This window comes from Narcine bancroftii, chromosome 12 (genome assembly GCF_036971445.1).
Source record: "Narcine bancroftii isolate sNarBan1 chromosome 12, sNarBan1.hap1, whole genome shotgun sequence".
Classification (NCBI taxonomy): Eukaryota; Metazoa; Chordata; class Chondrichthyes; order Torpediniformes; family Narcinidae; genus Narcine; species Narcine bancroftii.
In genome coordinates, this window is record NC_091480.1 from 34,891,620 (window position 1) to 34,963,708 (window position 72,089).

Below are 72,089 nucleotides of genomic sequence, written 5' to 3' on the forward strand. Positions count from 1 at the left end.
TGTTAACTACTTTATTTATTTGTTTTTTTTAAATTAGTCATCCAGCACTAACAGACCAATTTCCCCCTGCCCAAAGTACACACCATTAACCTATACCCTTATACACTTTGAAGGGTCGGAGGGAAACCAGAACCATTGGAGAAAACTCACACAGACAGGGGAGAACATACAAACTGCTTACAGAAGACAGTGTGGAATTCGACCCAGGCCCGGTTCTGATTGCTGGCGCTGTAAAGGCATCGCTGTGCCAACCATACCATCTGCTTTGCGCACCTATCCTACTTTTGTTTTAATGATTTGTGAACTAGAAGATTTTGTGTTTTCTGCACTTTTTAAAGAAGCTGCACACAATGCCAGCTTGCCCTGAGAGTGCAAATATAACTGCCAAAAAATAAAGCAAACTCAAAACAGGAATTGCTAGCAATAAAACACAAAAGTCCATAGACACCAACACCGTGATTGAAGCAAAAACACAACGCTGGAGAAATTCAGCAGGTCAGACAGTGGAATTATACAGCAAAGATAAAGATACAGAACCAACATTTTGGGCTTGAGCCCTTCATCAAGGTACCACCTATTCATCTGAAATATTGCTATCCTATCTCCTTCTATCTCCCTGGACAAGTGTTCCAGAAAACTACCAATCTCTGCATAAAAAAGTGCCTCAAAAATATCTTTTAAATTCTCCTCCTCTTACCAGAAATCTATGTCCTCTAGTATATGATATTTCTACCCAGGGGAAAAGAAAGAATGCCTATCTACACTAACTCAAATTTAAATTTAAAATTTAGATGTACAGCACAGTAACAGGCCATTTCAGCCCATGAGTCCTTGTCACTTAATTTACACCCAATTAACCTATACCCCTGGTACTCTTCGAAAGGTGGGAGGAAACAGGAGCCTCTGGAGAAAATTGATGCAGACACTGGGAGAACGTGCAAACTCTTTACAGAGAATGCGGGATTTGAACCCCGGTCCCGATGGCTGGCACCATAAAGACATTGCACTAACTGCTAAGCCAACCGAGCCACAGTAAGTCTTTCATAATTTCATATATGTCTTTCACATCACCCTCAGCTCTGACACACCAGAGAAAACAGTCCACGTGTCTAGCTTTTCCTCATAGCTAATACATTTGACTATTGGCAACATCCTCGTGAACTTCTTCTGTAATTTCTACCTCCACATCCTTCCTTCAGTATGGCAACCAGAACTTCACACAATACTCTAAATGTGGCCTAACCAAAGTTTTAAACAGCTGCCATAGGATCTCCCATCCTTTATCCTTAAGTCTCGACTGATGACAGAAAGCCTGCCTTCTTTTTTCACCCTATCCACTTGTGTTAGAAACATAGAAACATAGAAGATAGGAGCAGGAGTAGGTCATTCGACCCTTCGAGCCTGCTCCGCCATTCAATGAGATCATGGCTGATCTTAGAGTTCAGTACCCCGTCCCCGCCTTCTTTCCGTAACCTTTAATACCCTTATACTGAAGAAAGAGATCTAATTCCCTCTTAAATATATTTAATGAACCTGCCTCTACTGCCCTCTGTGGCAATGAATTCCACAGATTCACCACCCTCTGGGTCAAGAAATTCCTCCTCATCTCGGTCCTAAATGGTTTGCCTATTATCCTCAAACCATGGCCCCGGGTTCTGGATTTTCCCATCATTGGAAACATCCCATCTGCATCCATCTGTCCAGTCCTGCCAGAATTTTATATGTCTATGAGATCCCCTCTCAATCTTCTAAACTCCAGGGAGTACAATCCCAATTTGCGCAATCTTTCCTCATAAGTCATTCCTGCCATTCCAGGTATCAGCCTGGTGAATCGCCTCTGCACTCCCTCCATTGCAAGAACATCCTTCCTTGGATAAGGTGACCAAAACTGCACACAATACTCCGGGTAGGGTCTCACCAAGGCCCTGTACAGCTGCAGTAAGGTATCCTTGTTCCTATACTCAAACCCTCTTGATATGAAGGCCAACATACCATTTGCCTTTTTAACCACCTGCTGTACCTGCACGCTCGCTTTCAGAGACTGGTGTACAAGTACCCCTAGGTCTCTCTGCACTTCCCCATCTCTTAATCTATTGCCATTCAAATAGTAATCTGCCCTCCGGTTTGTATTGCCAAAGTGGATAACCTCACATTTATCCACATTGTAGTGCATTTGCCATGTATCTGCCCAGTCCCTCAATTTATCCAAATCACACTGGAGCTTCCTGACCCCCTCTTCCGTGCACATAACCCCTCCTAGCTTAGTGTCATCTGCAAATTTGGAGATATTCCATCCAATCCCCTCATCCAGATCATTAATGTAAATTGTGAACAGCTGGGGTCCCAGTACAGATCCCTGTGGCACACCACTGGTCACCGCCTGCCACTCAGAAAATGAGCCATTTATCCCAACTCTCTGTCTTCTACCTGCCAGCCAGTTCTCAATCCACATCAATACTTTGCCCCCAATCCCATGAGCCTTGATTTTGGAAGCTAGTCGTTTATGCGGGACCTTATCGAAGGCCTTTTGGAAGTCCAGGTACACCACATCCACTGGCTCTCCCCCATCTATTTTACCTGTCACCATCTCAAAGAATTCCAATAGATTTGTCAAGCACGATTTACCTTTTGTAAATCCACGTTGACTCTGTCCGATACCTTCTCTGCTAGTCATATGCTCCGCTATTACATCCTTAATAATGGATTCCATCATTTTGCCCACTACTGATGTAAGGCTCACTGGCCTATAATTCCCCGCTTTTTCTCTACCCCCCTTTTTAAATAGTGGGGTAACATTAGCTACTCTCCAATCCATGGGTACCAATCCTGAGTCTATCGAGTTCTGGAAAATAATTCTTAAAGCATTTGCTATCTGAATGGCCACTTCCTTAAGTACCCTAGGATGTAGATTATCAGGCCCTTGGGATTTATCTGCCTTCAATCCCATCAATTTCCCCAAGACCATGTCCTTAGAGATACTGTTTTCTTTCAGTTCCTCCCTTGCATTAGTCTCTATGTTTCCCAACATCCTTGGGAGGTTATTTGTATCCTCTCTTGTAAAAACAGAACTAAAGTAAGAATTTAATTGGTCTGCCATTTCCTTATTCCCCATTATATATTCCCCTGATTCCGACTGCAAGGGACCTACTCTGGATTTCACCAATCTTTTCCTCTTGATATATTTATAAAAGCTTTTGCAGTCGGTTTTTATATTTGCCGCAAGCTTACTTTCGTAATTTATTTTTGCTCTCTTGATTAATCCCTTTGTCCTCCTTTGGTGCATCTTGAACTGCTCCCAGTCTCGGTTGTGGTACTTTTTTTGACCAATTGATATGCTCTCTCTTTGGACCTAATGCTGTCTCTAATCTCTCTTGTTATCCACGGTTGAGTCACCTTTTTTGGTTTATTTTTATGCCAAACCGGTATAAACGATTTTTGCAATTTCTCCATTAGATCTGTGAATGCTTTCCATTGTCTATCCAGTCAACTCCCCAATAAACACCACCCAATCAATCTTACTCAACTCCCGTCTCATACCATCATAATTCCCTTTATTTAAATTCAGGACCTTAGTCTCGGTTTTAATTTCATCACTCTCCATGTCGAGTGAGAATTCGATCATATTGTGATTGCTCCTACCCAAAGGACCTCATACAACAAGATTGTTGATTAGCCCCTTATCATTGCATAATACCCAATCTAAAATGGCCTGCTCCCGAGTTGGTTCCTCGACATATTGGTCTAGATAACCGTCCCGTAAACATTCAAGGAATTCCTCCTCCTCAGTATTTTTACTAATTTGGCTAGTCCAATCTATATGCAAATTAAAGTCTCCCATGATGACAGCTGTTCCCTTATTGCACGCTTTTCTAATTTCTCTTGTATTGTCTTGCACCACAAGAATACTGACACCAGTGCTCCCAAAAGACCTATATACTGCATACTTTTTTCTTACATTTGACCTTTCAAAGTACATCACTTCACTCTTGTCTGGATCAAATTCCATCCTAATTTCCAACGGATCCATCTGTTGATGAATGTTTGTCAGGAAATTTTTCACAATAGTGCAGTAGGATCTGTTTGGACACTTTGGGATATCGAACCAGCAACTTTGATTTGGTTTACAAGTCCTGTGCATCGATTAGAATGATATAGGGTCAGAATTAATGAGATCAACCCAGCACTTTGAAGTACCAATAAAGTTGTCCAGTGGAGTCCAGTTTTTGAGCTAAGTTTAAGATCTTGATCTTCAAACACTTTTTTCCTCAGGTAGCCAAAGGAGTGCTAGTGTACTGAAGTCAGTGGTCAATTTCATTGTTGATGTCTATCCTTTCTGATATGGGACACTTGAGGGCCACATTTTCCATGGAAGATTTTTATTGGTGGAAGGTGATGTTGTACAGCAGGGACTGACTGATTTGTGCATGTAAGTTTAAAGCCATCTTCTTGTTTGATTCAGTGGATGAGTCAACAATAACTTGGATCTCACCCTTCAAATGTGTGCATTTGCAAGCTTCGTCCATGGCAGCACCTCCTAGGAACACTTAATCATTCCTGAATTAAATATATGTCAGTTGGAGGCATTGGAGGGCACCTTGGGTTGGCCCTTCAGGAAAGAAAAAACTGAATAGCGGACAGGATATAACGCGTGAGGAAAGAGCGGGAGTTAAGTGAGGGAGCAGCGCTATATATTAAAGAGCTGAAGGATGAAGAGGGGTGTTGGTGAAAAAGAAATGAGACTGCAAGAGGGAAAGGTGGGGCACAATTTGTCAAGTGTGTCCCACAAGGATTCCCGACACAGTATGTGGACCAGATGATGAGGGGAGAGGGCATACTGGATCTAGTATGAGGTAATGAACCTGGTCAGATGGTAGACCACTCAATGGGGAACATTTCGGTGATAGTGACCACAACTGCCTGAGCTTTAGCATAGTTGTGGACATGGGTAAAGGCAGACTAAATGGGAAGGTGTTTAATTGGGACTAATTACAATGGGATGAAGCAGTAACAGGAAAGTAAATATGGAACAGACATTCACAGGAAGAAGCACAGAAATAATATGGAGTATGTTCAGGAACCACTTGTGCAGGGTTCAGGATGGGTTTGTCTCACTTATACAGGGAAAAGATGGTAGGAAAAGAGAACTGTGGTTGACAAAACAGGTGAGGCAGCAAGTTAATAAGAAAAAGGAAGCAGACATTAGGTTTAGGGAGCAGGAAGCAGGAAGTGCTCATGAGAATTATATAGTAGCCAAGAAGGAACTTACAAAAGGACTTAGGAGAGCTCAAAGGGGGCATGAGAAGGTCTTGGCAAGTAGGATTAAGGAGAACCCCAAGGCATTCTATGCATATGCGAAGAACTGAAGGATGATGAGAATGAAGATGGGGCAGCTTAAGGATAAAGGAGGCAACATGTGCCTTGTGGCAGAAGTGGTTGAGGAGGTCCTAAATGAATATTTTGCTTTAGTATTCACCAGAGAACAGGGTGAGGTCAGAACAGAACAGGCTTTTGTGCTGGACAATGTTGAGATTAGGGAAGAGTATCTTAAAGCATTGAAAAGATCAATGGGCCACATGTGATATACCCCAGTTTGCTATGGGAAGGTATTTGGAGAAGTACAAAGGATAGTCAGCATGACTTCATGAGGGGAAGGTCATACCTCGTGAACCAATTGAGTTTTTTGAGGAGGTAACAAAAGAAATTGATGAAGGTAGGGTGGTAGAAGTGGTCTATATGAATTTCAGTAAGGCATTTGACAAGGTCCCCCATGAGAGACTCATTCAGAAAGTCATGATGAATGGATCGTGGAACCTTGGCTGTGTAGATTAAAAATTGGCTTGCATGTGGAAAGCAGAGAGTAGTAGTGATGGAAGATATTCTGCCCGGAAGTCAGTGACGAGTGGAGTTTTGCAGGGATCTATTCTGGAACTCCTGATTTTTGTGATTTTTATAAATGACCTAGATCACACATGTCAAACTCTGGCCCACGGGCCAAATTTGGCCTGCGATATCATTATATTTGGCCCGCAAGATCATATCAAAAATGTATTAGAGGTGGCCCGCAAGATCATATCAAAAATGTATTAGAGGTGGCCCACAAGATCATATCAAAAATGTATTAGAGGTGGCCCGCAAGAACATATCAAAAATGTATTAAAGGTGGCCCGCAAGATCATATCAAAAATGTATTAGAGGCGGCCCGCAAGATCATATCAAAAATGTATTAGAGGTGGCCCGCTGGCCGCTGCGCCAGTATAGCGCATGCACAGTAACCGATGTGTCCCAGGGTGAGAGAGAGAGAGAAAAATCCTGGTCCTTGAAAAGTAGTGGTGGGTGGTTTTATAAACACACTGTCGTGTCCCTCCGCCCACCCCCCCACCGCAGCGCGGCCTGGCCGGGGTCAGGGGAAGCCAAGGCCACTTCCCAGTGCCCGGAACCCCTGTGGCGTTTCTTGGAGCTGCAGATGGAGTCGGGATGCTGGAGGGAAGATTGGGGCTCCCCGCCGGGCAATGGGGGTGCCGGCCACCGGCCGCCCTGCGCCTTCCCACCAGACCAGCGGCGGGTGCCCAGAGTACACGTGGAGAGCGAGGCTGGTCGGGCAGGTAGGGTGGAACCCCCCCGCCAATCTCGGGAGTGGCGTGGGCTGGATCGGGATTAGCCGCGCTCACCTGCTCTTCCACCGCTGACCGGGATTGCAGCGCGGACCTGAGCGCGGAGACTGCCCTGGAAAGGTCCTGGGTCACCGGCACGGAAAGAAAAGGGGGTCCGGGAGAAACTCAGCAGGTCAAGGGGGGTCCGGGAGAAACTCAGCAGGTCAAGGGAGGTCTGGGAGAAACTCAGCAGGTCAAGGGGGGTCCGGGAGAAACTCAGCAGGTCAAAGGGGGATCTGGGAGAAACTCAGCAGGTCAAAGGGGAATCTGGGAGAAACTCAGCAGGTCAAAGGAGGGTCCGAGAGAAACTCAGCAGGTCAAGGGAGGTCTGGGAGAAACTCAGCAGGTCAAGGGGGGTCCGGGAGAAACTCAGCAGGTCAAAGGGGGATCCGGGAGAAACTCAGCAGGTCAAGGGGGGTCCGGGAGAAACTCAGCAGGTCAAGGGGGGTCCGGGAGAAACTCAGCAGGTCAAGGGGGGTCCGGGAGAAATTCAGCAGGTCAAGGGGGGTCCGGCAGAAACTCAGGGGGGGCCTGACGTCACCAGGACCGTTGCCCACTCCCCCTCCCAGCTGCAGGCCGACCCGCGACTCATGGTGACGGGGCCTCTAATCCGCCGAGATGCCGCCCTGCAGCGAGAGCCGATGTCCCCGCACTGTCGTTGTCCAACCCAATCGCCCGCAAACCCCGCCATCCCGCACACAGGCCTGCGTAAGTATTATGAACTTTAATCTCAGGATAAAACAATCTTCCAATAGTTTCATGTCACAGTGATAAATATATTCCTGGTTAAAAATGGTCCTGCACCTGGATACAAGCTCATTAGGCATAAAACTTGAAAAGTGTGTAAATCAAAGGATATCTGTACCAATGGAAAAAAGGCATGGCAAATAACCCTGCTAGAGTTCATGCCCACAATCAGTCACCCATTTGATTGTTTCAGGAATCATGTTATTCTCCCACATTCTCAATAGCCCTCAGATTTTACTATTCGACAGCACACTAGCAACATTTGACAAATCCTCTAAAGAGAAATATTATTTATTGAATATTTTATTTCTCATTTGTTAATGCTTCTGGAAAGAGTTTATCCAAAACTATTATTAAACATTTATTTTAATAAGAAAAAGTTTAACATTACATATGTTGAAAGAAGAGAAAAGATGCAGATGTTGTTGAAAATTTTCAATAAATATTTAGTTCAACCCTCGACTTAGTCCAAGTTTTTAATTTTGGCCCTCCGTGAATTTGAGTTTGACACCCCTGACCTAGATGAATAAGTAGAAGGATGGGTCAGTGAGTTTGCTGATAATACAATGGTTAGAGGAGTTGTAGATGGTGCTGAAGGTTATCGTAGAAGCAAAAGGATATAAACAGGTTGAGGATTTGGGCAGAAAAGTGGCAGATGGAGTTTAATCCAGATAAATGTGAGGTGAGGTGTTTTGGAAGGTCAAGCCTTAAGGCTGAGTACAGGGTTAATGGTCGAATACTTAATAGTGTGGAAGAGGGACTATGGGGTCCAAATCCATACACCTCTCAAGGTTGCCACATGGATTGATAGGGATGCTGGGCTTCATTAGTAGTGGGATTGAGTTAAAGAGTCAAGCAGTCATGTTGCAACTCTACAAATCTTGAGTGAGACCACACTTAGAGTATTGTGTTCAGTTCTGATCACCTAATTCTAGGAAGGATGTGGAAGCTATGGAGAGGGTGCAGAGGAGACTTAACAGGATGTTGCCTGAATTGGAAAACAAGTCTTATGATGCAAGGTTAGCAGAGCTCGGACTTCACTTTGGAGTGAAGAAGGATGAGAGGAGAATTAATAGTGGTCTACAAGATTATGAGAGGTATAGATAAGATGGACAGCCAGCTGTTTCCCAAGGCAGAATCAGCAAATACCAGAGGACATATGTACAAAGTTAAGGGAGGGAAGTTTATGGAAGACATCAGGGGTAATTTTTTTACACAGAGAGCTGTGGGTGCCTGGAATAGCTTGCCAGGGGTGATGGTAGAGGGTGAAACATTAGGGTCTTTTAAGAGACTCTTAGACAGGCACATGGATGAAAGGTTTAATATTTTTTGGATGGGGGAAAGGACATCTAGGTTGCCACAACATCAAGGGCCGAAAGACCTGTACTGTGCTCTAATGTTCTATGTTTTCTGAAGGAGTGGGTGACTTGGAGAATGAGTAATGGAGGAAAGGAGAAACAGAGAAGAGAGCAATTGGAGAGGGATGTGTTTTGTTTAAGAAGCTTTGAGTTTATTTTCAACCCTCCACCATCAGAATCCTCAACAACAAACTCAAAGACTCATTTAAGGACTCTTACTTGGAGGGGATGTGGTATGATGGCATAGGTGGGAGATGTGAGGAAACAACTCTCCCAACAGAACTGCTAAAAACCCAATTTTAAAAGTTTTGTTGACTTTTTTAAAAATTAAGTATTTTTATGAAGTGTGGTTATCTGCAATAATAAGAAAAACAAAGACAGTTAAAAACAAGCCAGAAGCAACCATCAAGTACTGAAGATTTTGGGCCTACCTTCGAGATGGGGCCTGGGGAGTTGACTTTTCAACATCCACATCCACAGAGACCATCTTCAGGGAAGGTAGCGCTGACTCCAGCACCAACTCCTCGGAGTGCTGAGGAAGATGGTGCCGGAGCCCAGAGACGACTTCCTCCAGACTATGAGGAACAACCGCGCATGTGTGAGACTTTGCACACGTACGCTATACCAAGCTCAGCCCATGCTGTGAAGGAGACCGATCTCTCACAGATCAGCGCTGCTGGACTGTTGAAGGAGAGGACTAGACCCCGTAGACAGATAGAGATGCATCAATTTCCATGGAGGAAGAAGAAGGTGATGTCTTCAGTGGAACTGAGGAAGACAATGTTTATCCAGGCATGGAAGAAGAAGAAACAGTGATATATAAGGGTAGGCCCCTCATCCAATTATATTCAGGAGAAGTCTGAAATTTCTCATTATCCAAACACTGCAGTTCAATTAGATACTTTAAACAAATTTAAATTATGTCAAAATAGAGGAATCAAGGTTTTTCATCTTTGAATAATCAGTTTACTGGCATGAAGGAGGAAATGTTGACTATTTAGACTGATGTGGCAAAATGTGTGAAGCTGCTGGATAAAGTACAAGATGAAGTTAAGAAGATTGAAAAGGATTTTCATGATTATTCTGATGATGTTGAACAATGTAAAGAAAAGATTGGACAGGTGGAAGAATCTTTTACTGAATGGGAAATACAATGAAATGATTTATTAAAGAAGATTGATGCTGTGGAGAATCAGAGTTGAAGAAATAATGTTAAAATTGTTGGGTTACCAGAAGATTTTGAAGGGGTAGACACAGTGCAAATTTTTTTTCAGAAATGGATTCCTGACATTTTGGGAAAAGAATATTTTCCAAATGGTTTAGAACTGGACAGAGCTCATAGAGTGATTAGGAAAATGCCTTTTCCTGGACAACCGCCACATTCTGTATTAATCAGGTGTTTGCATTACCAAGATAGAGAACTGATTTTGCGGGTAGCAGTTCAAAATGCAAGAAAAAAAAATCAGGTCCTTTGTTGGTTAATAATAATGATAGTTTTCTTCTATGCAGATTTGAGTCAAGCTGTTATGAAACGTCATAAAGAGTTTAATTCTGCCAAAGCTGTTTTGTGGAAGAAAGGATATAAATTTACTTTTAGATATCCTGCTATTCTTAAATAGATTTTCATCCCAGTTTTTTAGTGCTAATACTGAAGTTCTTACATTTGCTAACTCTTTGCCTGTTAATAAACAAAAGAAAAACCAAGAAGGTTTTTCTCAACAGCTGAAACCAGCTCCTGAAGAGATGAAGAATGGTGTGCAGGAGAGGGAATGCCATCAGTTGAAGATGAAGAATGGTGTGCAGGAGAGGAAATGCCATTAGTTGGTTGAAATTGATATTGATGATGATCAAGTTAACAGAGATTTTGAGGAAGGTTATCATACTTGAAATGATTTACTTGTTTTTTTTATTGATTGTTCAGTTCAGGGGAGGTGGTTTTGTTTGTTTCTCCTTCCTAAGTCGTTGTCCACATCCCGTATAATAGAGGGAGGTAGTACTGCAGTGCAGTATATTTTTTTAGTGGGAGGGTATTTTGTTGTTATGGGCTTTCTTTTTCATTTTATTAGGGTATTTGTTTTTTTTTCTATCAAGGAGATGTATCATTTTATTTTTATTTGGTAGTTTGCAACCTCTGAACGGTTTGGGATTAGATAAATTTCAACTTACTTTTGTATATTTAGCTTTATCTGTAGTGAAAAAATGTATTGCTAGTACGTGGAAAGATACAAATATAATTGATATTAATAGATGGCATAATGAGATGAAATATTGTTTAATAATGGAAAAAATTACATATGTTTTGCGTGATAATTATAGTTTTTTTATTAATAAGTGGTTGTTATATTCAGAATATTTACATTTCAGTTTAAATTGATTAGATTTTAATATGTATGCTTAATTTTTTTTAAATATTTTTTCTTTTTTTTTATTTCTTTATGGCTCTCCTTAGGAGAGTAGGCTGAAGGGGGGGGGGGGTATCTTTTCTTTTTTCTTCTTTTTTTTTATATAAAAAATAACATTCATGTTTAGAGTATATGTCATGTACTAATTGTTTTTTGAACGACATAAATAAAGTAAAAAAAAAGGAAATGTATAATTTTTTACAGATTGATCATAGATTGGGCATGCAGGTTTATTTAGGTTATAAATTAAGATGATGGCTGATTTAAATTTTACTACTTTTAACATTAATGGGCTTAATAATATAATTAAAAGAAAAAGACCTCACAAAGATAAGCGTATACAGAGCCGTTGTCATACCCACACTCCTGTTCGGCTCCGAATCATGGGTCCTCTACCGGCATCATCTACGGCTCCTAGAACACTTCCACCAGCGTTGTCTCCGCTCCATCCTCAACATTCATTGGAGCGCTTTCATCCCTAACGTCGAAGTACTCGAGATGGCAGAGGTCGACAGCATCGAGTCCACGCTGCTGAAGATCCAGCTGCGCTGGGTGGGTCACATTTCCAGAATGGAGGACCATCGCATTCCCAAGATTGTGTTATATGGCGAGCTCTCCACTGGCCACCGTGACAGAGGTGCACCAAAGAAAAGGTACAAGGACTGCCTAAAGAAATCTCTTGGTGCCTGCCACATTGACCACCGCCAGTGGGCTGATATCGCCTCAAACCGTGCATCTTGACGCCTCACAGTTTGGCGGGCAGCAACCTCCTTTGAAGAAGACCGCAGAGCCCACCTCACTGACAAAAGGCAAAGGAGGAAAAACCAACACCCAACCCCAACCAATTTTCCCCTGCAACCGCTGCAACCGTGTCTGCCTGTCCCACATCGGACTTGTCAGCCACCAACGAGCCTGCAGCTGACGTGGACATTTAGCCCCTCCATAAATCTTTGTCCGCGAAGCCAAGCCAAAGAGAAGAGAAAAAGAGTTTTGGCTTATATTAAAAACTTGTAAGTTGATATTGCTTTTTTGCAAGAAACACATTTAACTGAGAAGGAACATCAGAAACTAAAAAGAGATTGGGTTAGTCAGGTTATAGCTTCTTTTAATTCTAAAGCAAGAGGTATAGCTATTTTGATTGATAAGAAATTATCATTTAAGTTGGAATCAGTAATTGAATCAGTTGGTAGACTTTTAGTTGTAAATTGTAAAATATATTTGGAATCATGGACTTTGATGAATATCTATGCTCCTAATGTAGATGATGAGAAATTTATGTTGGATTCTTTTCTTAATTTGACTCAGGCATATGAAAAAGTTGTGATGGGGGTGATTGGTGTTTAGATCCATTATTGGATAAATCTCTGAAAACAGTAATTAGGACTAAAATGGCAAAAATAGTTGTGAATGTTAATGAAAGAAATGAATTTAGTCAATATATGGAGGAGATTAAATCCTAAAGAGAAAGATTTTTTTGTTTTATTCATTTTGACATGATTGGTATTCTAGAATAGATTTATTTTTAATATCGGCAAAATTACAAGGTTGTGTTATATCTGCTGAATATAAGAGTAGAACATTGTCAGACCATTCCTTTTTATTAATAACATGTTAAGGTTCAGAAAAGATTGATACTACATATCGATGGACATTTAATTCTGAATTTTGTAATTTTATAAGGCATCCAATACAGCAATTTTTGAAATACAGATTCAGTTAAAAGTAAATTTGTTTTATGGGATGCCTTGAAGGCATATTTAAGAGGGAAAATTATTAGCTTTGCATCTAAAATTAAGAAACAATATTCTTTTGAAGTTAATAAATTGGAAAAGGAGATAGAAATTTTAGAAAAAGATTTACAACAGAACTCAGTGGAGACTAAAATGCACATTTGAATAATATGAAATTACAAAATAATTCATTAAAAATTTAGAAACAAAGATATTATAAAGAGCTCATAAGGTTTTAGCTTGGCAATTAAAGGATAAACAAGTTTCAAGAACAATAAATGCTATTAGAAAGGATTCAATGATTACATATAAACCTCAGGAGATAAATTATGCATTTAGGGAATTTTATGTGAAATTATATACTCCTGAATCAGATAAAGATTAAATTAAATTTGAATTTTTTTTATCTGACATTTAGCTGAGATATTAATGAATTGGATGCTCCCTTTACTTGTAGAGAGAGTATAGAATCACTTCCATATATGCCTAATGGGAAGTCTCCAGGTAAAGATGGTTTTACTTCTCAGTTTTATATTAAAAAGTTCAAGATTTATTAATTCCTTTATTGATGGAAGTATTGAAACAGGCAACGGATGTTCACTCATTTCTGAATTCTTTTTCTCAGGCAATTATTACAGTCATTCTTAAAAAGGATTGAGACCCTTTGAAAACAGGATCTTATAGACCTATTTCATTGTTAAATGTTGATTTTAAAATTGTAACAAAGATTCTAGCAAATAGATTGGCAAAATATTTACCAGGTTTGATTCATTTGGACCAGGCTGGATTTATTAAAAATCATAATTCTGCAGATAATATTGTGAAATTGATTTCTTTGATTCATATTTCCCAGAAGGAATCCAACCTACCAATGATTATATAATTGGTCGCTGAAAAGCATTTGATAGAAGAAGGGAAGAAGGGATTTATATCAGAAATGTATTCATTTTTACAGAATAAAATGCCCAAGTTAGATTTGTATAAATCTAGGTTAAAATGGGAAAAATGATTTAGGAATAGTTATTAATCAAGATGATCGGAGAAATTTATGTAAAGTCAGTATGAATAAAATTGTTAATCTGAGATATCAGTTAAATGGAGTTTTTTTATTTATTCGAAAAATTTAAATTTGGACCAATATTTGTTGGTTGGATAAAGGCCTTATATAAAAATCTTATTGCTAGAGTTGTGACAAATGGGCAGATATCTCTGACTTTTACATTAGAAAGATCCACTAGAAAAGGCTGCCCCTTGTCACCAGCTCTCTTTGCATTAGTTACTGAACCTTTGGCTCAGAAGATAAGGCAAGATAATAATAAGGGTATCAAAGTGAAATATGATGAATTTAAAATTCTTTTATTTGCAGATGATGTTTTGAGAAACTTAACAGAACCTCAGAATTCTTTAAAATGGTTACATGATAGATTGGAACAGTATGGAGAAATATCTGGTTATAACATTAATTGAGAAAAAAAGTGAGATTATGTCATTAGTTGAAGCAGATTATACTTTCTTGCAAACGTTATTAAATTTAAATGGTCGGATCAAATTAAACATTTAGGTATTAAAGTAGATAGTCATTTTAATCAGTTGTATGAGTTAAAATATTTATCATTGTTTTATAAAATTAAAAATGACTTGAATCAATGGAATGATTTACCGATGGCATTAATAGGTAGAGTTAATTGTATTAAGATGAATATTTTTCCTCGGATTCAATATATTTTACAATCTATTCCTCAAAATTAAAAAAAAAGTTTTGAGTTCTATTGTGAGGAAGTTTATATGGAATGATAAAATGGTAAGGGTATCTTTACAAAAACTAACTTGGAAATATGCATCAGGAGGTTTACAGCTTCAGAATTTGCAAAATGATAATAAAGCGGCACAATTTAAATTTATTAATAGAATTTTTGATTTGGTAAAATCATTGCTATTGGCAAATATTGAACTATCTCAAATTGGTGAGAAGAAAATGGATTATTTTATTTATAAATGGAATTCTGTTATTATGTAATTATAATTCATCTATTTTGACACATTTAATGGAATTATGGAAACAATGTAATAGGTACACAAGGAAATTTTCAAGTAAAACACCTTTATATCAGCATAAGATTTTTCCTTTTATATTTAATAATCAGTTTTTGAAATTATGGGACCAAAAGGGAACTAAATTTGTACAAGATTGTTATGAAGCAGGTTATTTTGTTTCCTTTCAAAGAATGAAATAAAAATATGAAATATCATTAAATACTCTCTTTTGTTATGATCAAATTAAAGCTTTATTATTGGATAATTTTGGACATACTCTACGGTTACCAAGATAATCTAAATTTGAAATTTTACTTACGGATGTGGGAAGAAGGGATTTATATCAGAAATGTATTCATTTTTACAGAATAAAATGCCCAAGTTAGATTTGTATAAATCTAGGTTAAAATGGGAAAAATGATTTAGGAATAGTTATTAATCAAGATGATCGGAGAAATTTATGTAAAGTCAGTATGAATAAAATTGTTAATCTGAGATATCAGTTAGTTTATAATAATTTTATACATCAATTATATTTAACACCAGAAAAATTAAAGAGATATAATCTAATTTCTTCAGATATTTCCTTTAGATGTCAGAAGGAAGTAGGTCATGTGAAATGGTAAAACCTTTTTGGAAACGACAAAGAATTTTTAGAAGTTATTTTTAAAGTTAAATTTTCATTGGATCCATCAGTACTTTTGTTAGATAACATTAAGAAGTTGAGTTTAGAATTAAGACTAACTAGATTTCAAATTACATTTTTGAGATTAGCATTGGCTGTAGCCAGAAAATGTTTGGCGATTACTTGGAAAAATGAGACTGATTTGAGTATATAGAGATGCCAGATGGAACTGAGATCTTGTATTCCATTGGAAAAAAATAACATATAATTTACATGATAATTATTTTTTTATTGGAAAACTTGGAACCCTTATTTGGATTATGTGGGTTTAAAATTTTGAATTCTCCAGTCACACTGTAGTGGTATTACTTTAAACCATGGCAATTAATTAATTATGTTATTATGATTTATCTCTCCTTTTCTTTTCGTCTTTCTTTCTTTTTTTGGGGAATAGGTTAGTTGGGTATTGGGGGGATAGGGCAGGTGGGAGGGCTAATATGGGAGAAGAGGGGTAGTAGGGAGTACCATTTTTTTCAATTATATGCACTAATTGTTTCTTAATTGTGCACTTTATTGAGTTTCTTTTTGTTCTCTCTGTTTTGCACAGTCAGTTTGTTTACATTCATTATCTGTTTACAGTTCTTGTTTGTTTATGTGTTTACACTGTGTGCAGTTTATTTTTTGAACTACAAATTGATGGTAATTCTGCCACATCTGAAGAAAAAGGAATCTTAGAGTTGTTTGTGATTATGTATGTATTCTGACAATAAATCGGAAATCTGATTGTACAAGTAAAACCCGACAAAACATGCAGACACACAACCAAACATAAAATAATACATATGCAGGAAAAGTATTATAGCTATACAAATAAATAAATAAATAGATGTTGCTTTATGAATATGAGAGTCTCGGATGGTTAGTATGAGTGGTTCCTTTACATAGGTAGCTGAAATATCGGGCCTATGTGGTGTCATTCCATTGGGCCAAGCTAGAAAGAGAGTCAGCATTGCTGTTGACAAAGTGGACTGATGACTAGGATAAGATCTGGAGTGATATAAAAAAGAATAGGCAGTGAAAACAGAAGGAAATAAAAGGAGAATTACAAGAGGTGATTTGTTTTTCAAGAAAACCATCGTCCATTTGTAATTTTATATTCATCACATAAATATAATGATATAAAATCAAAGTAGTGGTGATGTGTGAGGCAAACAAGAAAGACTGCAAATATTGGAGAAATGGAGCAACACACATTTTGGAAGAACTCAGCGTGCCAGGCAGCAGCCAAGGAAGGCAACGGACCAGTGGTTTTCAGATTTTTTAAATTTCCACTCATCTACCAATTTAAGTAATCCCTATCCCATAGATGCTCTGATTAGTAAGTGATTTGTTAGGAGGTATGTGAGTGGGGGGAAAAATTTGAAAATGACCTTATTATGGGTCTGGTTTCATAACTCCAAAGGAAAAGGGCCAATTTGACAATTTTTCTCAAGCAAACTATTTCAGTACCAATTGGGTCCAGAATAATAGTTCTCAACCGGTTTTAACCACATACGTACCACCTTAAGTTATCCCTTACTAATCACAGAGCGCCTATGACATAGGGATTACTTAAGATGATCTATGAGTGGAAATAAGAAGTTTGGGAAACCCTGCCCTGGAGGATCTCAGTGCCACTCTTGCACAGAGAACTTGCCTTCGATTGGTTCTGTCCTATACTGGACTATACAGGTCACTGAGCTCTCAGCCTCTCCCATTTAGCTTCTCCACCATTCATTTCTTAAAGCATCATCATTCTCCTTGCAAGGGAACTGCTTGTGCTGTGCATGTCCCTTAATAACCTGGTTTCTTATGTTAAAGCTGAATAATTCAGTGCCAATCGTGAGAGATCTGAGAATAGACTAAATATCACGCTGAAGCTGGTACAGCACAATATTTTATGGGGGATATTTCACTTCAAATATTTCAATTTTAAATATGCAATTTGTAAAAAAAAAAGCATTAGTTGATACACACCATATTTATTTATTTATACATCCGGTATGGTAACAGGCCATTTTGGCCCACAAGTCCGTGCTGCCCAATTTATCCCCAATTAACCTACACCCCTGATACATTTTGAATGGTGGGAGGAAACTGAGGCCCCCGAAGAAAGCCCACACAGACACAGGGAGAACGTACAAACTCCTTACAGTCAGCGCGGGATTCGAAGCCCAGTCCGGTCCCGATCGCTGGTGCTGTAAAGGCATTGCACTAACTGCTATGCCAACCATCCTGCCCATCAATTTTGAGGCTGTCATGTTTGTAATTCACAATAGTGATGTGAGCATATCATTTCACTAGGTTTTTAGGAACAATGTAACCTGTATATACAGCAGGAGTGGAGTAATAACCCTCTGGCATTTGTCCTTAAAAAACTCACTCTCTCTCCATCTGCTTCTTTTTAGCTATTTCTCATCTTCTCCTTTTATAATCATTTACAAAGTTAAGTCCATAATTACCATCCTTGCTGCACATGTGTTTTTCTTTACCTGAGTGTGATGGTTGTTGAAGGATTTTGTTTTCAGTGATCTCACACAGACAGTCTCAGACAAACGATTGGTCTGGAACACTCTTCCTAATAACAGTGTTTGCCAACCAAACTCCCAAAAATGTTCATACATTTCAGCCGCCCAGCTAATCTTTGCAACAATTTGAGGAGTGTAGTTAAAACTTTAAGGAACGAGGCCAGCAGTGAAGAGACAATGATAGATTGGATGTAAATGTAAAAATTCTGCGACCACGTGGTTTGTCTATGATAGCAGCACACACGAGGGGTTGCATACTCCAGGGAAGTAGAGGACTTGGTGCAGGGTGCCAGAAAACAGGGAAAAGACTCCCTGTTTGAGAAGGAAAAGCAGAAGAGGACCTATGGGACAGTAACCACGACGGTGGACCAGTGAGAGGTTCTGTGGTTGAAGAAAAACACAGGCGATGGGCTATTGGCAACTGGAGGTGAAGAATCCACACAGGCTGCAGGCTACTGGCAACTGTGGTCGAGGTAATCCCACTAGCCTGTGGACTGCTGGAGACTGGCTGAAGAATGGCTGACGGGGTGCCAGGTCTCGGAACAGGGATGCGAGAGGGGGCTGAGGGCTGAGGGCACTGAAGTGTCTGAGGTTCAGATCTGGAGCTCAGGTTGCCACTGGTTTGGACTGTGTGGCTGTGGGGGCTGTGGAAGTGCTGGTGGTGAATCCAAGCACAATAACTCTGATATTTGAGACTTACTTGTGTCCTAGCCCTGCACTCCACTGACTTTTCTTTTGCAACCTAAAAGTTCCTTCTTCTTCAAACTTTCCTTTTCTGACCTGAAGCATAAACCTCCCTTTCCCTTTCGATAGAGAAAGGTCTGACCTGTTGTGTGTTTCCAGCACTTTCTGGGTTTCAATTCAGGTTTCCAGCATTGGCCATTCTTTAAAATATTTTTTCTCACCCCTTTGTATCTCTGTAACCACTTCCAGCTCTTGGTCTCTGTAATATCTATTTATTCAGGGCTCTTCAACATCCTCAACTTGAATTACTCAACCACTGCCGGTTGTGCCTTTGGCTGCTGTGGACTTAAGCTCTGAAATCCCTTCTCTCTCTTAGTCTTTAAATCACGTCATCTAACATTTATACTGGGGTGGTTCAAAATTGATATTGGAGTGTTTGGAAAATTTTGCTGCATTGAAGGTGCTATATAAATGAAAGATATTTGCAATATTGTTGTTTTATTATTATTTAATCTTATTTCCACTTTAAGACACTACGTTTACATTGGAACATGTAGTACGTGGAACAAAAAAGAAGCTGCAAAGTCTCCATTTTACTGAGCAGTCATACGATGAGCTAAATCGCCTGTGTTCATAGGGCCTGATGATTGCAATATCTTTGACAGTAATGAATATAAAAACAGTTTGCGGCATTTCACTCTATTTCCCAGAAGATGTGGACACAAAGTGAAATTTCCTCTCATCTTTTTTTTTCTCAAAAATATACCTTATTCACAATAAATTATTTACAAAACAAGAAAACTGTTCAAGACTTTTTACATTCATTATGTTCAGTCAGGGGGCGTGGCAAGATGGCGTAGAGTCTAGACGTGCAATCTTGACCTCTCTGGCCAGACTTTTAAATACCTGTTTTTAACCCTTTGTTTCCAAGTTTAAACTGTTTAAATTTTAGTTTGAAGTATTAAGGAATTATTATGGCCACTAATGGTAAAAAGACTAAATCTCAAGTTCAAAAGAAGATACATTTTCGAAGTGCTGAAGATCTGGGGCCTAGAAGACTTGAAACAGCTCCACGCTCAATTTCTTCATTGCCTAAATCCCGAAGATTGCCTGTGGAGGCTGAAAAGGAAATGCATCAGGCAGCATTACAATCTGAAGAAATCGTTTTTCTAGGCGAATGGATGAGAAAACAACAAGATGCGAAGGGAGACCAGCGGCGACTCCCTGAAGAAGTCGGGATGCCTTCGCTGGGAGTCCAGACCCGCAGTAAATCTTTTAAAATGCCTTTTGTTGAATTGCAGCAGGAGCTGCAGTTACCTTGTTCTGCCACCATGTCAGAGAGAGCAGAGCTGAGATTTACTGATTCACAATGTATGCAATTAAATGCAGTTATTCAACCTATGTTGACATCGCTAATTAATGAGATGGTTCAAATGAATGCTGGTATAAGTTCAGAATTAAATATGGTTAAGACATGTGTGGATGCATCTTATGAAGAATTTAAAAAATTTCAGACTGCTTTTTTGGACTGTAAACAACAAGTGACTTCTAACACAGAAAAAGTGTTGAAGGTGGGAAAATCAGTCATAGAATTAGGAGATCGTGAGAAGGAGCAAGAAAGAAAAATAGATTATTTGGAAAATCAAAGCAGAAGGAATAATGTGAAAATTGTTGGTTTGCCAGAAGGTATAGAAGGACAAGACCCTCTTCATTTCTTTAAAGACTGGATTCCGCAAATATTATGAGTTATTTGGATAGAGAAGCAATACTTCAACTTGCAGTACAAAATGCGAGACAACGACAAACCCCATTATTGATTCAGAATAGTAGAGTCTTTTTTTAATCCTGATCTGAGTCAAGATATCATTCAACGTCGACGTTGATTTAATCCACTTAAAGAAATTTTGTGGCGTAAAAGTTATAAGTCTACTTTTCGTTACCCTACAGTGATGAAGGTCTTTTACGGAAACTATCAATTTCGGTTCTTTGAAACTGATTGTGAAGCAATGATTTTTGCTGACTCATATAAGAGGACAAAGACATAGTCCACCATTATATCCTAAAGAAAAAATTGGTTGTTCTGGAAATGGAAGAAATGGCAGAAATGGGAAAAATGGAATGGAAAGAGTCCACCTCCTTCCAAAATGGGATTATCGAGATTGGAGTCTTTTGGATGAAAAGAAGAATTTTCTTAATTTATTTTTTTAATCTTTTTTTTGTTTAGGGGATTACTACCTTTTGGTAGTTCTTTTTGGGGGGAGGGATTTTTTTTTAAATTTTAATTTATTTTACTTTTTTCTTAGTTTTTAATTTGTGATTTTTTAAATTGGAGGGCCTATATACATTGATTTGAGTTTTTATATAAAGATATTATTGGCATTTAGTAATAATAGTAGATATGTCAAAGTTGAGGTTTGCTACTTTTAATGTTCGAGGATTAAATAGTCCGATTAAATGTAAGCGAGTCTTGACGTATATTAAAAAAATGAAAATTGATATTGCCTTTTCACAAGAAACACATTTGAATGTGAAGGAAAGTGTGAAATTAAAAAGGGATTGGGTTGGGCATGTATATTTTTCTTCATTTAATTCTAGAGCTAAAGGTGTAGCAATTTTGATACATAAAAATTTATCTTTTGAATTACAATCAATGGAGGAAAAGGCAGGATGTATTCTTAAATTGAATTGTAAGATTTTTAGTGAATTTTGGACTTTACTTAATATTTATGCTCCAAATGCGATGACGAAGTATTTATTTTGGATGCATTTTTATGTTTGGGTCAAGCTAATGATAATATTTTAGTTGGTGGTGATTTTAATTGTGTTTTGGAACCTTTATTAGATAAATCTCCGAAGAAAGTTAAAAAATCCAAGATGGCAATCCAGGTCCAAGCATTGATGAAAGATCTTAATTTAGTAGATATTTGGAGACATCTTAATCCATTCAACAGAGAAAGATTTTTCCTTTTATTCATCTAGACATGAATTGTTTTCAAGGATTGACTTCTTTTTAGTATTGGCACATTTACAAGGGAAAATACAACAAGCAGAATATAAAAGTAGGGTGATTTCAGATCATTCTCTGTAATATTTTACATATGAAACCTGAGAAAATTCAAATAGCTTATCATTGGAGATTTAATACAATGTTGTTAAAAAATACAGAATTATTGATTTTTTTGAAAAAACATTAATTTTTTTGAAAGAAAATTCTAAATCTGTTCAAAGTAAGTTTGTATTATGGGGTGCTATGAAAGCCTATTTGAGAGGACAAATAATTAGTTATACTTCTAAAATAAAAAAGAATCGATTAAATCAGAGTCTTGAATTAGAGAAACAGATCGATGAGTTAGAAAAGGAATTTCAGAAAGATGCTACAGAAGATCAGAAAATAGAATTATCTAGGCTGAAATTGAAATATAATACCTTGCAATCTTATCAATTTGAATGTGTGATTAATAGGACTAAACAATGATATTACGAATGGGGAGAGAAAGCACAGAAGGTATTGGCATAGCAATTAAAGAAAGAACAGATATCGAGGACTATTAATGCTGTTAGATGGAATTCACTTATTACATAAACCTTGTGAGATAAATGATGAATTTTATTCATTTTATAAAAAGTTATATACATCTGAAGGAAAATAGGAAACTGGACCAATTGATTTTTTTAAATCACAGTTGAATTTATTGATATTAGAGGATGGAGATATACAGGAGTTAGAAGAACCATTTACTGATTCAGAAATTAAAATGGCTATGATGGAAATGCCGAGTGGTAAATCGCCTGGTAATGATGGATTCTCGGTTGAATTTTATAAAATTTTTATTGATGATTTCTAGAGTGTTTGGGGATGTATTATGTCAAGTTGGAGAATATTATGATTTACCTGAGTCTTGTTCTAGTGCTTTAACTACAGTAATTCCTAAAAAAGATAGAGATCCTTTGAAGGTATCTTCATATAGACCAATTTCATTGTTAAATGTAGCCAAAGTATTATCGAAAGTATTAGCGAATAGATTGGCTAAATTTTTACCAAAGTTGATTCATATTGATCAAACAGGTTTTATAAAGAATAGATATGCTTCAGATAATATTTTGAGAGTGATTAGTTTGATTAATAGATTTCGACAATCTTTCGATCATCCGATGGTGATATCCTTAGATGCAGAAAAAGCATTTGATAGAGTTGAATGGAATTTTTTGTTTAAAGTTTTGGAGAAATTTAAGTTTGGTCCTTCTTTTATTGGTTGGATTAGGGCTCTATATAGTAAACCGGTAGCTAGAGTATTGACGAATGGTTTGATTTGAGAATCTTTTAAGTTAACTCGATCAACTCGTCAAGGTTGTCCTTTATCACCAGCTGTGTTTGCGTAAGTGATTGAACCTTTAGCACAGTTGATAAGACAAAATACAAGGTATGAAAGTTTTAGATGAGGAGTATAAAATTAATTTATTTGCTGATGACGTATTGGTGTATTTAATAAACCCAGCTCAGTCACTTTTGCATTTGAAGGAATGATTAATACAATATGGATGACTTTCTGGATATAAAGTTAACTGGGAAAAAAGTGAAATACTACCGGTAAGTGAAGAGATTATTCAGTTTATAAGAATATTATTAATTTGAAGTGGACTGACCGAATTAAATATCTGGGTATAATTTTGAAAGTTAATTATCAATCTTTATATAAATTAAATTATGCTCCATTAATGAAAAAAATTAAAACTGATATCATTAAATGGAAAGATTTACCTATTAATTTAATGGGAAGGATAAATACAATTAAGATGAATATCTTTCCGCGTATAAAATATTTGTTTCAATCTATTCCGTATTTACTTGATAAATTCTTTTTTTGAGATTTAAATAAAATGGTTGGGGAGTTTTTATGGAGGGGTAAATTTTCGAGAGTAGCTTTGAATAAATTAACTTGGAAATATGAGTTAGGGGGATTACGTTTACCACATTTTCAAAATTATTATGAAGCAGCCCAACTTAAATTTATTAGTTCATTGATGGATTTGGTACGGCCTCCTAGTTGGGCTAAAATTGAGATGGCAAGTATTTCTGAATTTGAAATACATCAATTTTTGTTTAGGTGGAATATGAATTTATTACAACAATATAGTGTGCCTATACTAAAACAATTAATTAATGAAATTCATTATGTTCAGTCATAATGATACATTCTCATCAATGTACACGTTACATTCTTCCCTCAATGCACCATTACCACCATGGTGGCACCTTGTCATTTCTACCCATTGTCTAGAAAAAAATTATTTGTATACAAGAGTTCGAATCTTGCACGTTATATCTATACATCCTCATCAATGTACATTGTTACATTTGTTCTCTCAATACTCTGTTACTACCACTGTGGTACCTTGTCGATTCTCCCCCGCACTCCCCCTTGTTTTAAGTGGGTTGAAGGAATTTCCCTCATCAGCTATTCTCATAACCTCTCTGAGTAACATTGCCACAGCAATAGAAAAGAGGAAATCTCAGCCCCACAAAGCCCTTGCGTTGGCTCCACCAGGCCTCATTGCATCCCTCAGCACATATTCCTGTAGCCTGGAATACACCAGTCAGCAGCATTCATGGACCATTGGGGATAAACCAAGACAAAGTCCCCTGCATCCTTCTCCACATGGTCTTTGTGGATCTGCATTCAGGAAAGAGGTCACCAACAAGACTCCACTCCACTGACCATGGTATTTTCCAAGAATGTGTATTGCTGATACTATGTGACTGAAGTAAAATAATGTTCCATTCCTCACAATAACTAAAGATTCTACAGAATAAAGCAAGCCTTTTGCCACACAACGTTGTGCCAACTGATATAAATCTACTCAACAATTGAAACCTTCCCTACTCACACCCATAATTCTCTATTTTTCTTGTTTCTACGTGCCAGACTAAGAATCTTTTAAAAGCCCTAATTTTTGCCCCTTGGCAATGCATTCCAGGGACCAACTACTCTCTGTGTAAAAAAAAAACAACCCTGACGTCTCCCCTAAATTTTCTTCCCCTCTCCTTATTCAAATGTCCTCTGCTATTTGCTACTTTTGCTCCAGGAAAATGGTGCTGGTTATCTACCCTGCATAGACCTTTCATGATGTTGTAGTCCTCTATTAATTTACATCTCATCCTTTTTTGCTACAAAGAGAAAAGCCCTAGCTCTGCTAACTGTTAGGTCTGCTTTGTTCATGAATGAGTGAGACAAACACCAGGCTGAGTCGAAATCAGGGTTCTTTGTTCTTTATTACCGGATTGTAACACTTGCGACTAAACATGTTAGTCGGAGAATGCATTCTGCCGTTATCAGCAAAATGGTGATTTTTTATACCCTTGGATATGTGCTTAGAACATCATCATATCATTACTTGTCCAATGACTAAAACTGTTGCTATCCTTTCCCTGCTAGCTTCCTGCCTCTCAATCCATCAATGTCTCTCTTATCTTGTAAGTACAAGGATGCATTTACATCTTGTTACAGCCCTGTACATTCCTATCTCATGATGTTTTACCTAACAGGAGTACAAGGACACCTCCCCTTCTTGTTACTGCCCTGTACAGGGTAACTCCCTACACATTCCCATCTCATGATGTTTTACCTTACATAACCTTGTCTCATACGATACATTTTCCAATCCAGACAATAGCCTGGTAAATCTCCTCTGCACACTCTCCAAAGCTTGCACATCCTTCCCAAAATCAGCCGACCAGAACTGAGTACAATATTCCAAGTGTGGTCAAATCAGAATTTTGTAGAGCTGCAACTTTGCCTCACACCTCTTGTTCTTAGTCCCTGACTAATAAAGGCCAGTATTCTATAAGCCTTCTAACTATCCTATCAACCTGCATGGTAACCTTGAGGAGATCTGTAGATTTGGACTCCAAAGTTCCTCTATTCTTCCACTCTGTTAAGAATTCTGCCCTTAACCACGTCTCCACCTTCAAGATCAACCTTCCAAAATGCATCACTTTACACTTATCTTATTGAACTCCATCTGCTGTGTCTCCAACCAACTCTGCATCATGTCTATATCCTGGTGGCAACTACGAAACTTTCTTCACTAACCACAACATCTCCAAAATTAATGTCATGTGCCAACATTCGGATCAATCCTTCTTCTTCATTCAGGTCATTTCTGAAAACAACAGAGAGCAGGGGTCCCAGAACAGATTCCTGTGGAACTCCACTAGTCACTGACAGGCAGAATATGTTCCATCTACGGCTAACCTCTGCTTTCTGTAGGCAGGCCAATTATGAAAACACACAACCAAGGTACCATGGATTCCATGCCTAATGAATTTCTGAATGAGTCCTCCAAGGATTATCTTTGTTACGAGCCCAGAGGACCCCAAAACCCAGCAGCAATAGATATTCACCAAGATAAATGGTTACTTAAACAAAAGTTGCTTTTAATTATCGTTAAACATGAAAACTGGATCAAACTTTAACTTATCACTATTAACTTAACTAATCTAATTTAACCCCCTTCTATTTCTAAACACACATGTATGTAATGTGTATGTAAGTTCAGAAAAATTCTTTGATTCACAGTCCAATCTCACTTCTCATTCTTCCAAGTTCACTGGTCACAGGCAATTCTTGTATTGTGCACAGAAATTAACATTTATGAAGTTCACCAGGCCTTGGTGCTTGAAAGGTAAATGGTTACCACTCAGGAAGGTTTTTGTTGGTTTTCAGAGAGAGATTTGGACACCCACAACTGATTCCTTGTAACTAGCTGCGTCAGTGTCTTGCCGAAGAAACTTGCCCCCTCAGGGTTCTCTAGATGATAACCTCTTTCTTTCAGGTCACCACAGAATTCCTATTTGTTTCTCTTATTTCAAGTGAAACATTAGGCAGCCAGTCCTCTCCTCTTGCACGAACCACAGGAAACATCACACTAACTCTTTTGTGTCCGTTCAGGAAACATGGGTATACATAGCCACGTTTTGCACAATTTGGAATTTACACAAACATTTTTTTTATTTCCCTAAAATTTCTGTGGCTAAATTTATTCTGTGATTTGTCATATTATCAAATAGCTTTTCTGGGAAATTGGTAGAAGAGAGCCTTTATATGCTTTCTATCAGGAAATGATTACCCAGGAGGACTGAAGCAGTTGGCATTAGTGTTCAGCCACTTGAGAAAACAAGGAATCTGATACCTCCTTATCCTGAGTCTGAACCCAGAGCTGCTGACATTTCATTTATGGATTCTCTTCTCTTCTGCCTATTTTTACTGCTATCAGGTAAATAGAATTAATGCAACTTTGCTATTTTTCAAATTTAACTATTTCCCCTGTATTTGGAGGGAATCGAAGATGAAGAACACTGTGAGAAACAACTTGATGTGAAATTGCATTTAAAATTCTGAAAGAGACCCTGAGATGATAATCAAGGAAATGCAAATGAGAGTGGGAATTTAACCAGAGTTGTCATCAATAATGGAGGAACCCTCAAATAGGTAACGAAACTGGTGAATAGGTTCCAAAACTTTGGTCATAAGTAGTGGGAATGAAGCATTGCATAAAATGAACTTGGTTTTTCAGCATTTTGAAATGGATGAAGCTTTTTGAAGGCCATGGACCATCAATGTTTTATTTTATGAAACTACCAAAATATAACTGAGGAGGCCATTAACTGAAATGGGGAAAAAAAGACTCTTTGCTCTTTCCCTACATTCCCTGATAGTTAGCTCTTGCCCCAATTTATGATCCTTGATAGAGACAGTTGGGCATGCAGGGGTGTGATTAGAAATGAATGGCTTAGCAAGGGATTGCACCTTAAGTTAGATTTTCTGTTAGGTTTTGCTCTGCATAGAACTCAGTGCATATAATGTGACTACTTAATAGGAGGCTTCTTCCGCCATTTTTGATAGATCTTCAGTTTGCCCAAATTACCTTTGTCGTGGAGCCTGCTGCCGCCTTGTGCATTGCCGAGAGAGGTTGGTTATGCTATACCTTAGTGGATCACTGGAATGCACAAAATTTCAGTAGACCAACCAGTACTGGAATATCTTTTTTGCTTATATTTTTTAGTTGGAATCAGATTTCAGCCATTAAATTGTACCACTGACTGGATGTCAAAAATGATGTCAGAATTATTGTCTATTTCATTGTATTAAAGACATTTTTTTGGCTGGTGAATATACTGCTATCAGTCATTATTATGAAGCAGGAGGGTGCAAGCCCAGAATGAGAAACTGTTCATCAGGTACCAAAAGCTAATGTTTAAGAACATGAGTCAGTCATTCAACCCCCCCCCCCCCCCCCCCCCTCTGGCCTATTCTGCAATTTAATGAGATTGGAGTTAACCTGTATCTCCATTCAGTTTCTGCTCTTCTAAAAAAAATCTATTACTAGCAGACTTAACAGAAATAATTGTTGGAGAATTTTACACTTCTACTACCCTTTTGAATGAGGAAGAACTTCCCTTAACATGCCCCCTGGTTTTAAGATGAAGCTCATTAACCCAGATCTTTTTCATGTAATTGCATCCACCTTCTCACAGGGTATTTATTTCACTCATCATCTGCCTTCTGTTCTGATTAAGATTTTTTGCAGATATTTGGTAAGCTTTCTGAATTTATAGGTGACATGAATTCCCCTGCTTTCCACTCATCTGAATTTGAATTGGGTCTTTATTGGTGGGAAGAAAGCTTTCTCTGTCTATTAGTTGTAAGGTTTCCACCCTAAGTAAAATGAGAACCTCACTCTGCAACAAGCTTTGCAAAACTGGACCTGAAATGTTTCGTGCTGACATTAGGTAAATACTGGAAGAAAGAAATACACAATTATCAAAACCAGCAGCTTCTAACTTAAAAAAAATGTTTGAGCCGAGTTGCCCTGGGCTGCTGAATCTCAATGGCAGCGATAGGCATTGCAGAGGTCTTAACTAGTTAACTCTTAATCTTGGTTTGGGTGGATTTTCACTTAAAAAATCCGACCATTAAAAATAAATATTAATCAAAATTGCAATACTAGGTCAGCTTTGAGTTTTTGAATGGCACATGTTGGTAATAGATAGCATCAATTTGATGGCTAAAGACAGATTAGTGTTCTGAGAACCTTTATCAGTGCTTGTCTTTAAACATTTCCCTTAAATGAGCTAATGGAAAATAGTAGAATGAGAACAGCTTCCATTTAAATTTACATTTAGACATACAGAATGGTAACAGTCCTTCCAGCCACAAGCCTGTGCTGCCCCAATACCCAAATGACCAATAACCCCTGTATATTTTGGTGGGAGGAAACCGGAGCCCCCGATGGAAGCCCACACAGACATGGGAAGAACGTACAAACTCCTTCCAGACAGTACCTGATTTGAACCCAGGTTGCTGGTACTGTAATCATGTCACTCTAACGGTTGACTGACTCATGCTTTAAGGTTTGGGCTACCTTAATTGAAGAGCTTAATTTGCAGCAGATGGCTGCAGGTCATAATCATTGGTAATTCATTTGACTTCTGGTCGGAGAAAGACACAATATGTAGAATCTTCTCACAGCAGCAAAGATAGTTGCGGGCAGGTGAAACTGAAGTGAACTGGGGATGTTCAGTAGGGGGAGTGGGACAAGAAAAGGGGACATATGAAGTAGTAATAGTTCAAACATGTATAATCTAAACCCAACTAAAAAAAAAGTACTAATTTCAAAAAGGGAACCCACTTCCATCACGAATGCCATGTTGTACATTCTGTCCAATATTCCTTCGTTCAATGGATTTAAAAGTTATTGATTGGCAAATCCAATTTCAATTGTTTTGTGTCTTCCAGTAGGTTTATTTTCAATTGCTTCATCAGTGGAGATAGAGTTTATGATGTCATATGGGGGGGCAGCATATTTCTCATATACATTAATAATATTGTGTTATTTATGTTTTAAATGCAATATTTTGCATGCCAATGTTCGGATGTCGACAAAGAGACTGCAGGTACTGAAATTTGGAGCAAAATTCAAACTGCAGGAGGAACTCAATGGGTTAGGCAGCATCTGTGGAGGCAAAGGGATAGTTGTCATTCCAGGTTGAGACTACATCGGAAGACTATTACATTAGGATGTAATTGTGCAAATGATTTTGATCCAATGTATTTCACAGCTGTAAAAGGAGATGACAGACTGAAAAAAAGAAATATCTTCAACTTGGCTAGTGTGATTCACTGCAGCTCACGCTGGTCACTTGCCTACATTGTGTATGGTTGTTATTGTGGACTTGGAGGAGAAGGCTGGCCACGGGATAATACAGATTGGTAAGAACGGTTTCTCTACTTTCTTTCAATAATGGAAGCTACTAGGAACTTGGATTTGTTGTTCATCAAAATGATCTGTAGGATCAAAATTTTTTTTAATGCTGGCAAGTGTAATAATCTGACAGAAGCACCATTTACAAGAACTTTCCTGCATCCTGAATCCCCAAATATATGCTACAGGCCTACATACCTATTTACCACCAGTGCCTCCTCTGAGACACCTCCAAAGTCAACAGTGCTTACAAGCTTTTCAGTGTCGTCTCTGGTAGTACTACCAGCACTGAATTGGAAAGCTTTGGCTTGAAGTCCCTCCAGTGCCTTGAGCATAAAACCTGGTCTATGTGGTGAAGCAAGGATGCATAAGATCCCATGGCACTCTTTCAGGATTGAGCAGTTATCCTCAATGCGCCAAATAATACCTCACAGAAATTGTGAATAAATAACATATAAAGGTTGTTTGCAAATTGTGTTTCTAACATACAGCAATTACTAGAGATGAAAAGTACAGTTTGATTCTGTGACACACATCGGCAAAGAAACTGCATGAGTCTTTTGTCCTGAAACTGGACCTTGTAGTGCCTGTTTTCTATGTAAAACTTACACACATAAAGATTGCTTGTTGTGTGTTTGCACCCAATTTTGAGACGACATTTTGTTTTTCAGTGCTTGCATATTGTTCCACATGAAGTCTCAGATATCAGGGATATTGACCTGTCACATGCTCTCATCGTTCACTCATGCCAGGGTTATTTCTTTATTGAATTTTGGTACAAAGCCAATTCATCAACATGCATAGGAAGTACGATTTATTTAACATAAATTGGATCTGCTTAACATACTTGAAATAATAAAACTTGTATGATTTATTACATTCCCCAGGATATAATTTCTTGCATGTACAAAATCATTTCCTGTTATTTATATTTCGATGCAACATTGCTACTGCTGACTGTCTGCACAAATCAGGGCATGAACAGATACCCAGACCTCACTAACCTTTCAATCAGGGATTCGTCACTGCCAGTCCTCACAGAAGCTCACTACCACCCACTAGCATAGGGCAGGATCGCCCCATCCATCCTCAGATAGGGAGGATCTGGTCATAAGTCCCATGAACCATTACTTTTCTTCTTCCCTTCCAAGCCTGTTCTTTGTGACCACTCCCATTTCACCTCAGATTATGTTGTGTTTGTATTGTATATAGGTATGTTTTTGGGAGATAAACTGAGGCAGGTATTTTAATGTAGGTCACATACAAACACTTTAAAACAGATCTCATTTAAAATACTGGAGCTCTGCTAAAGCCAGACAGGGCACCTTTGCAAAATCTTTGGGGAGTGCCCAAGAGACTTCACTAATGAATTGTTGTTTTGAAAAGCATCAGATGTAATTCTGAGCCACAGGCTTCCTGTTCTAAGAAGGTCATGTGGTTTTTGCAAGCAAAGAGAGAAAAACAGGCTTTTTTCTCTGAGAGAGGGAGAGAGAGATCAGTTCTGCAGTTTTACAGTCACCAGCAACACTCTGATGGTGCAAGTTTCTTCGGCAAGACACTGACGTGGCTGATTAGAAGGGATCAGTTTGTGTCCTGGAGTAACAAAAAACTGACAAGAACCTTTCTGAGTGGTCACCATTTACTTTTCAAGTGCCAAAGCCTGGGGAACTTCATAAATGTTATCAGATTCTTGAATGGAGTTCTCACTGGTAAAAAATGCTGCCCCAGCACTGCTTAACTGTACTTTTTTCTAAACTTTGCACTTTTTCCATGTAACACCATGCCTTACATATTTTTACTCAACGTTAACACCAAATCATGCACTTTTGTTTGGTTATTTCTCTGCCTGCTGTACTTAAGTCTGGGTTAACATGACTGGATAACACGCAAAATAAAGCTTTCATTGTGACCAAAAAAATCAATTCACAACTCCTAGTCCCAATCTTCTCAATTAGAATTCTTTGTACAAAAAAAAATGCTTTCCAAACATTGTAGGTTACCCTTGATACCTTGTCATTTTCAAATAAATTACACTCTAATTCAATGGAATATTCCCTTAGTTTTGTGTGATCTTTCCTTATGATTGAACTCTTGGAATGCACTTGTAAACTGATGGTGCCATTTATCCAAGACCATTATATAATTTTGAAGATGTGGTAGGCAGAAGTGCCAACAGTACTGCAGGTGTAATTTGACCAGAGTTGAGTATTGTCATGGCATCTATGTCCTTGTGTTCCTGTGGTTTAGATTTAAAGGGATAATATTTCCTCAGCCTATTTGGCCTTCTGAAAATGTCAGTTTGCTCAGTACATGGAGTCCAATGTCAGACCTGGTCTTGTCGGAACACCAGCAGTGCTCTTGGACCCTGTGTTAAATAATGCAAAGAATGTAAGGATTCTGTGCAGAGCATCTAAAATTCCATTGATTTCAAAGGAGGTCAGTAGGCAACAATTTAGAAAGCAACATTTTAATAGTTTAACATTTATTTATTATTTTTCTGTGGTTTTATTTAAGTCTCTGTTATGCTTTAATTTTGAATTTCAGGTTTTTACTTTCAATGACATTAACCTTGTTGATTTTTATGTGGCATTTTCTATCATGGCTTTTTACCTCAACCTCTTTGGTCATTTTAGGAGATTAATCTGCAACTGTATTATGTTAAATAATTTTGAATAATGATCACCAATCTCTGTCATTTTACCCAATGAGCCTCGAGATTCTCTTCACTTTGAGTAATTGTGCACCAGGAATTTTCAGGAGTCCATGGGTATCTTGCGCTTCTTCAAGGAAGCTCAAGTTCACCCTTGAATCTTTTCTTCTGAACATCTTCCCATTACAGAATTCAGAAATAAAATATCTGTCATGTGAGTCTGGCTTCAGGCAAGTAAATTGCTTGGCCCAAGCTGATGGGGATTAATTAGCACCTCAGTGAAGAGCTGGGACAGGTCATCGGTTCACTTTTCCTTCCAGTAAATCTAGATGGTTTTGTAGAGAGAGCAGTTGCATTTTTTCAGTTCAGGTGAGGGCTGGGCCTGATGCCCCCACTCACCCAGGGAAAGTGCGTGCATAATACATCGCCTCTCCTTTCTGGGAGTTGTGATCGCCATGTGGCCCACTGTGTGGCTTGCCAGGCAGGAGGTCACTGTAAATGGCTTCTTCTACAATACTGTGTCCATAGCAACACCTTCTCGATGGTATTCCTTGAGTGTCTGGCGGTATAACTGGAAGTGTAGGCTGGGCTCTTAAGACTTGGTTGGCAGCCAGTCTAAGAGAAGAAAAACTCTGATTTCAAACCCAGGCAGATGGAGCTTGTTAGCCTTGTCAGTCCATGTGAGAAGGACGTTCCAATGTAACACCTACAACCTGAGAACCCAGCTGTCACCATCCCAGTATGCTGGGCCATGAAAGACAAAACCTGGGTGTAAAAGGGTGGGGCCAGTACCACACACACTGCACTCCACCTAAATAAACATCCACCATGCAGGCTTGAAGGACCTGCCCACGTCTCCGATCCTTCTTAAATCTTCGATCACGAAGCCAAGCCATGAAGATGAGATGCCTGATATGGGTATAGTCCAGTGCTCAGGCAGATATTGATGAGCAGAAATCATTGCTACTTGGTAGCCAAGGACTGAATCTTCCAGCTATTCCTCAATTGACAAAAAGCTGTGCTGGGGCATTGAAGCCATTGGTGAGTTTTAATATCCATATTGGCCTTTGCCGAGAGATGGATCCCAAGACATATTAAATGGCACATGCTTTATTTTTTCTGTGTCTGATTTGGTATCAAAGACCTCTAAAACCTTTTCATACCAACATTTACTTGTCACTCACCTTTCAGAAAGTATTCTATTTATATCAGAGGGGATATTTTCACTCTTCCTCTCATTATATCAAGTCTTTGTTGAATTATTTAATTGGTCGTTCTAATCTTGAGTGTTTCCCAAAGCTTCTTTTCACCATTAACCATTGCACCATTGAGAGCAAACTCTGATATTTTACTCTCAATAATCATCTATGTTTTTGTATAAATTGTATATAGCTGATACCCAATAAGTAGCATTAGGACACAGCACTAGTTACAGCCTATCACACTGCAAACAATCAACTTCATCGTTTACCCCCTTATTGAATTCGGTGAACCTCATTCAATTAGCAGTAGATCTTCTGCAAAATGCCATTGTGGCCTTGGGCCCGGCAAGGTGGAAACATAGGACGTGGGAGCAGAAGACTGACTGTTCAGTTGTGAATGGCTAATCATTCATGCCACTGCCACATTCCCTCTGCCTCCCCATACCTCTTTACCACTTCGTGCAATTAGACATCTGAATGCTAAATCTTATCCCATGATTTGAAACCATAATACCTTATTCAAGACATTCACACCAGAGAAACCATCCTTCATTTGCAGGATTCCTGTTACTGAGGATTATTCAAAGCCTCTGCTAAATTGTGCATGTATAAGGATGATGGTTAAAGCCTGTATTTGCCAATGCTGGTATTAATAATTTGTGTCCACACAACTGAGTGGGGCATAAAGGTATGAACAGAATTGTACACTGAGCAAAAATTAGAAGTAGAGGAGGTCAAAAATGTTGAGATAATTTCTTCACTTGTTTCTTTTGGCAGATGGATAGAATATATTTTGTCCCTTATCATTCTCATGTCCCACTTAGCTCCCAGGTAACTCTTCGTCATTCATTCATTCATTTTTTCCCCCTCTCAAGGTGCTGCTTTTATCATGACTGCTGTTATAGAAGAGCTGAATCAGCTGGTTGTAATCCCAAGTTTGAATATTATCACTGGTTTTGCCAAAATGGTATACCTAAATGTGGTGAGTACTTCACGAGGTAACTCTTCAAGGGGCCTAGCACTTCAGTAAACCATCATTAGTAGGCAGAAATGTGAGAGGCTCAAAGTGTACAGTGCACCTGGGAATTAGGGACTTAGCATGACCCAGCAAACTTTCTCAGCCCACCCATCAAATCTTGGAAACTTTGGTGTTTTCAGCTCTTTTAGTAGCTACCATTGTCCTGCAGCAAAACAGCTGATGGACAAACAGGAGAAATCCAGATAGGGAAAGACAGTGGATATGTGGTGAAACCTGCTGGGGGCACACCTGATGCACTCAATCAAAGAAATGTTACTTCTTACTGAGTTGCTTCGGACTTTGATCCAGAAGATTAATCTGGTAAGAACTGATCACTATTCCCCACAGGTCTATCATATTTTAGTCTGCCCTTGATCACATTGGAAGAAGCAATTTGCAAGTAATTAGAAAAAAAATTGTCAAATTTTGTAATTATTTACATTTTGTATAATGAATAAGGCAGTTAAAATATGTGACAAATTTTTATATTAGGAAACAAAATATACCAAAGAATATTTCATTCTGAGAACAGAAACATTTTACATCTTGAATGTAAAATGACTTGTCCATTCACTTTCCTCTCATCTGCTGAGTGAAATCATGGTGGCTGCTGCAGGATTATGTACCTGCGCATTTGACCTTTGTTGTGAGCTTTCAACAAATATGGTTGTTATCTTTTATAATTAAATTCATTCATCTTAAATTTGGACCATCATGTTAGTGTAGCGGTTAACACAACACTAGACCGCCCTGTGTTCAAATCCGGCACTGTCTGTAAGGGGTTTGTGCATTCTTCCCATGTCCACCTGGGTTTCCTCCGTGTGCTTCAGTTCCCTCCCCACATTCCACAGACGTATGGGGTTAGGAGGTTAATTGGTCACATGGGTGTATTTGGGTGGCACAGGCTTGCAGGCTGGAACAGCCTGATGCTGTGCTGTATCTCCAAATTTAAAAAAAACACAATTCAAATTGGAATTAATATTTCTGAAATGAGTGCTACAATTTGAAATTGAAGCTTTCCTTCAGACTTCAAAAACTAATGCATTGGATCAGAGTCGGCAAAATATAAATGGGATTTATTATTAATGGGAATGCATCAAAATGTTTGAGGGGAGGAATGATGGAAACACTTATAAACCAATGCCCAATGAAATTTAACTCCACTTTTTGTCCTTGAAACTGATCTCATAAAATGTTTGATATTAGTGATTGAGCTGAATGGAAGTACAAGTTAGAAAATCAAGATAAAGGTCTGAACAACATACACAATTGTTTTGGTTCATTAAGTTTATTGTGGAGAACATAACGAATCATGAAAAGAGCATTCAGTACCCAAGAGCAGGAATCATGAACTTTACAAACTGGATGGTGTGTTCAATGAGCATGAATGTACAGACTGTCTAAGAGTTCCCTATTGTTTGAACAATGCATTTTAAGAAAAAAAATATTTTTAACACTTCCTAATCAATCACTTGCTTTCCAAATGATTGAACCACAAAGAGATTCCTTTTAAATATTCAGTTGCAAACATTCTTCAGAACATGCCTCTTTTATTAATCTACTTCTGTAAAACTTTAATTGGTTTTGAACTAATGATATCAGAAGAATTCGGTTGAAGAAGTCATTATTCCCAACAGTAAATTAATGGTATAATTACTGACCAACATTCATATTGAGTTGAATTCTGCAACATAGGTTAAAAAAGTTTATTAAATTCGCATCCCTTAAAATGTATTGAGAGCTCAACTCTATTTCTTATACAAGTTAAATGATTTCAAAGACCATAGAAATATGGATTCAATCATTTAAAGTCATCTTTTAAAAGATGAAATGAAAATGCTTGACCTTCTATAATTAAGCAAACAAGCTAATTGATGAGAGGGTAAAAGTTATGATTTTTGTGTTCTGCTAATAAATTAATATAGTTAAAGTTTAAAGTGCATGTTACTAATTAAAAATGTCCCATAAAAATTAAATATTTACTTGCTAGGCAACGAGATTCAGTGTTTGAGACGTTTACCTGAGGCTCTCTGTGATTTTGCTTCCTTGTCAGAAAGCAAGATCCCACATGGAATCTTTGAATTAATCATAGTTTAGATTGGGAACCAGTCAAGCACAAATTGTCCCATTCTTTGGATTAAATGAGGTTAATCCACATTGCAAATTAAGATCAAATCTTTAATTAGATGGCTAGACCTCTCTCCTTTTGTTTTTTTTCTGTAAAATAAATACAGAAACAGCTTTCACCTTGAGGGGATCTAACTTAAATTCAGCACCATTTAGTAACCCCATCTACACATGACTTTTATTATTGATATTGTCTAACTTCCGTTCAACTTTCGTCCCCCTTTAATGAATGATCAACAATTTATTGATGTTGCCGAGATCAACACATCTTTTTAGTCACGTATTTCTCAACTCATTTGGTTTGTAACACTCTTTAGGAGAAAATTATGTAATACAGTTTGCTCAAGTTAATCAACCAAGCTTATATTCCCCGAATGGATCATTTTCAAATTGAGATATTGTAGCAGTTTATTTCATTTGTTCTTATTTTTTAAGGTGTCAAAATAATTAAATCACATCAAATCCTGTAGAGTGAGTAATGCATCAAGATAGATATTGCATTGATCAGTTTCTAAAAGCTTGTGTTGACATGGTGGGGTGGGGTTCCTCTGCATAGAGGAAAATTGTTTAAAAATTAGTGTCTGCCCTTTTGTGGTGCCTTAAACAGGTGTTGCGTGAAGTGCTAGTGCCCAGAAAGGACCCAGAAATTAGTGAAGGTCCTGGTTAAAAATCATTAAGGTGATTTTTCACCCTAAATTGTGCACAAGAACTTTCTTGGCACATTTCCTGATAGCAAGTGCTTGCAGAGCATTTAGCCACTGTATTGTTGTCACACTGTCCACTGGGAAGTAGATCGGTTTTCGATGAACTCTCTCCATGAAGCACAAAGGGGAGGTAGGAGAAAGATGGCGTTCTTCTTTATAATTCCTGGCCACCCTCCATCTACTTTTGGGCTTCTATGATACAAGGTGTGTCATGTTGGGATCTATGATCCAGAAGATAGTACAGTCTTTGTCAGTAACACTTGTGGACAGATAGGATTCAGAGGAAAATGTACCCGGTAAAGTTTGTGGACAAAAATACTGATCTCCCTTTAATTCATGGCCTCTTTGCTCCTATGCATTGGGCTGGTAAATGGCATCTTTAACAATCAACCTCTACTGGTTAATGAGGAAATACTGGCACATACCAGATGATGTTATTAAATGTGGATCTAACATAAGATGAATATCAATTACACTGAGGTGTCCTTTTCCTGGAAATAACCGAATCAACTAAATGAAATGGAAATAATTGCGAGTGTACAAAAGAGGAATAATCACAAGTTACAAATGAATTCATTCTCTGGGCCAGTGGTTCTCAACCTTTTTCTTTCCGCTCACATACCACTTTAAGTATTCCCTATGCTTTAGGTGGTATGTAGGTGGAAAGAAAATGTTTGAAAACCACTGTTTTAATCATCCCTAATTGACCCGTTATGTGCATGGTTTCATAACTCCAAAGGAAATGGGGAAATATTTTAGTAACAATTGGGTCCAGAGCAGTGACTCTCGACCTTCCCTTCTCACTCACAGACCACCTTAAGCAATCTCTTTCTAATCACAGAGCACCAATGGCATCTTCTTCTTCTTTGGCTTGGCTTCACGGACGAAGATTTATGGAGGGGTAATGTCCACGTCAGCTGCAGGCTCGTTTGTGGCTGACAAGTCCGATGCAGGACAGGCAGACACGGTTGCAGCGGTTGCAGGGGAAAATTGGTTGGTTGAGGTTGGGTGTTGGGTTTTTCCTCCTTTGTCTTTTGTCAGTGAGGTGGGCTCTGAGGTCTTCTTCAAAGGAGGTTGCTGCCCGCCGAACTGTGAGGCGCCAAGATGCACGGTTTGAGGCGATATCAGCCCACTGGCGGTGGTCAATGTGGCAGGCACCAAGAGATTTCTTTAGGCAGTCCTTGTACCTCTTCTTTGGTGCACCTCTGTCACGGTGGCCAGTGGAGAGCTCGCCATATAACACGATCTTGGGAAGGCGATGGACCTCCATTCTGAAGACGTGACCTGCCCAGCGCAGTTGGATCTTCAGCAGCGTGGACTCGATGCTGTCGGCCTCTGCCATCTCGAGTACTTCGATGTTAGGGATGAAGTCGCTCCAATGAATTTTGAGGATGGAGCAGAGACAACGCTGGTGGAAGCGTTCTAGGAGCCATAGGTGATGCCGGTAGAGGACCCATGATTTGGAGCTGAACAGGAGTGTGGGTATGACAACGGCTCTGTATACGCTAATCTTTGTGAGGTTTTTCAGTTGTTTGTTTTTCCAGACTCTTTTGTGTAGTCTTCCAAAGGCGCCATTTGCCTTGGCGAGTCTGTTGTCTATCTCGTTGTTGATCCTTGCATCCGATGAAATGGTGCAGCCGAGATAGCTGGTTGGCCGTTTTGAGTTACTTAAAGTGGTCTGTGAGTGGAAAGAAAAAGGTTGAGAAGCACTGCTCTTGACAGATGTGTACATATTAATAGAATTAGAAGGCAAATGACCTACAAACCCAGACCTGATGTAGAACTGCAGAGTCGCCATTGAATGAAATTATGAAGCAGAACAAGTTGCATTTTTATAGCAGATTACACCTTCCCAGGGCATCCCAATAAACTGTCTGAGCTGTTGGCTTGGTAATTGGAAAATCCACAGTGATCAGACAGTGCTGTGATGTTGATTGTTCCCACCTAGTCAGTACATGGGGGTTGTGTCTAATATCACAACTGATAGAATCACAGCTTTAAGATTGCTGCAATCCATATTTGTGCACTCAGAATCACATGCTCAAATCTTGGAGTAAAGTTTGAACATACTATTCATTGATTATCGTCAATAAGTGTGCAAGACAACTTATCAAGTAACAATCTTTCTTTTTCAATTTTTTTATTATGTTTCAGATTAATAAACATAAGAATGATGCAAAGAGATTGGGATTACATTAACAACATTTAACAGATACAAACACAGACATCGAGCCACAGATGTAGACTGAGCCTTCCAATCTCTTGAAGGCCAAACATGAAAAGGAATCAAATTTTATTACAAGAATATCCACCTAACTAAGAAACAAAAAATGAAAACAAAAGCTGGGCCACCATGTCTCAGTGGTTAAACAGTTATTTTGTGATTAATTCCACTCCTCTACACTCCTCTGAGTGCTACTGGTCCCAGCGACTAAACTGGCTCCCCCACCAGGCTTGCCTGGTTCGGAGGCTGGGCAGACACCCTGCAGGATGAAAAGCAAGACCTGTCAAAGGGTGGACGAACCCTCTTGTAGGGTCAACGGCCATCTAGCAAACACATGCCATGAAGTGCGGAAAGGGCATCCCTTGCATCCCAGCTTGGTCTGGCCATTCACTGCAACAGACCCTCCCCCAGCCTTCTTGGACCTCAACATGCCACTGGATCTGGGAAGGGATGTTGAGAGCATGGGTCTGGACCTGTTCATCCCTATTCACCTAAATCTGTTCATGCACACGCTGTTCCTTTCTGAGGAGTGGGGTATCCTCATATCAAACCTCACAAACTGACTGAAAGGAACCATCCTCATCCCATGGGATTCATACCCAGAACACTCACAAAATAAATGTTGAAAAGGATCAACATACATCATATGAATAAATGGCCTCCATGTGTCTTCAAATATAACCAAAGGGTCAACAGTACCCCTTCTAATTTTTTCTAAGTGTAAATATGCTATAGTTTGGGAAAACCATTGAAATGTAGTAGGTGGTTTTGGGTCTTTCCTGGCTATTAAAGTAACAAAATCAAGTAACAATCTTTTATTTTTTTATTGCAGCGAACTTCTTCAACATTTGTCAAAAGAAGGCTTGTGATTGTGATGTCGAATTGTCAAAATGTTTAAAGCAGCGAACTTATCATATGAGATACGCGCTGTGGCCCGATTTCCTTTGTGGGAAGGAACATCCAAAGTGTTAACAATAAAAAAAATAATCAGGGCATGATATGAAATCTGAAGATAGCTTTGATTTGACTTTATATGCAGGAGTCAATAATATTGTACTAAAAAGGATCGAATTGAAACAAATAAATCAAACTGCCACGAATGATCATAATTTTAACTTTAATCAATGGAATGCATTTATATAGAACCTTTAGCATAATAAAACATCTCTAGACATGATTACAATTTTGCATTGCTGGATTTGAGAGAGATTGTGAGTGGAAAAGAAAGTTTGAGAACCACTACTCTTGACCCAATTGTTACTGAAATATTTTGCTTGAGAAAAATGGAGTTATTACTCTGTGCACATAATGAGTCAATTATGTACAATTAAAACAGTGGTTTTCAAATGTTTTCTTTCCTCTCACATACCAGTTTAAGTAATCATAGAGCACCTATGGCATAGGGAGTGGAAAGAAAATATTTGAAAACCACTGGTTTAGAGGAACAAAGGGCACGAGCCATAGATGCCTGAGCTCAAAATGTGGGTGTTGAATGATGATGACTTCCTCACGATGGCCAGGAGCTGCCTGCCATGGAATGAAAGCTGAAGAAATAGGCTACGTGATTTACACAAGGCCATGATGCCATTTCACACTGAATAATTTGCATATCATAATCAAAGGTTTAAGTAGAAAAATAATTAACCAGAAAAAATATTTTAAAAAGGTCATCCGATTTTACTCACTGACTTGGAGCGCTATCTCTGCTGTTATTTCCTGTAAGTCAGTGGTTCTCAACCTTTTTCTTTCCACCCATATCCCACTTTAAGCAATCACAGAGCACCGATGGCATAGGGAATACTTAAAGTGGCATGTGAGTGGAAAGAAAAAGGTTGAGAACCACTGGTATTAGTACTACATAGTTCTAGTTTTTCTCTTTTCCAAAGCCTTCTTGTCTGTTAGGCTACAGTGTAACCCCATGGACATTTTTTGTTCTGTGAAAATAATTTTACCCATGAATTACTGATGTTAAATTTCTCTGTATTGAACATCTAAATGGCACAGAAAAGTACAGGAAAAACAACCGTGTGTTCTTGATTATTTTTGGATCTGCATTAATTTTTTTTTAAATTGCAATGAAATTAAAAAGGGGAGGCATAGGGGAACATGTGTTCAATGTTTGAGAAAATTATTTGAGCACAGAAGAGCTATATTTATCATTCAGCTCTTATTTCCCTCTTTAAGTTCTCAAATTCTAGTGTATATTTACTGGAAGTATTACCATGTGAACAATAATCAAGATTTTCCATATTCATTTGGGAATTGCAATAATTTTATGGTTAATGATGGGAACTTGTCTTTGTCATTCCCAAGACTAGGAACACATTGAGGACTCGGTCGAAACAAAAGGGCAAAATTTTCATTCTGACAGTTCTGAAGGTTCACAGATTTGTATTCTGCATTAGCTTTCAAAGTGTGTCATGAAATTGATGTTTTTTTTCTAAACTAGTTATGATTTCCTGTTTTTACCTTTCCTTCTTTTGGTGGAGCCCTTCTCCAATCAGCCTGGCATCCAAAGTCATGAACAATGTATAAATGTTCAAAGATTTGACGAATGGAAATCAAAAATAAATTAAAGAACCAAAATCACATACATAACTCTGACTAAAAATATTAACAATAATTCAATGAGACTCAAATAAATCCGTGCTTAGCTTTTGCCTGCATCATTAATTGGCACAGGATCCACATGCAAGTTTCCAAGGTGGAGCTGAGAAACTTGCAATAGTGGACTCTGTGAGTCAGCATTCTGCATTCTACAGCGCAGGAGGCTACGTTACAACCAGTTGTTGGAACTAACCTGGGTACAGAATTATCTGGTAACAGATTTGGATGTGTCTTGATGGAAGACAAGCTCCCTTAACTGCAGGGTAAAATTGCAGGTTGAGTCAGCTGTGAAGAAGGCAAATGCAATGCTGGCATTCATTTTGAGAGGAATAGAATATAAGAGCAGGGACATGATGTTGAGACTTTATAAGGCCCTGGCGATATCTACCTTTTGGGGCTCTTCATTTAAGAAAGGATGTGCTGATGTTAGAGACAGTTCAGAGGAGGTTCACAAGGATGATTCCCTAAATGAAAGGACTATCACATTAGGAACATTTTTATGGCTCTTGGCCTGTACTCATTGGAGTTTAGGAGAATGAGGGGGGATCACATTGAGACATTTTGAATGTTGAAAGGCATGGACAGAATAGATGCAGTGGCATAGCTAGGGGGAGCGACATTTTACAAAAGTGGCACCTTCCTCTCCTCACGGACTGCTGCCACCCCATCCTCACCATCTGATACCACAGACACACCCCCGCAGTCCGATGCAGCCACTCACCCCCCCCCCCACCACTGCCACTATTCCATCCAACACTGATGCCACACCGCCCACCCCTGTCCAACAAAGCCTCCACCTCGGTCTGACACCACAACCACCCCCCTCCCATCTGACTCCACCACCACTGAACCCTCTGCCCCCAGTTCGTCACAGCCCCTCCCTCTGCATCCGGGTCTGATGCAGCCGCCGGACCCCCCCCCATCCAACGCAGCCATTCCACCCCGGTCCAATGCTGCCGACACCCCTACTGTCCGATGCAGCCCCCCATCTGATGCTACTGCCACCCCCTTCTGTCTGACACCATCGCCACACCCCCAATGTCTGACGCAGTCCCCCTCAGTCAGAATGCCTGCCCCCATAATACTACCGCATCCCCAACCCCAGTCTTGATGCACCTCCTCCCCACAGTCTGATGCAGCTGCCCGCCACCCTGGCCTGATGCAGCTGCCCCCGCCCCTGCTGATCTGATGCATCGGCTCCCCCTCCCACCCAATCAAAAACCATTGATGAATCAGTGCGGCCCACCATTCAACCTCTGACTCACCATCTGGTATATGTCGTGATGCCTTTTTTATGTGCTCGCTCCCCCTGACATTAGAATCTGGTGATGCCCCGAGTGGAATTTGAAAGGTTATTTCCCATTGTGGAAGAATCTCGGAGAAGAGGACACAATTTAAAGATTGAAGGAAGTCCACTTTGAACACAGAAATTTTTTAACCGGAGGACGATGAATCTGTGGAATTTGTTGCCACAGGCGGTTGTGGAGGCCAAGTCATTGGGTGTATTTAAGGCAGAGATTGACAGGTTCTTGATTAGCCAGGACATCAAAGGTCATGGGGTAAAGGATGGACAGTGGGGCTGAGTGGGAAAGTGGATCAGCTCATGATTAAATGGTGGAACAAACGCAATGGGCTGAACAGCCTATTTCTGCTCCTATGTCTTGTGCAAAAGAATATGAACCATTAAGCAAAATGACATACTTCTGAAAGCTATAAACAGATTCTGAAGGTATCATCTAAGAGACCAATTACATATTAACATGTAATTATGATGCAGCTTACAGAACAATTAGATACAAGGATAAACAATTACAGAAACAAAGTTCCATTTTAAGAGATAACCTGCTCAGCAAAATAATATTCCATTCATACAATGGATCTAAGTTCAGATGATGAAAAATAAAAGCACTGTTGATGTTATAACAGTAGGATAATACTCTCACTCTGATCCAGAGAAGGGTTGTTCATTACTTTTTCTCAGTTTGCTTGGGACTGGGCGCTAGAGAGGTGTGTTCAGTTATTAGTACAGGTATTGATATCTGTAAATATATATATTGAAGTGAAATTGTATGAACTGTACATTGAATGTTCCTGCTGTGGGAATGGACCTTTCAAAGCTGCTTGGGCGTGATGTTGCATTGCACTGAATTCAGTCTCTTAAGGCAGAGATTGATAGGTTCTTGATTAGCCAGGGCAACAAAGGTCATGGGGAGAAGGATGGACAGTGGGGCTCCAGCTACAGGATAACACTATAACATACAGCTACACTGCACCAGCCCTGATCGCCACACCACTCAGGTGTAGTTTATATGCATAATTCATCACAATTTGAGCTATTTATCCCAACAGTTGGCCACTCCAGTTTCAGCTAGAATCTGTCTTCTGATGTCTATGTTTGCTGTTTTAACTATCAAGTGACAATGCCTTCCAAACCCTAAACTGTTGTCCAGTGGATCTCCCTTTCTCCCAAATGACTTCTTCATCTACTCATTGCTACTTGCCATCTTCTTCTTTAAGTAGGATTAGCTTTTGCACATCATTGATAGTCTATATTTGACAGCATTCCTCAGAACTTAGATGGTATAACAGTAGTTGGCCTCCTCAGCAAAGAGGAAGAGTCACACTTCAGAGAAGAGGTGGAAAATCTTGTGATGTGATGTGAGAATAACAACCCGAATTTCAATGTGGGCAAGATTAAGGAGATGATTGTCGACTTCAGAAAGACCAAGGTTGACCAGCCTCTTCTACATCCAGGACGCTTGGTAGTTGTAGTGGGTATTGTGGAGGGTCACTTGTCCTCTCCATCTGCAACTTGGTGGGAATGTGGGATTGTGGAAGGTCACATGACCTTTCCATTTCCAATTGGGAATCTAGTCAGAGGTCTCATCGCCTTCCAATCAAGGTTGGACTCTGCCCACCCATTAATGCCCACCTGTCTATTGGCCCCTTTAAATCACTCACTGATTACCTGGACCGGACTCCCCAGCTTACTGCTCTTTAAAAGTCCTCCTTGTGTAGCAGACCAGTCCTTTTGCTCCTTGGTCCTGTCTACAAACACCGCTCTATGCCAGGCCGCTAACTGTAGACATCACTGGATGACTCATTGGTAAGGTGAGGACCCTTCCATCCTGTGAGTACCATCTTCCAGCTACTCACCCTGGGAAAGAGATGCAGAATTATTAGAGCCAGAACCACCAGGCTGAGGAACAGCTTCTTCTCACCGGCAGTGAGGTTGCTGAATGACTGATGAACTGCTAAAGCAACTCTTCGAGGCTCCACTATTTATTAATAGTATTTATTTTAAATATATTTCTGTATGTGAGTTTGCAATGTGGACTGAAGAAGCACTGTTTTGTCAGGTTGTACTTGTACAATCGGATGATCAATAAACTTGAACTATGGCCTTTACTGCCGAAGACAAGAAAGTTCTTGGAAGCCGGTCTTCTCTACTTTTTCCTCTAGGGTTTTTTGTTACTGCCACGGGGTCAAGATGCTAGACTTCCTTGCCTGACTTCAGCGTGGGAATGCCTTCATCACAGTACTTCAGGAGTTACAGACAATAAACATCCTACCTCTCTCCCTTTATCTATAGTCTCTTGTTTGAAACAACCCCTCTATGGGGCAAAGGTTTTGCTGTCTTTCCTTTCTGTCCCACAGAATATCTCCACGTTACCTCTCAGCTGGCTCTGCTCCAGGGAAAATAAAGCCAACCTATCCAATCTGGACTTACAACTTGAAGTGCTCCAATGTAGACTTAAGCTTCTCGAGAACATTCCCCTTTACAATAGATAACTTTCCTTTAGAGAATGGGAGAGAAAAGGAATCAAAAGAATAGAAAATTGTTTTTTGGGAAATAATTTATTAACATTTGAACAGTTGAAGTACAAATATGGAATAACTCATGGTACAATGTTTGCATATCATCAATTGAAATCTTATTTAAGGATAAATTGGGAAACAGACTGAGGTTACCAGAAGGAAGCAGCTTTAAATATGTGATTACAGACACAATGATAATTAAAAGATTTATAACAAACATGTACATCAAGCTGCAAGAGAAGAAAAATGATGAAATAAGCTATAAACCCAAACAAAAGTGGGAAAAAGATTTAAACATAAAGATAAAAAATGAGACATGGGAAAAGTTATGCTCTGGGACTATGAAGAATATAATAAACACAAGGTTACACATGATACAGTATAATTGATTACACAGGTTATCTATCACGCCCCAAAAGTTAAAAAAGTGGGATCCAGCATTATCATATAGATGTTTTCGCTGTAAGAAGGAAACGGGAACAACAGTACATGCAATTTGGGCATGTGAGAAAGTGAAAATGTTTTGGGAAGATCTAAACCAGGTATTAAATAAAATCACAAAAAATAACATACCAAAAAATCCAGAGATCTTTCTTCTAAGTAATATAAGAAGTAAGGAATTAGGCTTCAAACTGGATGAAGTGCAAAAAAGATTTATTATAATAGCCTTAGCTGTAGCAAAAAAATGTATAACGTCAACTTGGAAATCAGAAGAGAGCAATGGTACATGGAAATGAATAAATGTATTCCAATGGAAAAAAATAACATATAATTTAAAAAATAAAGTCACATTATTTGAACAAATTTTGGAACCGTACATGGAACATAACAGAGAGGGCTTGCCTCGGACCTCCACCCCCTAAAATAAGAAGACAAAATGAGTTGATCCAGAGTGCAAAAGTAAATGACACATTTTTCTTGTTTATTTTCATTGTGTGATGACATTGTATAATGGGTTTAATGTATTGTATAGGTTGAACGTTAAATGGGTTTGGAGGGGGGTGGGAAGGGGGGAGGGAGGTAGGGGGGAAAAAAGGGAGAAAATGCCACTGTGTATATTGAAGAGGGAAATGTTTGTATGTATTTTGGTTGATATGGTCCACAGTGTGAAAAATTTTTTTTGAAAAAAAGCTTCTTGAGAACGTGTGCGAATGGACAACGCGTACTGACCTCAACTTTTACTCGAGATAATCTCAAATTTTAGGGTTAGATTGAAAAAGTAGCTTGCGCTCTTTTCAAATTTTGGTTCAAAGATGACAAGATAAAGCCTTTAATGCTTTCTCTTCATCTAGGTTTAATACATTCATTATTACAGCATGTCCCAGGTTCTACTGATTTTTTTTTTCTAAGTTGTATAAAGGATAGGTTGAAATTTCATTAAAAGTTGAGTTATTGGAGTTTCAACCAGTTTAAAAAGCCAAGCACTACAGAAAATGTTTCAACCAGTTTAAAAAGCCAAGCACTACAGAAAATGTTTCCTCCCATTTAACCCTTTGGACTCCGGCCATTTTTAACTTTTCATAATATATATACGGCGGACTGGGTCCGTGGGTAAACCAAAGTGTGAACTCCAGTTGTACCAACTGGTGGTTCAGTATAAAGCCAGCCCTGGAAAACTGGAACACGGAGTATATGCGCTTGTTGGTCATCCCTGAAAAAAAAGGGACCTGGCGTCCAAAGAGTTAATCTCTTTAATTTCATTTGTGTATGGGATGCTGAAGAAATCAGTGGATGTAACAATTTCCATTCACTGAATTCAGTATTGTGATATTTTGACAAATCTGGATTGCAGCTTTGCGTCATCTACAGGTGTTATCCTTTGGCAGAGCTGCAAGATAATCAGTGTAAAATATTTCTACAAATGAAAATTCTTCCGTGGAGTATATACGCAAAAGAAACCATTTAATGCCACAACACAAAATGATGAATGTCAGTCAATACGTCTTTTATTTCTCTGCATTCACTGAGAAACATCTTTCCTGGGAAATATTATTCCCAGGGGGTGTGCAAATGCCAAGCTCGCTAATGCACACTTTTTTTTTTTGTGAAAGGAAATAAAAGCCTTTTCAATTTAAAAATCAAGGACTAACTGTAGTTCAAGTGTTGATCTTTTATTCAACTGAAGATCTGCCTGCATTAAAGTTGCACAGTCCCCTTCAATGCACTGTTCATTCTTGTAGATAGGACCATTGAAATATGTAAAATTGTTCCAGATGATGGTGGACGATCCATTCATACACAACATTTCTAATTTCTTGTGGATTGATGTGAAGTACTGTATATGCTGTGAAGTATATGGTTTGTTTTTCTCTCGTTCTCTCTCTCTTACTCTGTCTGTCTCTCTCTCTCTCTCTCTCTCTCTCTCTCTTTCTCTCTCTCTCTCTCTCTCTCTCTCTCTCTCACTCTCTCTCTCTCTCTCTCTCTCTCACACTCTTTCTCTTGTTCTCTTACTCTCTTTCTCTTTCTTGCCAAACCTACAGTATATTCTGATTTTATTATAAAATTTAGTTGCTTTTCCAAAAAATGATACGGTAATTCATTTGATTCATCTTGGTTCCCACCATTATCCACGAGACGCTAAATTCTATCACAAGAATTGAGGGTAAATACATTGAGCTAAGAAACAGCAGCGTGACCCTGTGCTCCCAGTATGATCAAGATCAAGGCAGAACCTCTCAGCCTCTTCACAATGTAATTATTACTCCCATTCCAAGCTTTTGAAACAGCCTAAAAGAGAGAAGTACATGCCTGCACCTAATCTTTTCTAACTCCCTTAGATAATTATGGACGACTCCAGAAGACTATGGTATTATCCAAGCTAACAACTAACTTATCTTCTCTAGCTATACATTCATTTTTGGAACTTGTTTAACTTGCTTTAAGTTATTGTTGCACCTCCAGCTCTGCTTCATGAATGGCAATTCAGAAAATACGTATTTGCTTCCTACCGTTCGTTTCCACTTGGCTGACAGATTTTGTACAGCTGCTTTCTATTCCTACATCCTTTATCCAAATAATGTCGGCTATCAAAATGTATTATATCCAGCCCATTATTGGTTAGTCCCACTAAGTTTGCATTTCTTTTACCTCTCAGAGCTTATTTCTGCTCATTATGATCTTTAAAGTTAATAAAAAATAAAGAAAGGAAAGATGGATAATGAAAGTTAACTTGCAGAAAAGAAAGACAGAGAACAAACATTTTTCTTACCATTTAAAGCAGAAAAGAGCAGCTAAAGTAAACATGGATCCCTGAGAAGATGAGAAGGGACAAGTAGTAATGGGTTATGCAGAAGCAGGTCAAGACCTTGAACAAGTATTTTGTGTCTGCTTTTACAGTGAAAGACACAGGTAATGTGTCAGTGTGATGTTAAGGAGGTGATGGGAGGTTACCGTGACAGAGGTGCACCAAAGAAGAGGTACAAGGACTGCCTAAAGAAATCTCTTGGTGCCTGCCACATTGACCACCGCCAGTGGGCTGATATCGCCTCAAACCGTGCATCTTGGCGCCTCACAGTTCGGCGGGCAGCAACCTCCTTTGAAGAAGCCCGCAGAGCCCACCTCACTGACAAAAGACAAAGGAGGAAAAACCCAACCCCAACCAACCAATTTTTCCTTGCAACCGCTGCAACCGTGTCTGCCTGTCCCGCATCGGACTTGTCAGCCACAAACGAGCCTGTAGATGACGTGGACATTACCCCTCCATAAATCTTCATCCGCGAAGCCAAGCCAAAGAATGAAGTACTGAGCAAAAGAAAAATAAATTGGTCAGGTGGAAAATGAGTTGTACAGAGTGGAGCTTGTCCCTGCTTCTTTCCCGCTTTGTCTGGCACCTACCAATCAACTGTCTCTGTCCTTCATTCTTCACACCTCTCTGGTTCACCAATCCCTCATCGTTACCTGTCTAACCTCTGCCACCCTGTCCCCATGGCTTTCTCCCCTCTGCACTCTCAGTCTCAATGAAATATTCTGACCCAAATTCTTGACCACTCCTTTTCACCCACTGATGCAGCTCAACTCACTGAGTTTGTCCAATAGAAATCCCCCCTTCTTCCCCACTCCTTCTCTCTCTCTCTCTCTCTCTCTCTCTGTCTCCTTTCACAAAGTCAAAATCAATTCTCACCTTTCCTCATATCCAATTGACACCTATTGGCTATTGGACTGGACTCCCCCCCCCCTAATTCTTCCCCTTGACAGCACGGTCGGCGTAGCGGTTACCATAATTACAGCACCAGCAATCAGGACCAGGGTTCGAATCCCATGCTGTCTGGAAGGAGTTTGTATGTGTCTGCGTGGACTTTCTTCCACCATTTGAAACACAGTGGATATGTAGGTTAATTGGGTGTAAATTAGGTGGCGTGGACTCGGTGGGGGGGGGGGGGGGGGTGCAAAAAGCCTGTTACCATGCTGTATGTCTAAATTTTTAAAAATTTAATCTCTAGTCTTTAATTCAGATGACTGCCTGGCTTTTGCTTATACCTTGAAGAAGTGGTCAAGCCTGAAACATCAGTCATACATCTTTACCTCCTGTGGATGCTGCAAGATTGACTGAGTTCTTTCAGCATTTCTGTGTGTTTTTACTACTGATTTCAGATTTATTGTCAGAATACATGCATGACATCATATACAACACTGAGATTCTTTTATCCTGTGGAGAGGCAGAATTACCACTTATTGGTAGTGCAAAAATAACTGTACACAGCGTACATGTGTAAACAAATAAAAAACTGTTATCAAATAATGAATTTAAACAAACTGACTTTGCAATACAGAGAGAATAAAATAAATCAATAAAGTGCACAAGTAAGAGACTTAGATGAGTTCCCGATTGAGTTTGTGGTTGAGGAGTCTGATGGTCAAGAGGTAGCAGCAGATCCTGAATCTGGTGGTACGAGTTTGAGGCACCTCTACCTCTTTCCAGCTGGCACCAGCGAGAACAGAGCGTGTGCTGGGTGGTGTGGATCCTTGATGATTGCTGCTGCTCTTCGATGGCAGCGTTCCCTGTAGATGTTCTCGAGAGTGGGGAGGGTTTTACCTGTGATGTCCTGGGCTGTGCCCGCTACCTTTTGCAAGGATTTACACTCAAAGGTACTGTTGTCCCTATATCAGACCATGATGTAGCCGGTCAGCACACAGTCATAAATTTGCCAGGGTTTCTGGTGTCATACCAAACCATCGCAAACTCCTGAGGAAGGAGAGGTGCTGACGTGCTTTCTTCATGATGCCATTGGTGTGTTGGGTCCAGGAAAGATTATCCGAGTTAGTAACTCCCAAGAACTTAAATTTATTCACCCTCTCCACCTCTGATTTCCCAATGACCACTGGATTGTATACCTCTGGCTTCCTCTTCCTCAAGACAACCATTTCCTTAGTTTTGGTGACATTGAGTGCAAGATTGTTGTTGGTTCATCATTCTGCCAAGTTTTCAATTTCTTTCCTGTATTCTGACTTATCCCCTTCCTTTATACAATCCACTACCGTGGTATTATCAGCAAATTTGTAGATGGTGTTATTGTTGTACCAAGCCACGCAGTCATAGGTGTAAAGTAAGTAGCACAGGGGGCTAACACAGCCCTGTGGTGCTCCAGTATTGATGGAGATTGTGAAAGAGATGTTCTTACAAATCCTCACTGATTGAGGTCTGGAGGTGAGGAAATAAATGATTCAATTACACAGTGGGGTGTTGAGTCCCAGGTCTTGGGGTTTGCTGATCAGTTTTGAGGGATGATGGTGTTAAATGCCAAATATAGTCAATGAAGAGCATCCTGATGTATGCATCTTTACTGTCCAGGAGTTCCAGGGCTTTGTCTAGAGCCAGTGAGATGGCATCTGCTGTAGAGTTCGATAGGCGAACTCTAATGTATCCTTGTCCCCGCTCAGACAGGAGCTGATTTGCTTCAACACCAGCCTTTCAAAACAGTTCATTATCTTTCTCTGAATATTAAACTATTGGAGTCAACTTCTTGAAGTGGCACACTCAACACTGTTAACGGCAACGTGATCCAATTTAAAATGGCGGCCATCATCCTCCTTACTTGAGCTGATGCACTGGAAGGCACGCGTAGTCCATTTGTAAGTACGAGTTGCCCATAAGTCAGACATTCATAACCCAGGGACTACCTGTATCATGATTAATTATACCAAGCAGCATAATCCAATATAACAATTCAAGTCCTCCCTCATAAGTTTTGAATCTCTGGAAATTAGCAGTATCACTGGCTAAATGTACAATGACCTCGTTGACCCAATATTTCCTAACAGGAGATAGGTTATTATCTTGAATGAGTATAGAATGCAATAAATTATAATTGTAGTAGTAAACTCTGTTTGTTCAGATCAGACACAATTTTTTTCCCCAAAATTTCTCCTGATTAAACCAATTAATAACTATGCCCTTGTAGGCCAGGAAGAACTCACCCGCTTCTTGTTGATCCATGCTGGGTTAATTGATCTAATCAAGGAATGGGGTGCAAAATCATTGATCTCACCATTCCTAAGTAAGTGGAAGACAAAGCAGGTCATGTTCAAATTTTTCATCAATGAACTTTGATTCCTACCTATGATTTAACTATTTTAACAATTGTCACTGATCTCTCTCGAGCTCGAGGATGATGGTCTTCGTTCCAATGCACTCTCAAGTGGCTTATGAGTCCAATCTTGGAAAGTGACCCACCGAGCGACGATGCCTGTGTGTGTATTTGCTTAACGTGTAATTAATGTTGCCCTCCAAGAAGCACATGATACTTCACAAATCAACCAACTAGTCCCAATGGTGTGGAAACCAGGACGATTGGAGCTGATGGATTTGTTGCAGCCTTTGTTCGCCTTCAGAGTAACTTCGTCCGCCTGTTCCAGTGTCGAGGTCTTGGTTGGATTGTTCTGATTCAGAAACCTCACCTTCGACCTCACCGCCATGGGTGTCCCTACCAGGAGCATAGCTCTAGACAGCATTGCTCTCAGGATCTCAGGATCACAGAAGCTTCTCCACCATGAAAAGGTGACAATCCATGGAGAAGTATTTTAACGGTACAACATGATAGAAGACCCTACTGGCACATGGAACCCACGCTGTCCAATTACACCCAATTAACCTATACTCCCCCCCCCCCCCATGCAATCTGGTCAATAGGAGAAAACCAGAGTAAACAAACCTTACAGACAGTGGCGGAGTTGAACATAGGTCACTGGTGATGAAAGATCATTGACCCTAACCTCTGTGCTGTTGTTTATGTTCTGTGTTCCACCCTCTATATCCAGGATTTCCCACAGCCATGGCCCTTCTCTGTTATAATAACTTGACTGAAAATAACTGGAATCTTTCTTTAGTCACAGAAGTGGAGATTCAACAGCTCTTGGTCCAGGAGCTTGTGAACAAGCTCACCAGAAAGATTTTCAAAAATCCACATGAAGCAATTTAAAGAGTAAGACAGCATTAGCAGATGTAGCCACTAGAGGCTGCCCAATCATTACACCAGGAGAGGAAAGATCCTGCAAAGATCCTGAGCTTCAGACCTTCATTTCCCACTCAGTTGTTGCTTCATCATATTTGATTTACGTTCCTCTGTCCTTGCGGGCATAAAGCAAAATTTTGTTGTGAATACTTTTGGCGTAGCAGTCAGCATTACACTGTTACAGCACCAGCAATCGGGACCAGGGTTCGAATCCCGCACTGTCTGTATGGAGTTTGTACATTCTCACTGTGCCTGCGTGGGTTTCCTTTGGGTGCTCCAATGTCCTCCCACCAAAATGTCCTGGGGTGTAGGTCAATTTGGTGTAATTGGGCGGTTCTGGCTTGTGGGCTGAAAAAAGGCTTGCACCGTGAAATATGTCTAAATTTTAAAATGTACAATTTAATTTAAGATATATCCTACAAAGTGACTTTGCTGTAATACACAGGAACTGTAGAGGTCTGCAGTGGTACAGAGCATTAGAAAGTCAATTCATGCGAGCTGTTTGATAGGGGACAAAGTGGCAAAATTTAGCTGTGTGATGGATATTGATTGAAAGTAAAGGAACCCGTCATTTCCACATTGCCAATGCAGGGGTGCAGATGAAATTATCTCATGGGTTGAGTTGTTTGCACCAAAGGCCAGGAGGTTATAATCTGGAAACATTAATATGTTGAGCATTCACCCAAACTCTATTGTCAAATTCAGAAGTGAATTTGGTCCAAGAATGATTTCCTTGTTCAGTGGAAAGTGGAAGAGAGCCAAGAGGGTGAGTCTGAAGTGAGAGTGTGCCAGAAGTATTTGCCTGTTCGAGAGGGAAGGTAATCATGATAAAATTATTGTTTTCACTAAACCAATGAATTATGATTCTATGTGAGTTACCTTTTGTAGATTAAACATAATTAGAATATAAAATTGAGTTCAGTGGTCCTCCATCAGCCAGCTCCCCACCATGACTATCAGCCCCCCCACATCTCCATCGGGCACACAGAACTCAAAACGGTCAACCAGTTTACCTACCTTGGCTGCACCATTTCATCTGATGCAAGGATCGACAAAGAGATAGACAACAGACTCACCAAGGCAAATAGAGCCTTTGGAAGACTACACAAAAGAGTCTGGAAAAACAATCACCTGAAGAAACACACAAAGATCAGCGTGTACAGAGCCGTTGTCATACCCACGCTCCTGTTCGGCTCTGAATCATGGGTCCTCTAGCGGCATCACCTATGGCTCCTGTCAGCTGATGGCTTCCATCAGCGCTGTCTCCGCTCCATACTCAACATTCATTGGAATGACTTCATCACCAACATCGAAGTACTCGAGCTGGCAGAGTCCGCAAGTATCGAATCCATGCTGCTTAAGATCCAACTGCGCTGGGTGGGTCACGTCTCCAGAATGGAGGACCATCGCCTTCCCAAGATCGTGTTATATGGGAAGCTCTCCACTGGCCACCGAGACAGAGGTCCACCAAAGAAGAGGTACAAGGACTGCTTAAAGAAATCTCTTGGAGCCTGCCACATTGACCACCGCCAGTGGGCTGATATCGCCTCAAACCGTGCATCTTGGAGCTTCACAGTTTGGCGGGCAGCAACCTCCTTTGAAGAAGACCTCAGAGCCCACCTCACTGACAAAAGTCAAAGGAGGAAAAACACAACACCCAACCCCAACCTACCAATTTTCCCTTGCAACCGCTGCAACTGTGCCTGCCTGTCCCGCATCGGACTTGTCAGTCACCAACGAGCCTACAGCAGACGTGGACATACCCCTCCATAAATCTTCATCCGCGAAGCCAAGCCAAATAAGAAGAATATAAAATCTATTTAACAAAGAATGTCAAAATATTGCAGGGATTTCTCTCACTTAAAATTATGAGCGGCACGGGCAGAGTAAATGTAGGTCGGCTTTTACCACTGAGGGCAGATGAGATACAAACCAGAGGATGTGGTTTAAGAGTGAAAGGGTAAAAGTTTAGGGGGAACATGAAAGGGAACTTCTTCAACTGAAGTGGGGAATGCTGGCTCAATTTTAACATTTAAGAAGAATTTGGACAGGCACATGGATAGGAGAGTTATAGAGGTCTATGGACTTGGTGCAGGTCAGTGGGACTAGGCAAAAATATGGTTTGACACAGACTAGAAGGGCCGAAGGGGCTGTTTTGCTGCTGTAATAGTCTATGAAGCAGTTCTAACACATCCTTACTGTATTGTGGTAACTAAAACAGTACACAATACTCTAAAGATACTCCTTTTGCAATGTCCATCTCTTCCCTCACCTTTTCTGAACTTAAAACTCATTTATTGATCTCTTCCCCCAGTTTTTGCAAATGATCTTTCACTTGAAATATTCTTCCAGCTACTCCCATTACAGATGCTGCCTGACCTGCTGAGTACTTCCAGCATTTCCCCTTTTTGGTTATATTACTCCATTTTTACACAGAATACTTACCTCCGGTGCATGCCGCTTCAACGGTTGTTGAAGCGGGGGCACTTTTACATAGCCTTCCTGTCTTGCGGAGTTGGTCGGTGTTGGGGGAAGGCCGTATTCATTAAGCCTGAGTGGCTGCGGTCCATTTACACAGCAGCCGCTCCGTAAAAATGTGTAGTGGAAAAATTACAGGAAGGAATTGGCATTAAAAAAATGCAGTCCTGACATTTTTACACTGCCGCCGACCGGAGCAGAAATTTTCTGCTCTGGTCAGTGGGTGTGTAAAAGTGCCTTTTGAGGTAGTTCTCACATGAACATTCTCTTGAATTCTGTGCCACAAACAACAAAGGAATGTCACCCTTATTCCTCCTTCATCACCTTATCTTACCGTCTTTGGTCATGAACTGCAAGATCCCTTCGATTCTTTGCTTCATCTTACCTTTTATTGCCAGAAATGCACCAACTCAAAAATAATTTTCTTTTTATGCCTTATGTAACCTCAAGATTAAACACCCTCCAATTTGGCTGGTGGAAAAATGCCATTGGCTACAGAAGAATTCCAGGTGTAAAGTTGCTAAAAGCTTCATTGAGGACAATTTTTAATTTCCTGAAATGTGAGCTTGTCAAACATTTTCTTCACTTTTTACTTGCCCTGCATTTTCTGTTTGTCAAGTGCATTTAGTGTCATGAACTGATTGCAATTTAGATTTCCCATTGACAAGCTCATAGCTTGTATGACTGATTATAGTTTAATAGAGTGCTTTTTTTAATTGGACTTCTTTGGAACCTCTGTGCAGAAAGCTAAAAGTGGATTAGCTTCCCCATAGCAACCCAGCGCAATGGTTCCACCTGTCATTGGTGTGGCTTAAGAGAACTGGCTTTCTACACATGATTAACAACTCTTTACACCTTAGCAGTTTTATTTCTTCGGCAAACAAGCAGCTGTTTGCAATGTAAATGATTCAAAATTTCTACCTTTTACTTTCATAGCACAGATGTTCTTTCTATCTTCTAATAAGATTTTTATTTCAATGGATAATTAACATCTCTGACATGTCAAAACTATCAACAATCATTTGCAGTTGTACAATGCTTTTGAAATGGTAATATGCCCAGAGGCAGCTTGCAAGGATGTGGAAAAACAAAATCTACTTCACATTGCACGAGGGTCCCTTCCGATACACCGGGTGGTCTCCCAGGAAGTTGTGAAATGGAAAGCAGTAGGTAAAGTTGAGAGTTGATCACAGCAGAGATCCTGAGAGAGGAGCTGGTTTCTGAAATTCTCTGAGTGAGTTGAACTCGTAAATGTGAGATGACAATTACATCAACTAATATAATTGCCAATCCAATCATTCTTTTCGGCTGTTTTCGTAGAAATGACACTAAGTTGCTCTGGACTATGCATCATCAGGTAGTTTCCAGTCAGGATCCCACTAATATAAATCTCAGTTTTTTTTACACTGAAAGTTGGCCAGTGTTTAAAAGACATTTAGACAGATTTGTGAGCAGGTAGGGAATCAGTGGATACAGACGAGATTGTTTAGATTGGTATCATCCTGGGTAAAGCTATAGTGGACTGAAGGGCTTGTTCCAATATCCTGTTGTTCTTTGATCTATTGGGCATGCAAGGAGATTATCAAGTCTCCTTGCAACCACAAAAGTTTAATACACTCAAGTATCTGAGTCATTCAATATCTGTTAAAGAGCTGAGAAGATATCAGCATCAGCTTGGAATTGTACAATGTGACCTTAATGATTAACAAATCCAAATCCAGCCATATAATTGCATGCAATTTAATGAAGCAATTAAATTGTATTCTCAATTACTGCATAGTGAGTTGTCTTAATTCACTTTCTGTGTAAAAAAAAGATGTTTGTGTGTATCGGGTCTCCTGTATTGTACATAATAGCCTTAAGGAGACAGTGGTCAATTATTAATAAATGCAATAACTGTTGCAATGAGCAATGCGTTTAGTCATTATTAGATAAGTGAACTTGCAAAGATTTTCCATATGAGGTGATCAGATTCATTGCTTTGTACACAGGGTTCAGGAGTTACAAATTTAGTCACATAACCAATGCCTGTGAAATTGGTCAAACAACACTTCCAAATATGAACTAATTAATCCAACAAAATAGTTGCTACAATGTTCAAGCATGGAACAACAAACTGCACACAGTAATCCCCGTAATATTTGCGACAATTGGAATTCTTATCAACATACAATTTTAACATAATGTACAGGTTTCATTAAAAGTTTGTATGTCTGATGCTCAGTGGTTTCTATTATATACCACATACCTTATTCCCTTGTGTGTGTGACTTCTTATTTTTTACATTTATAAAGATGGAACTTAAATTGTAACAGAAGCTGAAGGAATAAATGTTACTTTTACCATGAAACACATCCCTTGTACATTTTTAGAGTGGGGAAAATCAAGTCAGGTCAAGTTTATTGTCATCTGATTGTACAAGTACCACCTGACAAAAAACTGATCTCCAGTCCTCGATAGAAGCAAAAAAAAAACTGTGCACAATGTGCACACGTAAAGAAGTAAACCACTGATTGCAAACAAACAAAAAAGTTAAATGAGTCCCTGATTGAGTTTGTCGTTGAGGAGACTGATGGTGGAGGGGGAGCAGCTGTTCCTGAACATGGTGGTGCATGACTTGTGGCTCTTCTACCTCTTTCCTGATGGCAGCAGCGAGAACAGAGCATGTGCTGAGTGGTGTGGATCCTTGATGATTGCTGCCTTTCTCCAGTGATAGCGTTCCTCTTAGATGTTCTCAAGGGTGGAAAGGGTTTTGCCTGTGATGTTCTAGGCAGTGTTCACTACCTTTTGCAGGGGTTTATGCTCAAGGGTATTGGTGTCCTACGCAAGATCATGATACAGCTGGTCAGCACACTTTCCACCACATATGTAGAAATTTGGCAGGGTTTCCAGTGACATACCAAACTTCCACAAACTCCTGAGGAAGTAGAGGCGCTGATGTGCTTTGTTCATGATGCCATTAGTGTATTGGGTCCAGGAATGATCCTCCGAGATAGTGACTGCCCCTCTCCACCTCTGATCCCCCAGTGATCACTGGATCATACACATTCCCTCCCTGGAGACAAACAATCAGCTCCTTTGATTTGGTGACATTCAGTGTGAGATTGTGCACCATTCAGGCAAGTTTTCAATCTCTCTTTTATAAGCTGACTCATCGCCCCTTTTTATACAACCCACTACCATGGTATCAGTAGCAAATTTGTAGATAGTGTTCACACCTTCCATCCCCTTCTTCTTCCTGCTCCTCATGCTTCTGCAACTCCTCAGATCTGTCTTGTGGCCTCCGACCTCCTCACCGAGCTTATTCTGGCATTGGGGTTCTCTGGACTGCACATAGGAATGAGTCTCCATGTCTATTTGCCCCGTACTGCAAGATTGATGCAGTTTATAGATTTTAGTCGTCCGAGGACCTTTGTCAGTTCCCCCCACGAACCTTGTTATTTCATGGCTGTTGTCAGTGACATCTGGTGTCAGTGAAAGGCATACTCAGGAGAACAGTTCTATTAGTAACATGTAACCCTTCACCCTCCCCTCTCCCCCACCATGATTCGTTGCTCAGTGTACTGACAGGTGAGTGGAAGTATCAGGCTGTGCTGAATCCCTCATGATGAAGCAGTAATGGATGATACCAAAAGAAAATCATGGCATTGAACATCAGGAAATTTTTCTGCTGATCCACAATGATCTGCACAAGGAAAGAGATTTGTGTTCATAAAACAATCCAGGTTATTCAGGAGAGCCAAGTCGTGTTGTTATTGTTACATGGAACATTTCCTTTCCACGAATTATGTTTGTATTTTCTCTTTAAGTCTGTGTTTGCTTTCACCAGATTGCGCTTGATAATAAATCAAGCAGTTATTGTAGCAGTGTGGCAGTGAGTTTGTCTAATTAGTCAACCACCTTAAAGGCTTACCTATTCAGAGTACACTAGAGCCAAGGATAAACAAACTGAAAGGGTAGGCAGTTGCTGTTACTGAGAACGTTCTTGTTATGCGATCTCCATCCAAAATGTACTTTCACTGTTAATCTTTAATTCAGTGTGTATGATCCCTTGCACGCCATTCCCATAACTGAGTGAGCCTGCCTCTAAATCAGACTGCCTCAGAGGTGGAAGTGGATTCCAACACCTAATACAATTCATCAGAAGTTGTACAAGCCAACGACATAGAAATGGAATGTTGCACAAACAAAACTGCTTGGTGTGTTCTGTCCGCTGTCCATCCTGGTGTGTAATGGTAATAGCCTTGCCTAATCTCGTGAAATTAGACACCATTGGTTCTGTCTGCTGTGAAAAATGGATTGGCAGGTTTGTATGGGCATCGACAAGACTTCAAATCATAAACAATAAAAGAAATAATAAAGCAAAATTGTTGCATGACAGTGGTGAAGGACAGTTAGTGTAGGGGCAGAACGGTTAGAGTAGGGGTAGAACAGTTAGTGTAGGGGTAGAACGGTTAGTGTAGGGGGTAGAATGGTTGGTGTAGGTGTAGAATGATTAGTGTAGGGGCAGAACGGTTAATGGAGGGGCAGAACGGATAGTGTAGGGGCAGAATGGTTAGTGGAGGGGCAGAAAGGTTAGTGTAGGGGCAGAACAGTTAGTGTATGGGTAGAACAGTTAGTGTAGGGGCAGAACTGTGAGTGTAGGGGGTAGAACGGTTAGCGTAGGGGGTAGAAAGATTAGTGTAGGGGTGGAACGGTTAGTGGAGGGACAGAACGGTTAGTGTAGGGGCAGAACAGTTAGAGTAGGGGTAGAATGGTTAGTGTAGGGGTAAAAGAGTTAGTGTAGGGAGTAGAATGGTTAGTGTAGGGACAGAACGGTTAGTGTAGGGTTAGAACAGTTAGTGTAGGGAGTAGAACGGTTAGAGTAGGGGTAGAACGGTTAGTGTAGGGGCAGAATGGTTAGTGTAGGGACAGAATGGTTAGTGTAGGGTGCAGAACGGTTAGTGTAGTGAGTGTCAGAATTAGTGACTTTGGGAGACATGGCAGAGATTCTCATGGTTGTCTGGAATATTCTCTTGGCAAGGAAGTTTACCCAAGGTGCTCGTGATCACCAAGGAGAGAGCAGTGTGGGCCCAAAAATGTGGCTGAAAATGTACCCACAAAATGTCACGTGGCTCTGAGGTTGGAAGTTCCCCCTCTGAATCTTCATCATAAGGCTCCAGAGAAGAAAAGTGTTGTCTCTGAAGTCAGTTGGCAAGTCATATCTTCATTGATGGGAGTCTTTGCAGATCAGAAAGTGGACATTGTTGATACACAGACAGATCTGAGGGGTGATGGTTCACAACGTACAGGATATAACCAGTTAGATCAGCAAGCAATTAGAAAAGTCCATGGTACGTTGGCATTTACTGCAATAAGATTGGAGCACGCAGATGATTATTTGAAGCTTTGCTGCTCTGTGAGCAGCTTGTCTTCAGTATATAATACTGAATACACATAGCCCTGAGTAAGTGCATTGGGACTTCACGAAGTTGCTCATTGAGTCACCGAGTGAAGAGAAGCTGAACTACTCAAAGTGTAATAAGTGGAAGAATAAGGACTTGTCATGTTATTGGCGCATGATTGTGGGTAGGAAGGATTAATTCGAGCAATAGGATAAAGGGTCTCTTCATTTAAATCAGTGGTTTTCAAACTGCCCCCCTGAACACACATTATAAGTAATCCCTATGCCATGGGTGCTCTGTGATGAGTAAGAAATTGCTTAAGGTGGGATGTGGGTGGAAAGAACAAGGTTTGAAAACCATTGTTTTAATCGTACCTCGTTGACTCGTTATGTGCACGGCTTCATAACTCTAAAGGAAATGGGCCAATGACAATTTTTCTCAAGCAAAATATTTCAGTAACAATTGGGTCTAAAACGGCGGTTCTCTACTTTTCCTTTCCAACCACATCCACCTCAAGCCATCCCTTACTGATCACAGAGCACCGATGGCATAGGGTGGAGATTTATTTGCAGGTGTACAATCATCTCTGCAAAATTTCTCCTGCTCCATGCCTCTGGGTAATCCACTACAACCAGATGTAGGGAAAGAACAATATGACCTGTGATTTTGTAGCTAAATTTTGCAGAAGAAACGAATACTGTTAAAGTGTCTCGAAATATCAATGACAAACCAAATCAGTTGAGTTTTTGCATTAGATCAATGTTGCTGGAAGGGAATAATAGGGGTTTTAGAGTCATCTTCATCAAAATACTGCTTGCTTACAGATGTCTAATGAATTTAAAGCTTTCAGCAACATTGAATAAACATCAACTTATGTTACAGGTTAGAAATACAGGTTAGTAAGCATCTGTGCTGTGTTTAAATATAGAACACTAGAAATTAGTTACCATAGACACCCGACTGCAAAATTTGGAATTTCCTGTTTAGAAATCAATGGTAAGCTTAAGGTCTGAGTGAACAAAAAATATTTAAATCATGGAAACATTCTTTTTGTCAGTTGAGGTTTCTCTGGGAGTATGAGCTCTCAGACAAGATAAAAATTGATTATGGGTTTTGCAATACTTAGCAGATATCTATATGACCAGAGTGGTGCTGGGAATATTATTAAGTACTAGAAGTGGATGAACTTTAAAATTCAGAGCAAAGAAGGCGAATGAAACTGAAGGTTAGAACCGTCCTCTCTTTAACAAGGCCACTTCCTTTAGGAGCTTCCTGCCTCTCTACAATGCCAGAAGCCATGCCATATTTCAGCTCCAATCGTTTCCTTGGCACAAATGCCAGCTATTCTTTGGAGCAACATTGGTCTTGATTTCAGCAAAAACTCTGGCAGAGTCTAGCAGTGGTTTTCAACCTTTTTCTTTCCACTCACAGACCACTTTAAGGAATCCTTATGCCATCGGTGCTCTGTGATTAGTAAGGGATTGCTTAAAGTGGTCTGTGACTGGGAAAGGAAGGCCGAGAATTATTGCTCTAAACCTAATTGTTAATGAAATATTTTGCTTGAGAAAAATTGTCAGTGGCCCATTTCCTTTGAAGTTATGAAACTGTGCACATAACGAGTCAATGAGGTGCGATTAAAATGGTAGTTTTCAAACCTTTCTTTCCACCCACATACCACCTTAAGCAATCCCTTACTAATCACAGAGCACCTATAGCATAGGGGATATTTAAAGTGGTATGTGAGTGGAAAGAAAAAGGTTGAGAACCATTGGTCTAGAGTAAGGACACATAAGAGCTTCAGGTATAGGGGCTGCATGCAACCTTCATAAATGACATCAATGCTTCAGCAGGTCAACAAAACCAACTGAACTTTGATGAAAAATAAAATAATAAAATGGTGCTTTTTTTTCTCAATCTCTGGAAACTAAAACATCCAAAATTAATGGGCCAATCTTTGGAACTGCTTGGAATTAGGCTATTTCCATGTGGAGGTCACAGCACAGCACTCCACCCAGTTGAACAATGCTTATACCACAACTTCGCCACACCAGTGAACTCCTCATGGAGCCCAACAGGCAGATCAATCCCACAGTTCTCAGGGTGGCTCAATGAATGCCAGTTTAATTGGATGTGTGCCCACTGAAATTAATTCGATTTAATTTGATATATGTGATGTACCATCAATAATCACAGGTTGTGAAACTGATAGGATTTTATTAAATATAGTCTGGAGCAGCCATCAACCTCATCGGCTGATCATAGCTGGATAAATGGGGAGCGCGCAAGGGTCTATGGGTAGGGTCGGTCTCAGGATCATGTCCAGCCGGCAGCAGCCAATCGTAGTATAACAGTGGTTTACCACAATATAATTCAGAGTTAAATATTTTGTGTGTGTGTGTGTGTGTGTGTGTGTGTGTGTGTGTGTGTGTGTGTGTGTGTGTGTGTGTGTGTGTGTGTGTGTGTGTGTGTGTGTGTGTGTGTGTGTGTGTGTGTGCGTGTGTGTGTGCGTGTCTTCCTATCACTTCTGCACATTCTTAACAATTTTATCTTTGTTTTTACTTCTTATGTCCCCTGTGATTTTGAATATCTGTGAATGTTCAGTGCTAGCTATAAGAGCACAAGAGTGCAGTTATCAGCACATCTGCCTAAGAGCTCCAGATACCATTTTCAATGATGAGGAAGGGTGCTGTCTGTGTGAAGTTTGCACATTCACCCTGTGACTGTGTGGATTTTCACTGGGTGTCTCAGTTTCCTCCCACAATCTAAAGATGAGCAGGTTAATTGGCGACTTTTTTTTTGTAGGTGGGCGGCAGAGGAATCAGGAGGTATGGGGTCCTGAGAGGGGAATGCCAGAGGAAAAATTAGGATTAGTGTAGATAGGCTCCTTATATAAGAAAAGATGTGCTGATGCTTGGGAGAGTTCAGAGGAGGTTCACAGGGAAGGAGGAGCATTTGACAGTCCTTGGCCCGTATTCGTTGGAATTGAAGAGAATGAGGTGGGATCTCATTGAAACATTTCAAATGTTGAAGAGTCTAGACACAAGAGGCCGCAACTTCAGGATTGAAGGACGTCCACTTAGAACACGGATGTGGTGAAATTTCTTCAGTCAGAGGGTGGTAAATCTGTGGAATTTGTTGCCACAGGTGGCTGTGGAGGGCAGGTCATTGGATGTCTTTAAGACAGAAATTGATAGGTTCTTTTTGTTTAACCAGGGCATCAAAGTATATGAGGAGAAGGCCGGCCAGTGGGGCTGAGTGGAAAAATGGATCAGCTCATGATTGAATGGCGGAGCAAACTCATTGGGCTGAATAACCTATTTCTGCTCCTCTAACTTATGGCCTTGTGGTTTTATGGACTTGTGGATATAGTAGACGGAGGGCCTATTTCCATGATATACAACCACATGAAGTGATGAACTCACCAGTGGGAAAACATAGAGGCCCTGCTACATCTCTTGGGTGTGAGATAACTTTCCAGGTGGACTGTTCCCTGTCGCACACTGGCAGAAAAAGCATGGCACATGTGATTGGCAGTCTGAGAGCAATTAAATTTCTGACCCAGTGTATTAAATAAACAACAGAGGTTTTCAGTATATTATAATATTATTTCACAAAAAGGATAGAGAGACACTTACACTCCAACAAGGTTACTGTATGTGGAGATTCCTTAATAGCAATGCAAAGCGGTAGATGGAAAAGAATTAGAGGTGAAACAAGCATGCATTGAAAGCAGTGTATTTTTAATGGTTCACAAGGACTGGGCTAAGCAATCTAACTCATGTCAATAAGATGAAATTATTAATTTTTAATTTTTAAAAATATTTAAGCTTGCTGCACAGTAGCAGGACCTTTCGACCCACAAACCTGTGCTGCTCAATTATACCCAATAGCCCTACAACCCCCGGTATGTTTTTGAATGGCAGGAGGAAACTGGAGCCTCCAGGGAAAACCTACAGAGACACAGGGAGAATGTACAAGAGACAGTGTGAGATTAGAACCTCGTCCCTGATTGCTGGCGCTGCATAGGTGGTGCGCTAGTCGCTACGCCCACCGCTATGCCCAAATGTTTCAGGAATGTGATTTTAGAATAGATTTTTGTAATGATAAGCAGCTTCTATTAGATTTGGTAGTTTATTCAACTGCAAATGTACATCTAATAATAATTATGACTTGAGTTCAGTGTGATGGGATGGCCATAAGGAAAATAAAGTGAAACGTTTACTGAAAGTCGACAAAGATAGGGTTGCCACCTCTGGGGCGAGAATTAAACTAGTAACTGGACAGCATTATGAATGATGCAAATGAGAGCAGAACAGAGAAGAATGCAATGCTGTTCAGAAATTATTTTGTACCCCTCACTTGCTCTGAGTGTCAAGGAGAATTGAATTGTTATTTGCAATAGTAAAGACACAGAACTGCAGGATCAACTCAGTGTCCATACGAGATGAAGATACATAACCAATGTTTCAGGCCTGAGACCTTCTTCAAGGTCTGAGTAAATAGCAGGCAGGAACCTGAATTAAAAGGCTGGGGAGAAGGAAAGCAAGAGCAAGGGGAAGAATACTGATGAACAGACAATATTTGGACATGGATAGGAGGACAGGAGAGGAAAGGTGAGAATTGATGGGGGAGGGGTTGGCATGTTTGGCTCTGTGAAAGAAGAGTTGAGGAAAGGGAATAGAGAGAGAGGCCAGAGAGAGGGGGCAGAGAGACAGAGAGTGCTAGAGGAAAGGAGATAGGGAAAGATTTGGGGGGGGGGTAACAAATCGCAGAAGTCGATGTTAATGCCATCCATATGGAGGGTGCCCAGACAGAATATAAGGGGTGCTTCCTCCAATTTGCAGGTGGAACCAGTCTGGCAGTGCATGAGACCATGGACAGATATGTTGGCATGGGAATGGGGCAGGGAATTGAAACAGATGGTCACTGAGAGATCCACGCTATTGTAGCGGAGAGAGTTGAGATGCTCAATGAAGTGATCTTCCAGTCTCTCCAATGTAGAGAAGACCAGAACAGGGAGCACCAGATGCAGAAGATGACTCCTGCAGATTCACGTGTTGCTTCCCTTGGAAGGATTGTTTGGGGCCCTGAATGGTGATGAGGGAGGATAGCTCAGGTGCAACACTTCCTGCTGTCATAAGGGTTGGTATCGGAGTGGAGGGGGGTGAGGGGGTGTTTGGTCGAAAGGAAGGAGTGGAAGAGGGAGTCATGGAAGGCCATTCTAGACTGGGTTCTGAGTAATGAGGAAAGGTTAGTTAACAATCTTGTGCTGTTGTGCGAAGCTCTTTGGACAAGAGTGACCACAATATGGTGAAATTTTACATTAGAATGGAAAGTGACAGGGTTAATTCTGTAACTCAGGTTCTGAACTTAAAGAAGGGTGACTTTGAGGGTACGATACACGAATTTATTAAGTTAGATTGGCAAATGTTACTTAAAGGATTAACTGTAGAAAGGCAATGGCAAGCATTTAAGGATCTCCTGGATGAAATACAGTGTTTGTTCATCCCGGTTTGGAAAAAGAATAACTCAAGGAGGGTAGTACATCCTTGGATAACAAGGGAAATCAGGGAGAGTATCAAGTGTAAAGAGAAAGTGTATAGACTAGCTAGGAAAGACAGAATACCAGAGGATTGGGAGAAATTCAGAGTTCTACAGAGGCAGAGAAAGGGATTAATCAGGAAACGCAAAAGAGATTATGAGAGAAAGTTGGCAGGGAACATAAAAAATGACTGCATAAGTTTTTATAGATATGTAAAGAGAAAGAGACTAGTAAAGACAAATGTGGGTCCCTTGCAGTCAGAAACAGGTGAAATGGTAATGGGGAACAAGGACATGGCAGACCAATTAAATAACTACTTTACTTTGGTCTTCACTGGGGAAAATATGAATAATCTTCAGGAAATAATAGGGGACCATGGGGCTAATGTGATGGAAGGACTGGGGAAAATAAGTGTAAGTTATGAGGTTGTGTTGGATAAATTGAAGGGATTAAAGGCAGACAAGTCCCCAGGACCAGATGGTCTGCATCCCAGAGTTCTAAAGGAAGTAGCCCATGAAATAGTGGATGCATTGTTGATAATTTTTCAAAACTCTTTAGATTCTGAAGTAGTTCCTGAGAACTGGAGGGTGGCTAATGTAAGTCTACTTTTTAAAAAGGGAGAGAAAGAGAAATCAGGGAATTATAGACCGGTAGCTTGACATCGGTAGTGGGGAAAATGTTAGAGTCAGTTATTAAAGATGTTATTGTGGCACATCTGGAAAGTGGTGAATTCATTGGTCAGAGCCAACATGGTTTTATGAAGGGAAAATCGTGTCTGACTAATCTTATTGAATTTTTTGAGGATGTAACTAGTAGAGTGGATAGGGGAGAACCAGTAGATGTGGTTTACCTGGATTTTCAGAAGGCTTTTGATAAGGTCCCATACAGGAAATTACTATTCAAACTTAAGGCACACGGTATAGGGGATATGGTATTGAGGTGGATAGAGAATTGGTTGACAGATAGGAAGCAAAGAGTAGGAATGAATGGGTACTTTTCGGAATGGCAGTCAATTACTAGTGGGGTACCACAAGGCTCAGTGCTAGGACCCCAGTTATTTACGATATATGTTAATAATTTAGATGAGAAAATAGAAAACAACATTTCCAAGTTTGCAGACGACACGAAGCTGGGTGGCATTGTAAGCTGAGTAGAGGCTGTTAAGAGTATGCAGGGTGACTTGGACAGGTTGGGTGAGTGGGCAAATGCTTGGCAGATGCAATATAATGTGGATAAGTGTGTGGTTATCCACTTTGGAGGAAAGAATAGAAGGGCTGAGTACTATCTTAATGGTATCCAATTAGGAAAAGGGGAGATGCAAAGAGACCTGGGTGTCGCTGTGCATCAGTCATTAAAAGTGGGCAGGCAGGTGCAGCAAGCAGTAAAAAAGGTGAATGGAATGTTGGCGTTCATATCAGAGGATTCGAGTTCAGGAGCAGAGAGGTGTTGATGCAGTTGTATCGGGCCTTGGTGAGACCTCACCTGGAGTATCGTGTTCAGTTTTGGTCTCCTTATCTGAGGAAGGATATCATTGCCATGGAGAGAGTGCAGAAAAGGTTTACCAGATTGATACCAGGGATGGCAGGACTTGGATATGAAGAAAGGCTAGAACAACTGGGCTTGTACTCGCTGGAGTTTAGACGATTAAGAGGAGATTTAATAGAAACGTTCAAAATTCTTAAGGGATTTGACAGGCTAGATGCAGGAAGATTGTTCCCAATGTTGAGCAAGTCTAGAACCAGGGGTCACAGTTTAACGATAAAGGGGAAGTCCTTTAGGACTGAGATGAGGAAGAATTTTTTCACTCAGAGGGTGGTGAATTTATGGAATTCTCTGCCACAGGAAATGATTGAGGCCGGTTCCATAGCTATATTTAAGAGAGAGTTAGATTTAGTACTTGTGACTAGGGGAATCAGGGGGTATGGAGAGAGAGTTGGAACAGGGTACTGAGTGGATGATCGGCCATGATCAAAATGAATGGCGGTGTAGGCTTGAAGGGCCAAATGGCCTACTCCTACATCTATTTTCTATGTTTCTATGATCCAGTGGAAGGTGGAAGGGGAAGATGTATCTGGCAGAGGGATCACATAGTAGGTGGTGGAAATGTTGGAAAGTAATATGTTGGATGTGGAGTCCAGTGGGGTGGTAGGTGTAATTAAGGGGAATCCTGTCCTTGTTGCATGTGGTGGTGGAGAGGACCAGACTAAGTGTACGGGGAATGGAAGGTACGCAGGTGAAGGTTGATTTGATTGTAGTAGATGGGAAGCTACATTTTTTTTGAAGAAGGAAGACATGGAAGACTTCATCTTGGGAGCAGATGCGATGGAGACAGAGGAACTGTTGAGAAAGGAATGGAACAGGATATGAAGAGGTGAAGTCAAGGAAGCCATGAGAGTTGGCAGATTGGTAGAAAACATCTGTCAAGAGTTTGTCTCCCAATATAAAGTCAGAGAGATTGAGAAAGGGGAGAGGATATGGACCAAGTGAATTTGAGGTTGGGGTAGAAGCTAGAAGTCTGTTATTCATTACAAACCTGGTACTGTCTTCAGAATGCCTTGAGATAAAGAAGCAGGGGGTTATTTTCAGGCTGGCATGACAGCTATTTACACACCAGCACTTTAAATTTATTACATCTGCATGACTGTATTATCCAATGGCATCACGATACAAACGAACATGCAGACTTTTTCAAGATAGAACAGATTAATGTCTAGATTACATAAAGGTCGAAGCCATTGAGGTCAAATGAATTTAAAGATTTATGCACAAAGGACATGCAAGTGTCAAGCACAAATTCAGAAACTAATAAAAAATGATCTAGAAAATGAGTAATTGACATGAAGTTGTGTTTCAGCCAATAGAATCCTACTAAAATGCACCTGATATTATGTTCCATTCTGGGCATTGTGTCGTGGGAAAGATATGTTGACCTTAGTGGGAATGCAGTATGTATTTACCAGACTGATAGCTGGGCTCAAGGAGTTAAACTGAGATTAGAGAAACTCTTTATCTTGGAAGGTGGAAGGGCAGATTATACTGAAGGTTTCAAAATATGAAATTGAAGTAATGGTAGGTCAAGATCAACTCTTAAGATTAAGGTTATGATAATCAAAAATTGGTCATTAAAATTAAAAATATTTAATTTAATTTCTTCAGAGTAATGCTTAAGATGTTGTAAAGAGATAGGTTCTTTTTTTCCACTTGATTTGGTGGTGCATTAAGGTTAAGTCGTTTTGGTCACAAATTAAAGTATTTTTGGAGAAAGTATTAAAGGTTAAATTTCCATTGGATCCAATGTTATTTTTGTTGGGAAATATTAAAAAAGTTTAGTTTAAAATTAAGGTTGAATTTTTACGACTGGTTTAGCTGTTTCAAGGAAATGTGTAGCTATTACTTAGAAATCAGATATAGATTTGGGAATGCAAAGATAGTATTCCTCTTGGAAAAAAATAACATAGTTTACATGATATATATATGCCACTTCTTTTTGAAAATATGGAGCCCACATTTACAACATGTTGGTTTGAAAATTTAAGATCGTCCTGGTGATGGTTCCCGGTTTCATGACGGTTGATTTTAATCTATATCTTTGGCTTGGCTTCGCGGACGAAGATTTATGGAGGGAGTAAAAAAGTGCACGTCAGCTGCAGGCTCGTTTGTGGCTGACAAGACCGATGCGGGACAGGCAAACACGGTTGCAGGGGAAAATTGGTTGGTTGGGGTTGGGTGTTGGGTTTTTCCTCCTTTGCCTTTTGTCAGAGAGGTGGGCTCTGCGGTCTTCTTCAAAGGAGGTTGCTGCCCGCCAAACTGTGAGGCGCCAAGATGCATGGTTTGAGGCGTTATCAGCCCACTGGCGGTGGTCAATGTGGCAGGCACCAAGAGATTTCTTTAGGCAGTCCTTGTACCTTTTCTTTGGTGCACCTCTGTCACGGTGGCCAGTGGAGAGCTCGCCATATAACACGATCTTGGGAAGGCGATGGTCCTCCATTCTGGAGACGTGACCCATCCAGCGCAGCTGGATCTTCAGCAGCGTGGACTCGATGCTGTCGACCTCTGCCATCTCAACTACTTCGACGTTAGGGATGAAAGCGCTCCAATGGATGTTGAGGATGGAGCGGAGACAACGCTGGTGGAAGCGTTCTAGGAGCTGTAGGTGGTGCCGGTAGAGGACCCATGATTCAGAGCCGAACAGGAGTGTGGGTATGACAACGGCTCTGTATACGCTTACCTTTGTGAGGTTTTTCAGTTGGTTGTTTTTTCAGACTCTTTTGTGTAGTCTTCCAAAGGCGCTATTTGCCTTGGCGAGTCTGTTGTCTATCTCATTGTCGATCCTTGCATCTGATGAAATGGTGCAGCCGAGATAGGTAAACTGGTTGACCGTTTTGAGTTTTGTGTGCCCGATGGAGATGTGGGGGGGCTGGTAGTCATGGTGGGGAGCTGGCTGATGGAGGACCTCAGTTTTCTTCAGGCTGACTTCCAGGCCAAACATTTTGGCAGTTTCCGCAAAGCAGGACGTCAAGCGCTGAAGAGCTGGCTCTGAATGGGCAACTAAAGTGGCATCGTCTGCAAAGAGTAGTTCACGGACAAGTTTCTCTTGTGTCTTGGTGTGAGCTTGCAGGCGCCTCAGATTGAAGAGACTGCCATCCGTGCGGTACCGGATGTATCTACTTGATAATCTTTCTTCTTTCTTTGTTGGGGTACTTGGGAGGGAGAGGGGTGGTGGGGAGGGAGGGAGGGATTAGATTATACACCACATGTATTTTCTTATATATATATATATATATATATATATATATAAAATAAATTATATATATATATATATAATTT

At 40.0% G+C, this 72,089-nt stretch overlaps 1 protein-coding gene across 1 annotated transcript; it reads left to right on the plus strand.

Annotated features, from left to right (window-relative positions):
• The first annotated feature begins 29,730 nt into the window (after nt 1–29,730).
• On the plus strand, nt 29,731–41,240 carry LOC138746595 (phospholipase A2-like). Its single transcript, XM_069904886.1, has 4 exons — nt 29,731–29,818; nt 29,917–30,067; nt 34,787–34,893; nt 40,817–41,240. Exons 1-4 carry the CDS (start codon nt 29,731–29,733, stop codon nt 40,954–40,956), a joined length of 486 nt encoding a protein of 161 aa, XP_069760987.1. The 3' UTR covers nt 40,957–41,240.
• Nucleotides 41,241–72,089: the final 30,849 nt, after the last annotated feature.

Bases quoted from the DNA above. Each gene is read 5' to 3' on its own strand.
- LOC138746595 (XM_069904886.1), top strand. From the start codon at position 29,731: ATGTCGACAAAGAGACTGCAGGTACTGAAATTTGGAGCAAAATTCAAA. The intron at 29,819-29,916 runs GCAAAGGGATAG...TGTATTTCACAG, and splicing joins GTTAGGCAGCATCTGTGGAG to CTGTAAAAGGAGATGACAGA. The intron at 34,894-40,816 runs GTGAGTACTTCA...TTTTTATTGCAG, and splicing joins AAATGGTATACCTAAATGTG to CGAACTTCTTCAACATTTGT.